At 37.2% G+C, this 72089-nt stretch overlaps 2 protein-coding genes and 2 long non-coding RNA genes across 5 annotated transcripts; 3 read left to right on the forward strand and 1 right to left on the reverse strand.

Moving 5' to 3' along the window:
* Nucleotides 1–23333: 23333 nt before the first annotated feature.
* Nucleotides 23334–24456, forward strand: LOC149680953 (52 kDa repressor of the inhibitor of the protein kinase-like). Of its 2 annotated transcripts, XR_016365564.1 has the most exons (4): nucleotides 23334–23506; nucleotides 23580–23711; nucleotides 23782–24117; nucleotides 24171–24455. XR_016365564.1 is itself a non-coding variant. In XM_089834520.1 (3 exons), exons 1-3 carry the CDS (start codon nucleotides 23379–23381, stop codon nucleotides 23954–23956), a joined length of 435 nt encoding a protein of 144 aa, XP_089690646.1. In that variant the 5' UTR covers nucleotides 23334–23378; the 3' UTR covers nucleotides 23957–24456. The 2 variants fall into 2 exon arrangements, 1 of the variants encoding a protein (XP_089690646.1); XM_089834520.1 differs by having other exon boundaries at nucleotides 23782–24456.
* A 589-nt stretch (nucleotides 24457–25045) lies between these two features.
* On the reverse strand, nucleotides 25046–25764 carry LOC149680954 (uncharacterized). Its single transcript, XR_016365565.1, has 3 exons — nucleotides 25634–25764; nucleotides 25323–25547; nucleotides 25046–25220 (listed from the first exon to the last, which is right to left on the reverse strand). It is a non-coding gene; the product is annotated as an uncharacterized LOC149680954 (long non-coding RNA).
* A 743-nt stretch (nucleotides 25765–26507) lies between these two features.
* LOC149680955 (uncharacterized) lies at nucleotides 26508–30524 on the forward strand. Its single transcript, XM_089834468.1, has 5 exons — nucleotides 26508–26991; nucleotides 27042–27389; nucleotides 27486–27973; nucleotides 28073–30121; nucleotides 30168–30524. The coding sequence occupies exons 1-5, from the start codon at nucleotides 26508–26510 to the stop codon at nucleotides 30522–30524; spliced, it is 3726 nt and encodes a 1241-aa protein (XP_089690594.1).
* A 6868-nt stretch (nucleotides 30525–37392) lies between these two features.
* Nucleotides 37393–38111, forward strand: LOC149680956 (uncharacterized). Its single transcript, XR_016365566.1, has 3 exons — nucleotides 37393–37523; nucleotides 37610–37834; nucleotides 37937–38111. It is a non-coding gene; the product is annotated as an uncharacterized LOC149680956 (long non-coding RNA).
* Nucleotides 38112–72089: the final 33978 nt, after the last annotated feature.

Here is a 72089-nt window from a genome sequence, read left to right on the forward strand (position 1 = left end):
AATTCTTTAGGAATTGTAGAGATAAATTTCCAAACAAGGTATAAGGTTTATTTTCCAAAGAAACTCTTTAGGAATTCTAGAGGTTAATTTCCAAAGAAGGTATAACGAATATTTTGCAAAGAAATTCTTTAGGAATTCTAGAGATAAATTTCGAAAAAAGGTATAAGGTTTATTTTCCAAAGTAACTCTAGGAATTCTAGAGATTAATTTCCAAAGAAGGTATAATGAATATTTTCCAAAGAAATTCTTTAGGAATTCAAGAGATAAATTTCCAAAGAAGGAATAACGAATATTTTCCAAAGAAATTCTTTACGATTTCTAGAGATAAATTTCCAAAGTACGTATAAGGTTTATTTTCCAAAGAAACTGTTTAGGAATTCTAGAGGTAAATTTCCAAAGAATGTATAAGGTTTATTTTCCAAAGAAACTCTTTAGGAATTCTAGAGATTAATTTCCAAAAAAAGTATAACGAATATTTTCCAAAGAAATTCTTTAGGAATTCTAGAGATAATTTCCAAAGAAAGTATAAGGTTTATTTTCCAAAAAAACTGTTTAGGAATTCTAGAGGTAAATTTCCAAAGAATGTATAAGATTAATTTTCCAAGGAAACTCTTTAAGAATTCTAGAGATTAATTTCCAAAGAAGGTATAACGAATAATTTCCAAATAAATTATTTACGAATTCTAGAGGTAAATTTCCAAAGAATGTATAAGGTTTATTTTCCAAAAAAACTCTTTAGGAATTCTAGAGATTAATTTCCAAAGAAGGTCTAGGGTTTGTTTTCCAAAGAAATTCTTTAGAAACTATTGAGATAAATTTCCAAAAAACATCTAGGGAATATTTTCCAACGAAATTCTTCAGGAATTCTTGAGATCAATTTCCAAAGAAAGTCTAGGGTTAATTTCCAAAAGAAATTCGATAGGAATTATTGAGATAAATTTCCAGAGAACGTCTATGGAATATTTTCTAACGAAATTCTTAAGGAAATCTTCAGATAAATTTCCAAAGAAGGTCTGGGGTTTATTTTCCAATGAAATTCGTTAAGAATTCTAGAGATGAGTTTCAAAGGGCTAGATATATTTGCAATTATGCTTTACATATAATTATCTCAAAATATTTTTACCCAAATTGTTTAGCTGGAGTTTTCCTACATAGATATTGACTTGATGGGTAAAAAATTAAAAACGTTTCACGAAGGCTTGTCCCGTAGCTAAGGCTCATTTTTAAAAAAATATTGTACATAATATTAGGTTAAACGCGTGTTTGGTACTCAAAAAACTCTCAGTGAAAATACATTATAAAACTTAACAACATATGTATCTACTGCTTGGCCATTGAAGCCTCCAAAACCCACTTAGTACCCCATACATTTGCACAAGGTTAAAACTTTCTGCCGTTTTCAGATGTATTTAAGTCGATTAAATGTCTGACTTTATAAGCAGAATCGCACTGCATGCGAGAACTTCCCGAGATATAAGGGGTGTTGTTCAGCATATAAGAACTGCACTCCTTGCATTGGGATATGGTTCTGCATGTGAGATCTATCCTCGTTTCTAGAAGGCTAAATTAATTTGCCCCACAATCTTCCCTATACTTCACGAGAAAATTCCAAAGATATTTCCCAAGAAAATTATTAACATATTTCCGAAAAAAAATTCCAAAGATATTTCCCAAGAAAATTCCAAGGTTATTTCCCAAGAAAATTCCAAAGTTATTTCCCAAGAATATTCCAAAGCTCTTTCCCAAGAATTGTCCAAAGAAAAAGAGGCCAATATTCCCCAATTTCCCAAAGAACCCCTCAAGGATTTCTAAAGAAATTTCCCAAGGAATTTTCTAAAGAGTTCTAAAGAAGATTTTTGTAAGGGATATCATCCTACAATTGAAACGTCACCACCCCTTACTACTTTGTAGGCGCGTGGTAGTTCACCGGTTAAGGATTACGCGTATTCATTTTAGTAAAGCCAAATGCACCGCAGTGTTCACCGATTTCTCTGAGTGACTGGCCCCTCATGGGTGTATGTGTGGGTGTCTGTCACCGCGTTCGCAGTTGGCAGATCGGAGCAAACGTGTTCCCATTTTCCGAAGCGCGTTCGCAGTTCACATAAATTCGGAAAATTGTACTTCATTACGCCATCTACATACACCCAGGGCCGGACTAAAGGGGGGCCGAGGGGGCACTGGCCCCCAGGCGCAAGGCTTTATGGGGGCGCATTGAGTAAAACTATGCCCTCTTAGCTACATTTGCTTTTCCGTTTATTCCGACTTAAGGGGGCGCACACTATCTCAGCCCCCGGGTGAAAAATTGCTTAATCCGGCCCTGCATACACCATACACTAGTCTTTCGTATATACCACATACACGCCAACTGTACTTATTAGCTTCTAACACCACCATCGTCCATACTACATTGATACCAATATGTACTTATTGGATTCTAACAACAACATCCTATACTACATAGACGCCAATCTGCAAAATTGGTTTCTACTCCATTATCATCGTAAGGGTTAAGAAATACGCGGCGATAGGCTTTAGGGTTACGAGAAACATCTAGCCTCCCTATGGCAGGCCTTCCACCACAGGTTCACGCAATTGCGCTTTTTCTTGCCCTTTCCTGTGAATCAATTGCCTTATATACCCTAAGTTTCCAAAAATAGAGAAGCAACTAGGCTTGAATTCAATCGTCAGCAATAGCTATGTTTAAAACAATTTTAGGAATGAAGTTTCTTAAAACGATTTAACTAGAATTAAGGTAAATTAATCACAATTAAAATAATTCATATTAAATATATTTATTTAAGGAATAACTTCTTAATTGCGTCTCGACTCCGAGAGGTTTATTTTGGTTTCACAAATTGTTTTTGAATAAAATAGAAATTTTTTTGTACGGACAAGGTTTGAGGGATAGTACCGATTAATTTCGACTCAAATTTTGCCTAATATGTAATTTTGTAATTGAAAAACGAAAATATATTGACATCTAGGGAGGAATGCGGATATTGGAGGTACATATAAAAGCTGACAGTTGACTTAGTTAAAAAACTAGTTTCAATAAGAAGCTCTGCTTATATATGGTTGAAACTTTTGTTAAATGAATGAAAAGTGTTGTTATTTGAGTAAATATTTCTTGAACATGTTGATAAATGAGAAAAAGCTGGTTGCAAGTGTTCATAAATTATTTAAATATGGTTGAAAGTTTTGATAAAAGAGAAAATGATTTATACACTTGCTGATAAATGACTTTAAAATGGTTTATAGCGTCATTAAATGTATATATTTTGATAATGATGGTAAATGACTGCAAAGTAGTTGGAAGTGTGGTTAAATGACTTAGTAATTCAAGAATTACTACGGTAGTAATATGCAATTAAAAACTGGGTTTGTGTATTAAACTAGAAAAATATTTAAGTCATCAATTATAATGAACAAATAGGTTAGTTTAAAATAGAAATACTCAATTATTAGTGAATTCTCCGCCATTCGTGTTTATCTTTGATAGCAAAATTTATCAATCTTGAAAACCCTGAACTTTGCAAAATTCAAAATTCTATTCTGAAGTGTATGTAAATAAAGGATTATACCCTAATGATCATTTATCAATCTTAAAATCCCAGAACTTGGGAACATTCAAAATTCTATTTCTTAGTAAATTAAGATAAAATACGATAGGCCTATCATAAAGATCATTAACATCTTGATAAAGCACACACACATATGGAAAAACAGACAAATAGAGAAAATTTTATAAATCAGAAAAAAGAAAGTATTTATATGTTAACAAAAGACAAGATGCTAAACATGTAAAGTGATAAGAACTGGGGGAGGAAACCAAATGGAGAATAGTTTTGTCTAAACAGCGAATAAAGATCTTCTAGATAAGATAAGAGAAATCAGCATATTCTTAAGGTTTCGGGTTTGGTGAATTGTACCCTTATTGGACTCGAGTCATAGAATAGAATGACCTCTATTTCTTTCAATGATCGAAAAGCAAAAAAACTTCGGATTTAAAATAGTTTAAAAAATTGTATGCACACACATAAAGGACGGTGTTAAATGTTAATTTTTAAAACATTAACATGTACAAAAACGGGCCAAGCCTCGCTTCTTGCCCTCTCCGCCGTAAAACGTTCTGAGATCCCATGTAGATCCATGTCTGTCATTTTCTTCTCATTCAATCACCAATTGAACAATTATGTTATAAATTAAGTCCTTTTCCTAATAAATAACCAATATTCTTTGACTCGATCATTATTATACATCTTTGTTCGTATCAAAAAGATCGTGACTTATAAATCAGATAATTCATAGAATTATCTGAGCATTGAGAATTTGCATCAGCATTACCATTGAATATCAGCCAAATCGTTTCTTGCTTACACTCACTTGACATTGTCGAATAACTAATTCAGAAAATAATAATGTAACTACTTCAAAATATAGTTTTGGTACGCTTTTACAACATGGATTGTGCGTCCCTTTAACTGCGTGGCAGTTACAAGAAAAAATCTCTATGGAGGATCAGTATAGTATAACTTTTGCTGTATAAGGCTTATTTCCCACTGCACAGTAAACACTGCATAAGAATCTCTGCTGTAAAAATATTTCTACTGAACGGGACCGATACAGGTTTTGGTTGGACAGAGTTTGTGTTCTATTTTGTTACGCAGAGGCTGAGGTAAAATTATTTTGATAACCAATAAAATTCGTTTAGTAATGACGCTCTTTTGGAAGTCACAATAGAGCAGTTGTTTTACCCGGCGTTTCAAGATTATTTTAGTTTTGGACTCCTGGTCTCAATTGACACATTTGCATTTTGTAAAGTTTGAGTCTCAACTCATTTACCGGGTTTGATTACGAGTTGCGAATGTTGATTTTGCGTGTTGTAAACCTTTGAGTATGCATCTCTCTAACAGCGCCTCACTATGCGTCGTTTTACGATAATTTATTACGTTTCGCCGACGTCACTTCAAGTCAAGGTCTCTGTAATCAGTGACTAAATTATGGAACATATCTTATAAACTTATGGTTATATTGCCTAAGATGGCCTTCGTAAAAGCCATTTTTGCACGCAGCGCTAAGGTTTTCGGTCGTTATTTAAGCTCAAGCCGGAAACAACCTTATGGTATTTGCTTTCCGATGATTTGAGAAACACCAAAAGAAAATAGAAAATAATCTGTTCTCTTTTGCCTATATGGGATGTTCTAGATATCTGGGTAAACGGTTTTCATTTTCACTTTTAGTGGAACTTAGAAGGTTCTCAATTTTATAAATTTAAACAAATTGAAATATCATGCGAAATATTAAAGATACAAGGAAATTGAAGACACTCTAAATATAAATCGACCCCCTGATAACAAAAATGGCATTTATTTTCTCCAAAAACCAATATTTAAAAAGTTGAACATTTTCAGATTTTCGAAAAATTCGCGTTTTTTAGCGCGTGCCTGGACATACGACTTCAAATTTTTCTCATTTGATGGGGAACTAAAATATGCATCTTAGTGTCAATTATCAATTCTCTGTGATCAACGGTTTTTGAATTATTCAAAATTTTCTGAAAAAAAATCGACGGTCAAAGACTTTCGAAAAAGAGCGCACGCGGCGATCGGCTAGGCTGTTCTTATCTATAGTTGCGAAGCAACAGGCGTATGCTTCATTTCAAACGTCAATATTAGTCAAGTCTCTCAAGAATGTTTAATTGTTCTTTTTTAAAACGATGTAACGCTCAATAAGAAAATATTAAATATTAATTATATTTATTTTAATATTTAGGATAATCTTGTTTTTCAAATCAAAATTAATACGGAAAGAGTTAAAAAGCAGTCTATGTTTTTGTCTGTGTGTGTCCGTCCGTGGTTACTCTAGTGCGCTGCGTTAGCAGTTCGCTTTGTTTTGATGTGTAAAGAAATCCTACAGAACCTTAATATTCACTTTTTCATAATATACAAGTTGGGAAAACCAAAATATTACCTCTCCGTGTCGAGAAGATTGTATAAACTAAAGTATCCAATGAAAACATCGACCTTTTTGCCCTCATCCTTTCCCGCGCTTTGCGCTTCCGCATTTCATCCTTCCTCTCAACATTATCTTCCTCCATTTTACATACAAAAATCAAATACTCACAAAAAGAAGCGGCAAAAACCTGCTGGCTCTTTACAACCATAATTTGACTTAATATCCAACTTCCAAACACAAATATTTTCTGGTAGATAAACTAACAACCTACAAGCAAAGAAAAATTCTCAAGAATGGCTCCCGCAAATTTAACAGGCCTATTTTCAACTAGGTGGGCGTATCTGATTAGATTTAAAAAATATATTTTTGAAATTTTTGGTCTGACTGTTATCTACACCTACATGGTTTTCAGTGAAACAAACAAGGAGCATAAACACAATAGTGGAAGCTTCAGTCTTATTTAAAACATGTAAAACAATTATCTCTGCAAATAGCTTACATATGTCTTTTTTACCAATGCCTAACCGTTTCGATTTTTCTAAAGCAATCTCAGCACCAAAAAATATTTTTGATACAAAATAAATGTTTTATATTCTTATTAAGAATAAAACACGAGGATAAAAAGGTCTGTCCTCTCGTAATTTTTAAGCTTTTATCATTATTACTCTATACAACAGTAACAAGGAGCATAAACCCATTAGTGTAAGCAGTATTTTTTTACCGAAACAATCTCGCTTATGTTTATCCTCTCTAGACTTCGCTAAAACGTATTACTCCTACGTAAAATATTAATAGACAGGCAAGGATTCATACCATTAAAGAAGGAGCGCAATATTATCCATATTTTCATTTCATATACAGAGAAAAGAAATTATTATGTTTCTGAGAGGAGCTTCCCATTTTGGTTGTTGTTTTGAAAAGTATATCGAAATGCACGGTCCTTGATAGATATAGGAGGCAATGAATGAAATATATCACAATGCACGGGCCTTGATAGATATAGGAGGCAATGAAGTAGATATATCGCATGCACGGGCCTTGGTAGATATAGGAGGCGATGATAATCTCTCTCTTTGCACGAGAGGTTTATCTTTAATATTTAAATAAATATAATTAATTATTTTAATCTTCAATAATTAACATTGATAATAGTTAAATCGTTTAAAATAAAGCTATACCTATTATCATCTCAAACTTTGCTAATATTGACGTTTAAAGTGAAGGGTACCCCTCTTGCCCGCTTTCTTAAAATTTTGGGGTATATATACGATTCGTTTCCATTATAATAGTAAGGAAAAAGCGAAATTGCGAAAACCATTGGTGGCGATCCCACCTTAGGGAGTCTAGACGTTTCTCGTAACCCTAGCTGATCGCCGCGTATATCCTAAAACCAAACGATGATAAAAGAGTAGAAGCCAATGATACAGATTGGTGTCTATGTGGAATAGAAGGAAGACCAGTGGATGGTGGTGTTAGAAGCCAGTAAGAACAGACTGGTGTCCGTGTGGGATGGACGAAGAGCAAAAGATGGTGGTTATTAGAAGCCAGTAAGAACAGACTGGTGTCCGTGTGGGATGGACGAATAGCAAAAGATGGTGGTTATTAGAAGCCAGTAAGAACAGACTGGTGTCCGTGTGGGATGGACAAAGACCAGAAGATGGTGGTGCGAGAACTCAAGTAAAGGAGCCATTTCCGTGACTGTGAAAGCAGTTCGGAAATGGCGAACACGTTTGCTCCGATACGCAAACTGCGAACGCGGTAACGTGGGTATAACAACAGACAGACACACAAGGGAACGCAACAAACAGCAGGCATTTACAATTTATTTCTTAAACCCTATCATAAGTTTAGATTTAATTTTTAAATTTAACACTCTTCGTATGTTTTGCTGGGGACCGACAATGCTTGACTGCACCCTAGCGGCTGCTCTGCACTGTGTCTGCACTGGATCTGTTCTGAGCGCGCGCGATTCAATTTTAAATATCGTCTATAGCCGGTTTTTAATTCTCACCAGGTGCCAATGATAACTGCTACGAAGATACATTGTTTGTCAAATTGCTGTTAAAATAAATGATTGATTAAATCACACAATCACAAAACCCTGTCACCAAACAATCCAGAGATGTGCTAATTAACTGGCAACTAATTGAATTGGAATTAGCAATAGGACAATTATGACTTAATTAGCAATAGGACAATTATGACTTAATTAGCAATTAGGCATAGATGCTAATTAAATCCATTTACACACTGATAAACAAATAAACCCTGTCAACTCCACTCTTGGACTACGGGAGCATGTAGTAGCGTTTGTTTTAACTAAAGAAAGGTAGATATTTTTTTTTAAATCAGGAAATTATAAGTTTCGCATCTTTTACAAAAAACATGATAATTTAGGAAATTTAATTTTACTGAGCCTAGCAACTGGCCAGTTAGCTACACCTTTTCGACCCTGGGAGCATCTAGTGGCGAAACCACACCATTTATTTCCTTTAAAATTCGACAAAATTTCATTGAGTTATGAAGATTGAAGAAATTGATTAACGCGAGTTGATAAAGAAATTGTTTAATTTATTACTATTTGCTTACAGCAATTAATGATACATTCATATTAATATAAATTGTTTATTTGTGTTAATAGGACTTAAAGGGATAAGAAAATGCCTTTATGAAATATATTTGTAGCTTTAAACGGGTCAACCATTTTTTAATGGTTACGAATCAAAAAGAATGGAATAAGGGGTATCGTTCCTTTCAACCGAATTCCCGATGGACCGAAATCCCAATCGTCCGAATATGCCCCTAAAAAATACATGAATATAACTTGAAACACTGTAGCCGTCAGTAGAGATTCGTCAGTAACTTGACTGACGTCACTGTTCTGCTTTTGGAAAGAGTGTAGACATTTTAAAGGGAATGATAAGCGCCCGGATTCCTAAAAAAATGAACCCGTAGTAAACCCTAAAATTAATGTTATGTATCAGATGGTTTCACGTCCTGCCAGAGATGTACCAATAGTTTCATATTACCGTAAGAGTAATTCAAGACTAGGTAAAATTATCGACCTTCGAGAAAGTTTAAGGTTCACGTTGGTTCAAGGTTCATTTCGGAGTTGTCTTGGCAATAGCTGTGAAAAGGGAGCAGAGGGAGGGTTGTTGGGCCAGTGTTATACAGAAGAAAAAGCTATATAGGATAAAAAATGTAACTTTTTTAAGAAAGATTATCGTCCGCCTCGAAATTAAAACGTAATTTTTTTTTAAGTTTTGTAGTACATCATCTAAATCTGAGTGTACTTTGGATTCACAGTTCTGGGTGTGAAGCGTGAACCCATTTATTTTGAATCTTTTGCAGGTACAAAGTGTTCTTTGTGAACCACTCTATTGGATATCTTTGTGATTCCAAAGTGTTCTGCGTGAATCACTCTATTGATATCTTTGTGATTCCAAAGTGTTCTGTGTGAATCACTCTATTGGATATCTTTGTGATTCCAAAGTGTTCTGTGTGAATCACTCTATGGAATATCTTTGTGATTCCAAAGTGTTCTGTGTGAATCACTCTATTGGATATCTTTGTGATTCCAAAGTGTTCTGCGTGAATCACTCTATTGATATCTTTGTGATTCCAAAGTGTTCTGTGTGAATCACTCTATTGGATATCTTTGTGATTCCAAAGTGTTCTGTGTGAATCACTCTATTGAATATCTTTGTGATTCTAAAGTGTTCTGTGTGAACTGTTATATTGGATAACTTTACGATACATCCTGCCAGAGATGTACGAATAGTTTCGTATTACCTTAGAGTAATTCATGACTAGGTAAACTTATCGGCCCTCGAGAAAGTTTAAGGTTTACGTTGGTTCAAGGTTCATTTCGGAGTTGTCTTGGCAATAGCTGTTAAAAGGGAGCGGAGGGAGGGTTGTAGGGCCTAGCTATTGCTACGAGAGAAAAAAAACCACGAATCTTGCTTTAATTATGGAATTTCCAAGAGGTAAAAAATAATAAAAGCGTAACCCCTGTTAGTAAAGCGTTGCAATGAAATTAAATTTCTTAATAAGCTCGTAAAAAGGCTACTTAAATCTGAATAGACTTGTTGAACTGAAATTTAGACACTAGTATCCAGATTTTAAACCAATATCTATTCCAATTAATTTCTTCAAAGGGTTCACTAAATATCAGTTTCACAACTTCATTACCAACGCTCTACATATTTTAACGAAATTTATACCTTTACTCATTTTAAAAAGTTAAAAAAATCTAAACTAATTTTAAGTAATTACAACTAGAACACCCAAATAGCTTAAATTTTATATTTAAATAATATCTTTTATTATATCCTTTTCTTTGCATAAAAAAATATAGACACAGCCCCCATAAATAAAAAATAACTAAACTATTTTTTTCAATCAAAATATTCCAGGAAGTTTTGCATATTCTCTTAGTGTTTCTAAACAGCTAGGGTAATCTATCTGCGTGATGGGTGACGTTTCCTATAAATCAACAGGGTAGAATTTACAAAAATATTCTCGAAAATTTAAAAAAAATAATTTTAAGTTTAATAACCATTTCATTGTCTTTTTGGTAACCCATGCACGCAGTGTTCTTCAAGTTTAAGCTAATACATATTTTAAAAACATAGCCTAAAATATTATATTTAAATGCACATATAATAGCCCGTAAATGGTAAAGTTTTACTTCAACCCGCCCCTCCCGCCATTTACACAACTAATATAACCAAGTACAACATTCCTTCGACAAATCAGTAATTTCCTATCGTATCAACATGCGCCAACAGAAAGATATTTCATCATAGCCAACACGAGTAATATAAAATACTTAAAATGTTAAAATACGATGACCAATAGAACTTCCCGAACTATCATTTTGAAAAAAAAACCCCAACAAGTCCTACGACAGACACGGCATATCAAGAAATATCCATATTCAATTTCTCTACTGATATTCAGACACTTTGGATTGGCACATTCAAAGAGTGAAAGTGACTTTGGATTAAGAACAACAAAGATGTACAAAGAAACAACCTTTGTGTTGGCTTCAACTATACCAATTCCAAAAAATATATCCCAATGCTTCAACTTCGCTACATAACTCCTTTACGACTTGGCAATTGGTCCACAAACAAAATAGAAGCTCGTAAAAGGATTCGCAAAATAACTTCTTCAAACAAGGGTTGCCTAATAACGGCTGTATATGTACTGTCGGAAGTTTAGCTCACTTCCGTAAGCCTAGCTTCTGGGCGACAAAGTTTTGAAGGAATAAGGGACTTGTCAGAATGCCTACCCTACAGGAACTGACTACCCCGTGTCCGAGGGTGGTGAAACACCCCAAATCCCCCTTCCTTCAACACCCGATTAAACCTCAATTACTTCACTCGTTAATCTTTCATCACGTGGACTATCAATTCAATTTACATTGAAACTTCATAATTAAAACCATCACAATTCAATTTGCATTGAAACTTCGTAATTCAAACCATCGCAATTCAATTTGCATTGAAACTTCATAATTAAAACCATCGCAATTCAATTTGCATTGAAACTTCGTAATTAAAATCTTCGCAATTCAATTTGCATTGAAACTTCATAATTAAAACCATCGCAATTCAATTTGCATTGAAACTTCGTAAATAAAACATCGCAAATAACGATTGACAAACAAAAGAAGCTCGATGAAATCGGTAATTAAAGATTTCAATTAATGACACTCACTCATTAACCACTAACGCTATCATGCAATAATAATGAATACGAAAAATGTTTGTGAAATGAATTAGAATTATCACTAACAATTAAAGGGCATCTAAATAACTCTCATATTTTACATAAACAAATCAGTACGCTTTTAAAAAGAATCTTTAAAAATGTTAAAGGTGATTTAACAAAGACACCCTCCCTTTTAAAGGAGAAAAAAAGTTACTATTTTTCTGACAACTAGGCAATTATAAATTCCCAATTTGAGAGTCCTTGGATTAAATGTGTATAAATATTTTTTCAAAATGGAATCATTCACTTGAGAGACTAGAAAAATGATTATAGGCATTCAACATTAATTTTGAACTTTTTAAGTCCATCCTTCACCGTTTCACCTATCAAATCAATAATCTCTCCAATGAATCCAAAGCGAAACATACATTTAACACTGAACTGGAAATTTTACGAGAACAAATCACTAATCATTTTAAAAAGCCATTCTGCAGAAAAAATTAAATTTTCCTTCGGAAGCTACGAATAAAACCTTATAAAATACGCAACTAAAAGCTTAAACATGGAAAACAAAAAATAGTACTTGGAAAAAAAATAATCAATAATAATTTATAATAACAAATCAACCATGGAAATTTAAGCCCAAATTTCATGCTATAATAAATGTAGCCATTACCAAACCAAAAGTGTGCATAAAATAAATCATTAGTGCATTAACAGGACATCGTCATACGTGTTTAAAGCTTTTAAATTACTCAAAAAACTAAATATTCATAACGTTATTTAATTCCTAAATGATTCACGAGGAATTATTAAACAAAAGTTAACTTCCAAATTCCAGTTAATGTTATAATTATTCATTAAAGAACTATTTTCTTGAATAAAATTATTGACCATAAGAGGGGGATAAAGGTTCCATAGAACTTTGGGTAGACTAGCGGAAAAATTCAAACATAGTCTTATCGAAATCTTTGATTAATTTTGCGAAAGACAAGTACTTAGCGCTACCAAATCCCAATTTTTACATCGGACCGATCAGCGTAATCGGTGATATTCGCCTTGGAAGATGGGCATTCAATGTTAAAAGATAGGGAAGATTCCTAGTTTTAGTGGTGCTCTTTAATGCCTTACCCCCCACTGACTTGTATAAATCTCGGCGCAAAAGTACCTCAACACATGCTTAAAATATCCTGAAAGTTTGGTTTTGTAGGAACTAATAGTATTTATGTAACAGAAGGATAAAGAAGGTTACGTTTCCTGGAATAAATAGACTATTTGTAGACAACAACGCCTGGTGGGGTGCTCCACTAAAAGTCTAGCTGGTGCGACGGAAAAATCGCTTCAAGGGGCTCTCTGGAAGCTTTTATACTACCAAAACCCCTGTATAGAATGAAAATATTTCCATTTGGTTGCTTTACTCCCAATGAAGATGATAAAAAAACAACACACTATCCTTAAGTAATAGGTTAATTTTTATTATGTACAGTGGTTAACAGACTCATATCATATTACATCTGGTAAGTCTTCATCCATTTGCAGGTTTTCTAGTTCTGTTGCGTCTTCGCAAATAAGACGCGCAGCAGATTGGGGCCACGAACCTTTTTGTTCGTGTCTGCGGTAGCCCAAGTACAAAATTACACTACTTACGTGGGCACTTGTGCCCACCGTTAGCGCCCCACCCTTGCAATTACAAAACCACCGCTGAATGGCGTTCATTCCAACACCATTAGGAGTATATTGTATAAATGCCTGATGTTCGGTAGATTTGGAACACTGGCCAGGTACTTTAACCCTAAGAAGGTTGTTTTCGACCTAACAGAGCTCGACTGTAAAAGTTCCTAACCGGTCAATTATTAGGCCGACGTATGATTCCGCTCTCCTTGTTTTAAAATCACTCATGACCACATCCCGCACGTCGTCTTCTGTAAGTACCGGGAACGAATTGCAGTCTTGATCGTTGGTGATTAACGTTTTGAACGTCGTCTTCCGCTGTTCTTTGACAATTTCCGTTAAGCCATGAAGTAGTTCTTCAATCTCAGTCGCGTTTAAGTTTGCTTGCGTACAATGTGGTGTAATCGCGTCTGTTATGTCGTCGGGAAGCAAATTATTATCTCCAAGATGGTTCTGACACATACGGCTTTCTTTGGGAACAAATATACCGCGCTTCACCCAAATGTCCAATCGCACGTCCAACTTCACTCGAGTACGAGTAGAACTGGCGCACACAATGCAAGTTGTTATTTGCAGTTTCAAAGTCTTAACCTTGAGTGTGACGCATGTTGAGTTCACGACGTTAGCCCCTTCTGATTCGCTGCTTGAAGTTGTACTCGTCGTTGGAACATTAGTACTCGAAGTATAAGACAACGTGCATGTCATGCAAGCACGTTTTCCCAAGGCATTCTCAAGTAAGGGCGGATAACCATTTCCTTGTCGTCTTCGACGAAGGTACGACGCTAAACGACGCCTTGATATGATACGGCTGGTACTGTTATTTATTTTACGGTTACAAGCGTAACACTTTTGCGAAGGCATAGTGCCACAACACGATGTCGAAAACTAATAAATACTAACACTTTTGTTTTATTTCACCGTCACTGAACGTATTTGTAATATAAACTATCTTATATTGTATAAAGAAAGACAGATTAAAATGGGTGACCGACCTTTGCTTCCTGCAAACCAGTAAAAAGTACTTTGTTTCCCAACGGCGTCGAAAAATTAGGTTTGTTTCAATCTTTCCATTTGTGTGGGTGGTTTGAGGGTTGTAGGCATAAGACGGTCGATTTTTTTTAAGATATCATTCTTTTTACAATATAAGACAACTCACATCACCCACACAAATGGAAAGATTGAAACAAACCTCTTTTTATCGGAATTAATTACACGTGTCCTTTCGTCATTCTTGTTCATTTTTCGACGCCGTTGGGAAACGAAGTACTTTTTAATGGTTTGCAGGAAACAAAGGTCGGTAACCCATTTTAATCTGTCTTTCTTTATACAATATAAGATAGTTTATATTACAAATACGTTCAGTGACGGTGAAATAAAACAAAGGTGTTAGTAATTATTAGTTTTCGACATCGTGTTGTGGCACTATGCCTTCGCAAAAGTGTTACGCTTGTAACCGTAAAATAAATAACAGTACCAGCCGTATCATATCAAGGCGTCGTTTAGCGTCGTACCTTCGTCGAAGACGACAAGAAAATGGTTATCCGCCCTTACTTGAGAATGCCTTGGGAAAACGTGCTTGCATGACATGCACGTTGTCTTATACTTCGAGTACTAATGTTCCAACGACGAGTACAACTTCAAGCAGCGAATCAGAAGGGGCTAACGTCGTGAACTCAACATGCGTCACACTCAAGGTTAAAACTTTGAAACTGCAAACAACAACTTGCATTGTGTGCGCCAGTTCTACTCGTACTCGAGTGAAGTTGGACGTGCGATTGGACATTTGGGTGAAGCGCGGTATATTTGTTCCCAAAGAAAGCCGTATGTGTCAGAACGGAGCCTCCGAAATGAACTAGGCCCATGCGTGTAGTGAAGCGAGAATATGTTTTTAACTAATTTAGTTCGCCGTGTTTTCCCGCTTGGGGGCGCTTTTAGTACCGTACAATAAACATAATTCAGCCTCATGACCCCGTCGACTGCTACAATATTAGGGCAAAGTATAGACGTAGAGCGGTGAAGCCGACGTCGCGGATAGTTAAAAATTGTTTTAGAAAATTTCCGAAGCAATTTATTAAACAATCATTCCAAAGAAGTAAAGGATAAAAAAGTTAAGGTTAAAAAATGAAAGGTTAGGAAAGGGGTAAAAAAATCCTCTAATGGTATATGAAAACTGTGAATTAGCAACTACAAGAAGTTTGGTTTTACTAAAAATATAACGATGCTAAAATCTCATAATAAATTTTTTTGTCCATACAATCTAACCAATAGATTCAATAAAAAGTGAATAGCCCCTAAAAAATTACGTTAATTTAAAGGTGAAAACTTATCTCTTTCATAAAAGTTTTATAGTTGGCCCCTAAAATATCAACGATAATTTATGGAAGACCCAGGTCGCTACGGTCATAAAAGCGCCACCTCGTACACACAAAGGGTAAAAATATTTCCTCTATGAAACTGGATATTTCCCCACGTAAAAAACGACACGCATGGGCCTAGTTCATTTCCGAGGCTCCGGTCAGAACCATCTTGGAGATAATAATTTGCTTCCCGACGACATAACAGACGCGATTAAACCACATTGCACGCAAGCAAACGTAAACGCGACTGAGATTGAAGAACTACTTCATGGCTTAACGGAAATTGTCAAAGAACAACGGAAGACGACGTTTGAAACGCTAATCACCAACGATCAAGACTGCAAAGTTCTAACATCACTGAATATGCACGATTTTGGCATTGTACATGACTGTATTGATTCTAAGTTACGGAACAGCGAAATTCAGTCAACACAAACAGCGTTGTGTATCTTGCTTATGAAACTCAAAATGGGACTCTCAAACCCGTTTTTGGCGTCACTGTTCCACATTACAGAGAAAAACTTGTCTGATGTAGTAAAGTCTGTTACATCGGCCATGATTACTTCGTTCGTCCCTCAACATCTTGGAGCAGATAATCTTAAACGAGAACATTTAATTGCTAATCACCAATCACCGGCAGCTCAAAGACTATTTGCAAACTCAAGGGACGATTGTCTTATCGTTACAGTGGATGGGACGTACATTCCCGTTGAAAGGTCAAGCGACTACACGGTATTACAAAAGTCATTTTGCATCTACAAAGGCCAACATATCCTCAAGCCTATGCTAATGGTAACCACAACAGGGTACATTATAGATGTTTTTGGCCCATACTATTCCAACGGGAAAAACAACGACGCCAGAATATTAAACCATGCCCTAAAAACGAAACATGACCTGAAGACATTGTTGAAAAGAAACGATGTTGTGCTGGCTGACCGCGGTTTTCGGGATTCTGACGGTCTACTTCAAGACTTAGGTTTGGAACTCCAAATGCCTTCGTTTCTACCAAAGGGTAGCAAACAAGTGGAACCCTCTGAGGTTAACCGTTCTAGAATGGTAACGTACCTACGGAGCCGGTTGAGGTGCGCAATGGTCACCTTCAGACTGTCTTTGCTCTATTGCAACAACGCATACCATCAGGTCTGTTGTTGCACCTCAAGGACTTTCTTAGAATAGCGGCGGCACTACTAAACGCCTTCCATCCTGATTTGCTGCACAAAGGAAATTGGGAAGCCACCGTCCAAAGAATGGAAGCGTCAAAAGGACAAATAAATGAACTAAAGGAGAGAGTGGAACGAGACGGACTTTCGAGAAAACCTACCAAATGGGAGAAACTGAACGATATCTAGCTCGACGATTCCCCGGTACTTACAGAAGACGACGTGCGGGATGTGGTCATGAGTGATTTTAAAACAAGGAGAGCGGAATCATACGTCGGCCTAATAATTGACCGGTTAGGAACTTTTACAGTCGAGCTCTGTTAGGTCGAAAACAACCTTCTTAGGGTTAAAGTACCTGGCCAGTTTTCCAAATCTACCGAACATCAGGCATTTATACAATATACTCCTAATGGTGTTGGTATGAACGCCATTCAGCGGTGGTTTTGTAATTGCAAGGGTGGGGCGCTAACGGTGGGCACATGTGCCCACGTAAGTAGTGTAATTTTGTACTTGGGCTACCGCAGACACGAACTAAAAGGTTCGTGGCCCCAATCTGCTGCGCGTCTTATTTGCGAAGACGCAACAGAACTAGAAAACCTGCAAATGGATGAAGACTTACCAGATGTAATATGATATGAGTCTGTTAACCTCTGTACATAATAAAAATGAACCTATTACTTAAGGATAGTGTGTTGTTTTTTTATCATTTTCATTGGGAGTAAAGCAACCAAATGGAAATATTTTCATTCTATACAGGGGTTTTGGTAGTATAAAAGCTTCCAGAGAGCCCCTTGAAGCGATTTTTCCGTCGCTACAGCTAGACTTTTAGTGGAGCACCCCACCAGGCGTTGTTGTCTACAAATAGTCTATTTATTCCAGGAAACGTAACCTTCTTTATCCTTCTGTTACATAAATACTATTAGTTCCTACAAAACCAAACTTTCAGGATATTTTAATCATGTGTTGAGGTAGTTTTGCGCCGAGATATATACAAGTCAGTGGGGGGTAAGGCATTAAAGAGCACCACTAAAACTAGGAATCTTCCCTATCTTTTAACATTGAATGCGCATCTTCCAAGGCGAATATCACCGATAACGCTGATCGGTCCGATGTGAAAATTGCGATTTGGTAGCGCTAAATACTTGTCTTTCGTAAAATTAATCAAAGATTTCGATAAGACTATGTTTGAATTTTTCCGCTAGTCTACCCAAAGTTCTATGGAACTCGTATCCCCCTCTTTTTATAGTTATTAAATTACTGTTCTCAAGATTTAAATTTCTGACAACACGGAATTTCACCATTCATTTCATAAGTATAAATAAATAGTTATTTCCAATGCTTAATGCTAAAGCTGAAAGGTTCCATTGGCTGCCCTAACACGATGCCTAATATATTACCCTACAATTTTTCAATACCAAAGTCAGAAACCAATTAGAAGTGTACACGAGTGCGGACCTTAAAGTAGCTTATGCCAGCTTTTTCAAAAATACACAAAAAAGAAAATCTCTAACAGTACCAAAGTAGCGATGTTGAACTAAATTTGCTCCTGTTATTGCTTTCAAATTATTACCAAATTGCCCCATTTGGAACGATACTACTAAATTGAATGTTTTTCCACCAAAATATTGCTACCTTTCCCAAAATATTGGTAGTTGGTTTATTTATAGTCACGTTTACCACAAATTGCCTGTTTACCAACTGCCAGAATAAGACCTACTTTAAAGTCATTTATGTTGAACGTGAAAGTTAAGAGCAATATCCGTATTTAAATGTTGTTGGAACAATGGCATTAAAACAGTCTCGAATTGAGTATCCTTTTTTTAAATTCTCTACTTAATTTTTATCGAGATGAAAATAATTTGAATATGAAGCATTCATTTAGGGCAGTGGATATGGGCAGTAGGATAAGGGGCTTGCCTTAAAAAAACTCCGCATGAGAAACGACGTGTGGCCACCTCAAAGTGGTGTTTCTTGGGCAACTTTCCAAAATATCATTTATCAAATTGAGCAATAATTTGACACCTTTTTCATAATATTGTCCTTCACATTTATTAAACTCAGGAATAATTTACACCTTTTCCAAAGTATCGTCCTTCACATTTATAAAATTTCCGAATAATTTGACACCTTTTCCAAAATATAGTACTTCACATTATCCAATTCAGGAATAATTTGACACCTTTTCCATAATATCGTCCTTCACATTTATCAAATTCCCAAACAAGACACCTTTTCCCAAGTATCGCCCAAAACATTTATCAAATCAAAAATAATTTGACGGCATTTACAAAAATTTGCCGTTACCAATTATCGAATTCCCAAAAAATTCAACGATTTTCCCGAAACATAGCAGTTTTTCTCGCATTATATTTCCGTCCTTTTATCAGAAATGAACAGTTTCCGTAAGCTTAAAAAATTACATAGCTATAACTCCGGCGCGAGTACGTCAATTTTTCACTTTCCGCCCCGGCTCATTTTGCAAGATTGAGTGCAGAATGCGTTAAGCTGATGGCGACTTCAATGACGGTAAGTACGTGGATTTTAAAATTTTCAAAAACATTTCTGTCCAACTTGCGACGGCCAAATATTTTTTTAATTATTTTTTTCGGACTCCTCACAGTATAATTAACCAGAAACCATTGTTAGTTGGGTGGGTCACGTAAAGTGCAATCCTACCTCCGATTCTCTTAATACCTTGCTCATCGGCGGGCTACCACCTAATCTCCAAGTGTTATATATGCCATAGATCAAGGTGGTTTAACCTCTCGGTCGAGAAGTTAAATCGACGTGGCAAGTCCAGCTATATGATGACGTACGCGGCTTCGCCGCCAAGGTAGCTCCAAACGAGGGGTCGGATAAGTACTCTTTTTCAGTACCGTATCCTTTCACTAGCAATATAATTCAAACAAGTGTCCATTCACCTATTCAATGATGTCTGATTTCTTATCGTTTTGGGGGTTCTCGGTTATCCCCAAAAGGGTTAGGGATTAGCTACTGTAGAGTTTTTAACACTACAATTCATACTTACTGTTTGAATTAGCGTTACCGTTTCGGGAAAATACGTGGTAATGGACAGAGGTTTTCATACTACACGTTGACCCAGGGACATGGACCATTTTGAATTTTCTACTCACAACAATTTTTTCTGTCCTTGTTGCAAGTTCAGTCCTAATTTTATACCTAAACTAAACTTTAAAAGGTTGCGGGTCGCGTTCCTATGGACGATATAAGATTGGTGATAGCACCGGAAGCTCCTCCGCTAATAATAGAAGAAATGGAGGATGATTTCATGTTAGATGAAGGAGCCGAACAAGTTCTGAACTTCGTCGTGGAAAACGATGGTGATGACGATGATAATGATGGAGGTGATTCTGTGAACACGTTCCCAATTATCCATCCCGGGGCTATGTAAGTGAATTTTTCCATTATTGAAGTTTAGTATCAATAATTAAGTGTGTTTCAATCAAGGGTTACTCAAAATGTCTAAGGATAAAACGCACACACAGATCTCTATAGTAAGGGAATGTTCTCTAGTTCTTCCGAAATTTTAACCTATCCCCCTCTTCTCCACCTACTGTTTTGGTGCGTCAAACGGAAAAGAAATATAAATATGGCGCCACCTACCTTATTATCGCGAAAGCATAGACGAAAGAGAGATAGTTTTCGAAAGCATGCTTTATAGTTCTTTTTCGAATTGTCAACAGTCGTTAAGAACTATTAGTTCAAGATTTGAGTAAGAGGTTAGATCCTCAAAACCATAATTTAATTTTAATAATAGATTAAAGCAATTATCCTTGATTAAAGCAAACATTCAGTTTAAGAATATATGAGGTGAGTTTACATTTGTTTAATAGGCAAGGTTTGAGTAGATCTGCTAGAGCAGACGAGAGTGACAAAATTTTCAAGAACCCGATCACGTGTTGACGCTTCAAAATATATGGCTTTCCGGTTTGCCGATTGTGCCCGCTAGGTACCGTTTGGAACATCTACTTTCGATATTTCCTTCTCTGCGTTTTATACTTAGACATTTTAAATAATCCTTGTTTCAATGTAGTTAGCGCCGACCTGGGTGATTTCGATGGGTTTAATGAGAAAGTAATATTAAACATAAACTGTGATGGATACCGGTAAATATATCCATATTTATACACGCCACCATAAATAGTGCTAATTGATTTCTTTTAGCTTCATGGATACCATACTTTTATTGTTAATACCAAGTATGACCACCCCTCGATCCAAACATTATGGTCACCCTGGAAGACGTAGTTGCGGGTTATATACGTCCAAGGTGTGTTATTAAAATATAGCTAGGTTTTAGATTATTTACTAATATATCCTGTCACCCCCCCCTAGCCCGACGAGGGATATCAATGGGGCTTACCCCGCCCCGGATGGTGTACACCCATCCCCAAACTGTGATGGATATGGGTATGATGCATTATCAAATATTTAATTCTATTTACATTAATTACAATACACATGTATTCACTAAAGCATTTTTTTCCTCTAATTTACTATTATCAGCGTTCAAAACGCCATAATCACGTTGATGATGAGGAGGCGGGATGCCCGCAACAACTTAAATGGTGGGGAGGAGCAAGAGCTCGCCACCCAGCTCGACAGAGCGTTGACTCATCACGTCGGCGTAGAAATAAACTGAAGTGTGTGCGCTAATTACGCATTATGTTATCAGATTTAAAAACAAAATATGTATTTAATTTGGATTTTTATTCATCTCCTAAATGATTATTTACAATTTCCTCGTGATTATAAATCCATTCAGAAAATAATATACATTTAGACAATGCGGACAAATATTTCTTATTATTACGGACAGGTTTAAGATTAAGCATACAAGTAATCATCGAGCCATCATCATCGATTTCATTAGCCTTTGGAAATCCCACTCCACTTAAGTCAATAACTTCCCGATTAATAATGTCCGACAAAAAGAAGCATTTTTCCTCCACTTTGTAGAATACCCGTTCATAGCTTTGTACAGCATCTCTCAGGCACTCCCCGAGTTTATCGTAGGGCGTTATTCCATCATCCTAGGCTAGACCGTGTAGATTGTTCAGCATCCACCTGTTTTGTCGTTTGGCATCATGCGTTAGTTCTTTTTCGGGGTAGGGCGCCATGAATGACCACGATCCAATTCTTGGTGTTTTCTCTACCTTGTTACAGCTACCTCTTTCGCAATTCATTCCTGTCCATCACTTTTAGCGCGTCCGTCAAGAAAATCGAAGTCTACGACGATTGATTTTTTAAACCTAGCACAGATAGTAAACGGTATACCATAAGCATGGAGATTTTTTTACTTACATTTTTGGATGTTCTTTCCTCGTCGAGCTTTACCGAGATTGTGATGGTCCTCTAACTCGGGGTCTTGGCATTTTATACATTTTAGTAATACCATCATCATCTAATATGTCATTCCTGCTTTGACTGAACATTAACCATGATTTTAAACGGCTCTAACCTGGGTTTTACGGAGTACTTAAGTTTTTCCAGAATACTCTAGAATTCCAGCTTTGACTCTACAATATTGGTGATAACGTAATGATTTTAACCTGGGTTTTATGGGGTATTTTTAAATTTCTTGAATGATCTGGAATAATCGGCATAGCCAGGTTTTTACAGGGAACCATAATTTTTCCCAGTTGGGTTTTTGGATGAGGTTATTTCATCCCCAACACAATTTGGGGTTTCATCCCCCTTTACCCATTTAATTAATACCCTTGAAATTAATTGTTCTAATTTTAATCTATATAACATATCAAAATACTGTTTGTTTCATTAATCGTAATTCATTCTATCTTCGTACGGTATTGCATGTACTACGGTACCCGAGAATTTCACACGCTTCATTGACCTGTGAATCAAAAACATCCCTTGCAGGCGCGAGAGCGGGGTGCGTCAATCAAAATGGATTAACCTCCACTTACAAATATCTTTAGCTCTCCATCTTAACCATTTTCTCATCCGACATCTTCTCCTAACTCCCACTGTACATCCTCCATCCTCCCCTCCTTCCGCTGTACCTGTGCTTGGACCGGCATTTATGTATTACTTCTACTCATTAAAAACATTGCCATGAAACAAAGATTTTAAATCGCAATTTATATTTTTCAAACAAATTGGAAGGGAGAAATTAGTCTGGCGTGGCTTAAAAAACCACACCTACCATGCTACGATATTGAAATATTTAAGAAACATTAAGCATTAATGGCGTACTTTTTTACGAAAATACTTTCCTTGTTTCACTGCCTCCTATTCGATTTTCAGTAGTTAGTATGTTTAAACATAATTTTGAATTATTTAAAGTTCCATCGACAACTGCGAGTAACATCTGCATGGAAGAAAGTATGGAAAGCCGACTCAGCCCTTTTTTTGAAAGGTGCCTGGTAGCCCTGCATACTACAGCGCCCCTAGCTGTCATACTGAAAACAAACATGGCGGCTTCCTTATTTAATTTATTTCTTTTGGTGAAAAGGGTGGGTTAAATAATGGGATGGCGGGAAATCCTAGTAAGTGGACCTATTACGGGGGTTCTTGTTGTTCATTTACGAAACGTTCAAATTCACAAGGAAAATCGAATAAAGACATTTCCTTTTTCAACTACCCAAAGGATAAATTAAGGTAATACCATACATACTAAGATTGCATATGTATTTTGGGGTTCTAAACTAAATAAGCCTTGGTATGTTAAAAGATGTAAACAGTGTTTGGAAAACGCTGGTCGAATTGATTTATTGGACAGAGGAGTTGATTTTGTTTATAAGAAGAAGTATAAAGTTTGTAGCGTACATTTTAAACAGGACCAGTTCCTATCATTAAAACCAAGGTATGAGAAATAACTTTAAATTAGTAGTTCTTTTATAACACAGCCTTCAAATTGAGTTTATTACATCTAGGCGTACGTTAGTTTGGAACGCAATCCCAAATAAATTTGACGAAAATCTTATTCCAGTACATAGTCCAGTATCTCCCCTCAAAAGTCCCAGCTCCAATCATGGCTCTTATATTGAGTTTGCAGGTCCAAGCGAAAGTGGTATCATCTTCCATTGTGGTATGTTGTATAATTACTAAAACCAAATGCTTTTGAGCCCGGTGGGGATTCTTAGACACATATTTAGTAATATATTATTCTTCAGATGATAATGTAAGTTTAACGCCAGTGACGTGCAAAAGAACTAAAAAGAGATTGAGAGATCAAATATCTAGTCGTAGAAAGAACTCTGTAGATAGTGGTAAATATATTCCAGGGCCGTCAATGAAGTATAACTCACAATATTTAATCTAGGTTCAGTTGTTAGTTTAACACCTGTGACGTCAAACAGTTATGCCAATGAAGATTTTAAAATTCATAGTCGCAAAAGGAGTTTTAGAGAGATGGATCAAATTTTAGAAAAAACACAATTAAATACCCCCATAAAAAGACAAAGACTAAAGAGAAGGTCTTTATTTCCACAGGCCCCTGAAAGTGTTTCTACCAACACTACGAAAACGCCAAGAGTCACTTCTAAATTAGTTCAAGCCAAGCCAATTTCTAAAAGCATTAAAACACAAACACTCAATATTGTTTCTCCTCGCAAAAGAAACCTTCAAAAGCTTTTGCAAAAACAATATTTGAGAAACTTCAATTTGTCGAAAAAAGTCTCCAAACAAAAGATTAGCAAAGAAACATTGATATTAGAAATACGAAAATATCTCCCAAAGGAAGGAGCAAATTTCTTTGCCATACAAGCAAGAGCAGGTGCCCGCAAATCTAAAGGAAGGCGATGGTCTCCAAAGGAAAAACAGCTATGCCTAACAATACACTATCATGGCCCTAAATCATATTTACTTTTGAAGAAGATGTTTAGCCTACCAAGTTCAAGCTTTCTTAAATCTTGGCTTAAAAACATTCCGTGCAAGCCTGGTATTAGTGAGGAGTTTTGGGAAGTTTTGGAAAAAAAATTAAATGTATGACTGAAAAAGAAAGGTTGGCAACGCTGACATTCGACGAAATGGCACTAAAAGAAGGCCTGCTTTACAATGAAGGAGAAGATCTTATCGAGGGGTACGCAAGACCCACATTTAGCCAATCACGCTACTGTTTTTATGTTATGTGGGATGAAATCAAAAGGGAGCAAAGTAGTACCTATTTGAGAGTTCAACATAATTGCCGCCGTTGCCGCCGATGCCGCCGTTGCCGCCAATGTCGCTGTTGCCGCCGTTATCGCTGAAGTCGCTTCAATCTCCCCTCCGACGCCAGATATTTCATGCGCGCCTTATCTTTATTGACTTTGATAAGGGAAAACATATGTTAGGCTTAAGACTGAGCGTCATATTTCCACAACTTCACCTGAAACTAGAATTCATTACATCATTATTTTGTGGCACCCGATATTTGTGGGCACCTTATCGACTTTGACAATGCGGTGGGGGAAATACGTATGGAAAAATACTCTACCAATGGGGTAAATAAGTGTGGGGAATTCTTCATTTTCAATGGCGTCTTCTTATTTTTAAATCAATACGTTACACTTATCTGTCTTAAAAATATCTGGGTATATTGGCTCGAATTTCTTGAATATGACGCTGGAACCGTTATCTTAAATAGTATCCCAACACCTGCTTCAAATAGCGTATCATTGACGTAAGCCAAAACAGAGACGTTGAATACACTGTGTTTGACCTAAAATATTTTAATGGAATACACTATGTTAGGCTTAACATTTTTAACGAAGTAGGCGGGAAATATGAACGGAAAAAAGAGTGTACGGTTTTCGGATACGACGGTGTACGTGATTCCTCAAGAGGACAGGGTGAACCATGAGTTTCGTAAACCTAAATGGTTTAGAATGCAATTAAAGTGTAAATACGAATACATATTATCTCCGATATTGGAGTTGAAAATTGAACTTTTCGCTAACCCTTGTCTTACATGTGACTCGGGGCTTTCTACGTCACGTTGACTTTCGACAACGTGGTGGAAGGGGGAAATTATATATGTTAGGCTTAAAGATTAAGCGTCATTGACTTTAGCCGCCCGGTTGCCGCCTACCGCCAGGGTGCCACATTCAAACTTGACGCCCAGTTGTCGCATACCGCCAGGGTGTCACTTTCAAACGGGAATTGTCCTGAAATCTCATGATGGCGGGAAATTGATGTGATAAGGAGGTAAAATTTGCGTGATAAGGAGGGAAAATTGGCGTGATAAGGAGGGAAAATTGGCGTGATAGGGAGGAAAAATTGGCGTGTAATTTTAAGATAACGCCACTGAATTCCCGTTGGCGTACCTTATCATATTTTCCGAGGGCAATGTTAAATCTATACTTTCACTGATAATAGGTCCTTTGATAGGGATGTTATCTTACTCTTACATGTTAGGCTTAACACTAGGTGCCATATTAACTTTCGATGATGTGTTTCCTTCGTATATTTCTAAAGTAAACATGAGTAGACTATAAAAAGACCCCCAAAGATCAGAAAACATTTTATTTTGTTCCTGACTCCAGTCTTGAATGTTCTCGAGCTATTATCCTGAACTTTTACCGATAAAAGTATCTGCAAAGGGTGAGATTTTTTCTTTCTTTCACAAGTCTCGTGAAGAGATATATTTAAGGTTCAGTTTTAGTAAACTTAAATTGTAAGAATGTTTGAGTGTAACGTTTGCAAGAGTCAGTATGCAAGGAATAAGGATCTCATGAGACATAATCGTGAAAAACATGAGGGAATTAAATTCTCTTGTGATGACTGCTCTGCAACTTTCACAAGGCGTCAAAACTTAGTAAGTCACCAGGCTAAGTTTCACGGTGTTAAGAGACGTAAAATAGAAGACCCCAAGGACGTTTCTGGCCCCTCGACCCATAACAACCACTCAGTTACCTACCCCGCTCCTATGATCGACGCCGAAAGAGTGTCGCCAGCCCTCACTCTAGACGACCTGACAAGGCAGGAAACTTGGGCTCGACGCATGCTGATGGACCAAGGGAAAGTTCATGATCCTGACGAACTGGACGATCTAACCAGTGAGGAAAACCAGGCCTTACAGGCCCTGATGGACAGGGAGGAGACCAAGCGAGCCAATGACGAACCTCAACCACACCCGTCGAGCCTCTTCTCGATCAATTGGAGGAGTTAAACGTATTGCGTAATGCGATTTTCTGCGCTAGATTTACGTCGGCAGTCGTGGAAACTAGCACGGAACTTTACATTGGTAGACATAGAGCCGCCATAGAAAATTACTTAAGAAACAAACTAGCTCAAGATAGAGGGATTAAATGGTATTTGACTGTTAGGGCTCGCTATACGCGCGAATTGGGAAATTCGGAACAGGATGTAGAAACTCTAATATACCATAGAACGCGCAATCTTATTATTTTAACCCCCGACGTTATTCCGGGACAAATAGATCAGGGGATAGTAACATTAAAACGGTTAATGGAAGAGTTTGAAGCGCAAGGTAGCGGTTGGTCATTAGATAGAATTATGTTTCTACAAATTAACATAATTGCATATATGCCTTTACACGGGGGTACGTATTTCGAAACCCCCAAAAAACTCGTGTCTAAGAAAGCTATTCTTAATGTTAAAAACCATGATAATAAGTGTTTTCTATGGTCAATTTTAGCTCATTTACATCCTGTAAATTTTAGAAATAACCCGAATTGCGTAGAAAATTATCTCCCTTTTCAAAACGAGTTAGAATTGACAGGAATCACATTCCCTGTACAAGTTAATGTAGCTGTTTTAGAAAGGTTTGAACAGGTTAATAACTTATCAGTTAGCATCTATGGTTATGAGGATGAGGTTTTCCCCCTTTATGTGAGCTCGAACAGGGTCGACGATGCGCGTCAAATAGATCTGCTGCTACTATCTCAGGGGGCTGAGAAGCATTTTTGTTTGATTCGTAGCTTGAGTCGGCTTCTATCGTCATTCACCGCACATAACGGTAGAGCCTTCTACTGTCGTTATTGTCTGCATCGTTTCTCCGGCTTCGGCTCAGAGCAAAGACATGAAGAGCACGTCAAAGAGTGTAGCTTACACGACCCCCAGAAAATCAAAATGCCTGTCAAGGAGCCCATCCTAGAGTTCAAAAACATCGCCTGGGAGCAAAAAGTAAGTTTTGTCATCCACTTTTGGTTTTACTAATACATAAGAAGCGCGCGATAAAGTGTGCCATGGAATAAAATGTTTCCAATTTTTCTGTTCCATTAGGTGAAGTTCGTCATCTACGCGGATTTCGAGTCAATCTTAAGTAAAATACAGGGATGCGATCAGGACGCTACCCTCTCTTCTTCCACGAAAACCTCCCAACACGTTGCCTGCGGGTTCAGCTACGTCATCGTTGGACAAGACGGTTCAGTGTCAAAACCAGTGACGTACAGAGGAATGGACGCGGCGGAAAGGTTTTTACAAAACCTTATTCGTGAAGATGAAATCATCCAGGGGAAAATAAAAGCCAACGTACCCATGAACCTGACAAACTCGGAAATGACGGAATTTGTATCAGCCCAAGTCTGCTACCTATGCGGGAAGGCGTTCACCCATGATAACTGCAAAGTTCGGGACCACGACCATACAGATGGGTCCTACAGAGGAGCGGCTCATAATACCTGTAACCTCAAGTTGAAGACATTGAAATTCGTTCCGGTGTTCATGCATAACCTATCCCGCTATGATGCTCACTTGATAATGGACAAAATCGGACTCTTTAAACATCAAGAAATTAAGTGTATCCCGACGAATTCCGAGACTTACATTTCGTTTTCTCTGGGAAATCTACGCTTTCTAGACTCTATCAGGTTTATGCCAGCCTCGCTCGACTCCCTCGTTTCTAACTTGGCCAAGAGAGGTGCGGACAAGTTCAAATGCCTAAACTCTGTTTTCAAACCGGACGAAGTGGAGCATTTACTGAGGAAACAAGTCTACCCGTATGACTATTTCGATCGCGAGGAGAAATTTGACGAGACGGAGTTACCACCGAAGGAGGCTTTTTTCAACTCGCTCACCGATGAAAAGGTTAGTGACGAGGATTATTCCCAAGCCCAAACAGTTTGGGAAAAATTCAGGATCGCTAACCTCGGCGAGTACCATGATTTATACGTCAAAACCGACGTTTTACTCTTGGCTGACGTATTTGAAAACTTCCGAGCCATGTGCATGGAATATTACAAATTAGACTGCGCTCACGCCTTTACCGGTCCCGGTTTTGCTTGGCAGAGCGCTTTACGTATGACTGGAGTTAAATTAGAACTTCTTTTAGACCCTGATATGCACCTATTTATCGAGAAGGGAATTAGGGGAGGAGTTTCTCTGATAACCCACAGGTTGGCTGAGGCGAATAACAAACATCTTCCTGAAACCTACGACGCTTCGAAACCTAGTTCCTACATCACTTACCTGGACTGTAACAATCTTTATGGAACAGTAATGTGTCACCATTTACCTATGAGGGGTTTCCGATGGTTGCAGCCATGTGAAGATTTCACCAGAGAAGTTATTCTTAACCAACCCGACGATGACCCTCAGGGTTTCATTCTAGAGGTGGATCTTGAATACCCGGACAGTTTACACGTAGAGCATAATTGTCTCCCCCTCGCCCCTGAAAGACGTGTTGTTACCGCCGGCGAACTATCTCCATATTCAATAGATCAATTGAACAAATTAAAACTGAAAATTAAAGATAGTCTTCCCAAATTAGTCCCCTCGCTTTATAACAGAGAAAAATACGTGCTCCATTACCGAAATCTAAAGTTCTACCTCGCTAAAGGTATGAAATTAGGGAAGGTTCACCGTATTCTCACGTTTGAACAAGGGGCTTGGTTAAAACCCTTTATCGAGTTTAACACGGAGAAGCGGAAGATGGCCGCTAACGCGTTCGAAAAGGATTTCTTCAAACTATGCAACAACTCTGTGTTCGGGAAGACGATGGAGAATCTACGTAACCGCATAAATTTCGACCTTGTGCAAACCCGGGAGATGGCAATCAAGAAGGCGAGTTCTCCGGCGTTCGAAAGGTTTACAGTTTTCAAGAACGACCTAGTTGGAATTCACCAACTGAAGAAATCCTTAACCTTGGACCGACCCATTTATACGGGCTTCACCATTTTAGACTTGTCTAAACTGGTTATGTACGATTTCCATTACAACACCGTGAGAGCTAAATATGGGGAAGCCGCCAAGCTTCTCTTCACAGACACAGATTCCCTGACCTACCAAATCTTCACCGACGATCTGCCCCGAGACTGCCGAAAACAAGGAGATGTACGACTTCTCCGATTACCCTCGAGACCATCCCTTGTTCAGCAAGAAGAACAAGAAGGTTCTCGGCAAGTTCAAAGACGAGCTTAATGGAGTACCGATTCAGGAGTTCTGCGGACTCCGTCCGAAGATGTACTCCATCTTGTCGTCGAAAGGGGAAAAGAAGACGGCGAAGGGAATTTGTCGTCGTGTGGTTAAGAAGAAGATTCGTCATGCCGACTACAAGGAATGCCTACTTCAACGTAAACTCACCGTGGAAGAGATGAAAAGAATTGTGAGTTTGAAACATGAACTGTTTTCCGTCACCCAAAAGAAACTCGCATTGAACCCGTGCGATGACAAGCGATACATCATCGACGGTGTGTCTACTTACTCGTTAGGACATTTTAAAATTAGGGATCTATAAAAGCGAGTTTTCCTCCGTGGCATAGCCCGGTTTCTCGCTTTATGTAAATTATTTTTTTCAAATATCTTAGAACTGTGTAACTTTAATATCTTAGAATTTTATAACTTTTTTTTTAAAATATCTTTCGTGTAAATTTGTATATGTAAATATTTGTAAACTTGCTATTTTTTTGCTTTTTTTATATAAATTTTTGAATGCTGTTGAAAATAAAATAAATATAATTATAATTATGTTAAAGTATTCTTCTCCAAATTTTTCCTACTCTTATTCATTTTTCATGTACGAGGAGGAGAGAGGGGCCCGGCCTACCCTTCCGTTCAAAGTTTCACAGTTTGCGTTCAAAGTTTCACTATTTCTTTTCAAAGTTTCACTATTTCTTTTCAAAGTTTCACTATTTCTTTTCAAAGTTTCACTATTTCTTTTCAAAGTTTCACTATTTCTGTTCAAAGTTTCACTATTTCTTTTCAAAGTTTCACTATTTCCGTTCAAAGTTTCACTATTTCCGTTCAAAGTTTCACTATTTCCGTTCAAAGTTTCACTATTTCCGTTCAAAGCTTCACTATTTCCGTTCAAAGCTTCACTATTTCCGTTCAAAGTTTAACTAAGGGATTGATTACATCACTTTACATACAGTCTACCAAAAATGCACTTATTCTCCTAAACAAAATTTATCGTACCATCAATGATTGATAAGTCACAACTCTTACAGAGAAGGGACTGATTTCCGAATTCCAAGTGCTTTATTTGTTTACTTCCTTATCAGCATGATAAGGAACTGTCGCTGGGAAATTCAAAAATCGTACCTTATATAATCAGTTCAGTTCCGAGTTTAATTTTATTCAGTAGTTGAGCAATTGACGATAAATTTGAAAATGCTAATCCTATACGAAACGTGTATTTGTTTTAAGACCCCCCCATTTAACTTGGGTTTATAGGGCCTTGGGTTATCAGAAACTTTTGAAGTGGGCGAATTGGCGACTGATAAGATACAACCTTTGCAGGGGAGGATCAGATCTTAGAATTCCAGGATCCAGGGGGGGGGGCAACCACCCGCCTAGTTTAAAAAAGAGCCCCCCCCCTGGATCCTGGAATTCTAAGATCTGATCCTCCCCTGCAAAGGTTGTATCTTATCAGTCGCCAATTCGCCCACTTCAAAAGTTTCTGATAACCCAAGGCCCTATAAACCCAAGTTAAATGGGGGTCTTAAAACAAATACACGTTTCGTATAGGATTAGCATTTTCAAATTTATCGTCAATTGCTCAACTACTGAATAAAAATTAAACTCGGAACTGAACTGATTATATAAGGTACGATTTTTGAATTTCCCAACGACAGTTCCTTATCATGCTGATAAGGAAGTAAACAAATAAAGCACTTGGAATTCGGAAATCAGTCCCTTCTCTGTAAGAGTTGTGACTTATCAATCATTGATGGTACGATAAATTTTGTTTAGGAGAATAAGTGCATTTTTGGTAGACTGTATGTAAAGTGATGTAATCAATCCCTTAGTGAAACTTTGAACGGAAATAGTGAAGCTTTGAACGGAAATAGTGAAACTTTGAACGGAAATAGTGAAACTTTGAACGGAAATAGTGAAACTTTGAAAAGAAATAGTGAAACTTTGAACAGAAATAGTGAAACTTTGAAAAGAAATAGTGAAACTTTGAAAAGAAATAGTGAAACTTTGAAAAGAAATAGTGAAACTTTGAAAAGAAATAGTAAAACTTTGAAAAGAAATAGTGAAACTTTGAAAAGAAATAGTGAAACTTTCAACGCAAACTGTGAAACTTTGAACGGAAGGGTAGGCCGGGCCCCTCTCTCCTCCTCGTACATGAAAAATGAATAAGAGTAGGAAAAATTTGGAGAAGAATACTTTAACATAATTATAATTATATTTATTTTATTTTCAACAGCATTCAAAAATTTATATAAAAAAAGCAAAAAAAATAGCAAGTTTACAAATATTTACATATACAAATTTACACGAAAGATATTTAAAAAAAAAAAGCTATAAAATTCTAAGATATTAAAGTTACACAGTTCTAAGATATTTGAAAAAAATAATTTACATAAAGCGAGAAACCGGGCTATGCCACGGAGGAAAACTCGCTTTTATAGATCCCTAATTTTAAAATGTCCTAACGAGTAAGTAGACACACCGTCGATGATGTATCGCTTGTCATCGCACGGGTTCAATGCGAGTTTCTTTTGGGTGACGGAAAACAGTTCATGTTTCAAACTCACAATTCTTTTCATCTCTTCCACGGTGAGTTTACGTTGAAGTAGGCATTCCTTGTAGTCGGCATGACGAATCTTCTTCTTAACCACACGACGACAAATTCCCTTCGCCGTCTTCTTTTCCCCTTTCGACGACAAGATGGAGTACATCTTCGGACGGAGTCCGCAGAACTCCTGAATCGGTACTCCATTAAGCTCGTCTTTGAACTTGCCGAGAACCTTCTTGTTCTTCTTGCTGAACAAGGGATGGTCTCGAGGGTAATCGGAGAAGTCGTACATCTCCTTGTTTTCGGCAGTCTCGGGGCAGATCGTCGGTGAAGATTTGGTAGGTCAGGGAATCTGTGTCTGTGAAGAGAAGCTTGGCGGCTTCCCCATATTTAGCTCTCACGGTGTTGTAATGGAAATCGTACATAACCAGTTTAGACAAGTCTAAAATGGTGAAGCCCGTATAAATGGGTCGGTCCAAGGTTAAGGATTTCTTCAGTTGGTGAATTCCAACTAGGTCGTTCTTGAAAACTGTAAACCTTTCGAACGCCGGAGAACTCGCCTTCTTGCATCTCCCGGGTTTGCACAAGGTCGAAATTTATGCGGTTACGTAGATTCTCCATCGTCTTCCCGAACACAGAGTTGTTGCATAGTTTGAAGAAATCCTTTTCGAACGCGTTAGCGGCCATCTTCCGCTTCTCCGTGTTAAACTCGATAAAGGGTTTTAACCAAGCCCCTTGTTCAAACGTGAGAATACGGTGAACCTTCCCTAATTTCATACCTTTAGCGAGGTAGAACTTTAGATTTCGGTAATGGAGCACGTATTTTTCTCTGTTATAAAGCGAGGGGACTAATTTGGGAAGACTATCTTTAATTTTCAGTTTTAATTTGTTCAATTGATCTATTGAATATGGAGATAGTTCGCCGGCGGTAACAACACGTCTTTCAGGGGCGAGGGGGAGACAATTATGCTCTACGTGTAAACTGTCCGGGTATTCAAGATCCACCTCTAGAATGAAACCCTGAGGGTCATCGTCGGGTTGGTTAAGAATAACTTCTCTGGTGAAATCTTCACATGGCTGCAACCATCGGAAACCCCTCATAGGTAAATGGTGACACATTACTGTTCCATAAAGATTGTTACAGTCCAGGTAAGTGATGTAGGAACTAGGTTTCGAAGCGTCGTAGGTTTCAGGAAGATGTTTGTTATTCGCCTCAGCCAACCTGTGGGTTATCAGAGAAACTCCTCCCCTAATTCCCTTCTCGATAAATAGGTGCATATCAGGGTCTAAAAGAAGTTCTAATTTAACTCCAGTCATACGTAAAGCGCTCTGCCAAGCAAAACCGGGACCGGTAAAGGCGTGAGCGCAGTCTAATTTGTAATATTCCAAGCACATGGCTCGGAAGTTTTCAAATACGTCAGCCAAGAGTAAAACGTCGGTTTTGACGTATAAATCATGGTACTCGCCGAGGTTAGCGATCCTGAATTTTTCCCAAACTGTTTGGGCTTGGGAATAATCCTCGTCACTAACCTTTTCATCGGTGAGCGAGTTGAAAAAAGCCTCCTTCGGTGGTAACTCCGTCTCGTCAAATTTCTCCTCGCGATCGAAATAGTCATACGGGTAGACTTGTTTCCTCAGTAAATGCTCCACTTCGTCCGGTTTGAAAACAGAGTTTAGGCATTTGAACTTGTCCGCACCTCCCTTGGCCAAGTTAGAAACGAGGGAGTCGAGCGAGGCTGGCATAAACCTGATAGAGTCTAGAAAGCGTAGATTTCCCAGAGAAAACGAAATGTAAGTCTCGGAATTCGTCGGGATACACTTAATTTCTTGATGTTTAAAGAGTCCGATTTTGTCCATTATCAAGTGAGCATCATAGCGGGATAGGTTATGCATGAACACCGGAACGAATTTCAATGTCTTCAACTTGAGGTTACAGGTATTATGAGCCGCTCCTCTGTAGGACCCATCTGTATGGTCGTGGTCCCGAACTTTGCAGTTATCATGGGTGAACGCCTTCCCGCATAGGTAGCAGACTTGGGCTGATACAAATTCCGTCATTTCCGAGTTTGTCAGGTTCATGGGTACGTTGGCTTTTATTTTCCCCTGGATGATTTCATCTTCACGAATAAGGTTTTGTAAAAACCTTTCCGCCGCGTCCATTCCTCTGTACGTCACTGGTTTTGACACTGAACCGTCTTGTCCAACGATGACGTAGCTGAACCCGCAGGCAACGTGTTGGGAGGTTTTCGTGGAAGAAGAGAGGGTAGCGTCCTGATCGCATCCCTGTATTTTACTTAAGATTGACTCGAAATCCGCGTAGATGACGAACTTCACCTAATGGAACAGAAAAATTGGAAACATTTTATTCCATGGCACACTTTATCGCGCGCTTCTTATGTATTAGTAAAACCAAAAGTGGATGACAAAACTTACTTTTTGCTCCCAGGCGATGTTTTTGAACTCTAGGATGGGCTCCTTGACAGGCATTTTGATTTTCTGGGGGTCGTGTAAGCTACACTCTTTGACGTGCTCTTCATGTCTTTGCTCTGAGCCGAAGCCGGAGAAACGATGCAGACAATAACGACAGTAGAAGGCTCTACCGTTATGTGCGGTGAATGACGATAGAAGCCGACTCAAGCTACGAATCAAACAAAAATGCTTCTCAGCCCCCTGAGATAGTAGCAGCAGATCTATTTGACGCGCATCGTCGACCCTGTTCGAGCTCACATAAAGGGGGAAAACCTCATCCTCATAACCATAGATGCTAACTGATAAGTTATTAACCTGTTCAAACCTTTCTAAAACAGCTACATTAACTTGTACAGGGAATGTGATTCCTGTCAATTCTAACTCGTTTTGAAAAGGGAGATAATTTTCTACGCAATTCGGGTTATTTCTAAAATTTACAGGATGTAAATGAGCTAAAATTGACCATAGAAAACACTTACTATCATGGTTTTTAACATTAAGAATAGCTTTCTTAGACACGAGTTTTTTGGGGGTTTCGAAATACGTACCCCCGTGTAAAGGCATATATGCAATTATGTTAATTTGTAGAAACATAATTCTATCTAATGACCAACCGCTACCTTGCGCTTCAAACTCTTCCATTAACCGTTTTAATGTTACTATCCCCTGATCTATTTGTCCCGGAATAACGTCGGGGGTTAAAATAATAAGATTACGCGTTCTATGGTATATTAGAGTTTCTACATCCTGTTCCGAATTTCCCAATTCGCGCGTATAGCGAGCCCTAACAGTCAAATACCATTTAATCCCTCTATCTTGAGCTAGTTTGTTTCTTAAGTAATTTTCTATGGCGGCTCTATGTCTACCAATGTAAAGTTCCGTGCTAGTTTCCACGACTGCCGACGTAAATCTAGCGCAGAAAATCGCATTACGCAATACGTTTAACTCCTCCAATTGATCGAGAAGAGGCTCGACGGGTGTGGTTGAGGTTCGTCATTGGCTCGCTTGGTCTCCTCCCTGTCCATCAGGGCCTGTAAGGCCTGGTTTTCCTCACTGGTTAGATCGTCCAGTTCGTCAGGATCATGAACTTTCCCTTGGTCCATCAGCATGCGTCGAGCCCAAGTTTCCTGCCTTGTCAGGTCGTCTAGAGTGAGGGCTGGCGACACTCTTTCGGCGTCGATCATAGGAGCGGGGTAGGTAACTGAGTGGTTGTTATGGGTCGAGGGGCCAGAAACGTCCTTGGGGTCTTCTATTTTACGTCTCTTAACACCGTGAAACTTAGCCTGGTGACTTACTAAGTTTTGACGCCTTGTGAAAGTTGCAGAGCAGTCATCACAAGAGAATTTAATTCCCTCATGTTTTTCACGATTATGTCTCATGAGATCCTTATTCCTTGCATACTGACTCTTGCAAACGTTACACTCAAACATTCTTACAATTTAAGTTTACTAAAACTGAACCTTAAATATATCTCTTCACGAGACTTGTGAAAGAAAGAAAAAATCTCACCCTTTGCAGATACTTTTATCGGTAAAAGTTCAGGATAATAGCTCGAGAACATTCAAGACTGGAGTCAGGAACAAAATAAAATGTTTTCTGATCTTTGGGGGTCTTTTTATAGTCTACTCATGTTTACTTTAGAAATATACGAAGGAAACACATCATCGAAAGTTAATATGGCACCTAGTGTTAAGCCTAACATGTAAGAGTAAGATAACATCCCTATCAAAGGACCTATTATCAGTGAAAGTATAGATTTAACATTGCCCTCGGAAAATATGATAAGGTACGCCAACGGGAATTCAGTGGCGTTATCTTAAAATTACACGCCAATTTTTCCTCCCTATCACGCCAATTTTCCCTCCTTATCACGCCAATTTTCCCTCCTTATCACGCAAATTTTACCTCCTTATCACATCAATTTCCCGCCATCATGAGATTTCAGGACAATTCCCGTTTGAAAGTGACACCCTGGCGGTATGCGACAACTGGGCGTCAAGTTTGAATGTGGCACCCTGGCGGTAGGCGGCAACCGGGCGGCTAAAGTCAATGACGCTTAATCTTTAAGCCTAACATATATAATTTCCCCCTTCCACCACGTTGTCGAAAGTCAACGTGACGTAGAAAGCCCCGAGTCACATGTAAGACAAGGGTTAGCGAAAAGTTCAATTTTCAACTCCAATATCGGAGATAATATGTATTCGTATTTACACTTTAATTGCATTCTAAACCATTTAGGTTTACGAAACTCATGGTTCACCCTGTCCTCTTGAGGAATCACGTACACCGTCGTATCCGAAAACCGTACACTCTTTTTTCCGTTCATATTTCCCGCCTACTTCGTTAAAAATGTTAAGCCTAACATAGTGTATTCCATTAAAATATTTTAGGTCAAACACAGTGTATTCAACGTCTCTGTTTTGGCTTACGTCAATGATACGCTATTTGAAGCAGGTGTTGGGATACTATTTAAGATAACGGTTCCAGCGTCATATTCAAGAAATTCGAGCCAATATACCCAGATATTTTTAAGACAGATAAGTGTAACGTATTGATTTAAAAATAAGAAGACGCCATTGAAAATGAAGAATTCCCCACACTTATTTACCCCATTGGTAGAGTATTTTTCCATACGTATTTCCCCCACCGCATTGTCAAAGTCGATAAGGTGCCCACAAATATCGGGTGCCACAAAATAATGATGTAATGAATTCTAGTTTCAGGTGAAGTTGTGGAAATATGACGCTCAGTCTTAAGCCTAACATATGTTTTCCCTTATCAAAGTCAATAAAGATAAGGCGCGCATGAAATATCTGGCGTCGGAGGGGAGATTGAAGCGACTTCAGCGATAACGGCGGCAACAGCGACATTGGCGGCAACGGCGGCATCGGCGGCAACGGCGGCAATTATGTTGAACTCTCAAATAGGTACTACTGAGCAACCACTTGTTACTATGTAACACGCGGTGCCATGAAAAAGGAAGACCTCCATGACATCCTTTTTGACATTCTTCATAGGCTAATTTCATTTAAATTAAACGTTAAGAATGTTGTTTGCGACCAAGGCATAAACAATCAAAGCGTTTATAAAAGGTTGCATATCAATGAAAAACCCCATATGTACATATAGATAACCGAAAAATATTTTTCATACATGACCCTTCACATTTAATTAAAGGTATTCGTAACAATTTAAAAAATCACAATGCTTTAATTGGATCGAAAAGAGCCTCTTGGGACCATATAGAAAGACTTCATTTTCTAGATTCAAAAGAACCTTTAAAAATTGTTCCCAAGCTCACTTTGCGCCACATAAACTTGACACCGTTTTCCAAAATGAAAGTGAAACTAGCGACACAGGATCTTAGCCATAGTGTTGCTATGGGATTGATATTTTATGTTGTAAAAAACTTGCTGCCCATGGAAGCGCAAGAGACAGCAAATTGTAACTCGGAATTCGACAAAGTCTTTTTCTGTCCAAACTCCAACTCAAAATATGACGCCAAAGAATACAGAAGTGCAGTAACGAAGAAATCTAAGCATTTGGAATTTTTGAAAGAAAAATTACAATGGCTCGATGAACTTCAATTTGACTGTGAAAGGCAACCACCGGTAATTCAAGGGTTTAAAACAACTATATCATGTGTTATCAGGCTTTCAGAAGAACTTCTGGAAAAAGAAGAATTGGAGTATGTTCTGACATCACACTTCAGCCAAGATGTTTTAGAAAACACCTTTGGTAAAATTTGTAGACTGAAGGGATGCTCTGATAATCCCACACCACATTTGTTTTGTTTGCATCTCAGAAAGATTATGGCTTCTTCACTATTTCAAGTGCCAGAATCTGCCAATTGCGCAACAAACATAAACACCGATACCTTTTTAGTGGAACTTTTAAGCCACCATAAAAGCGAGCGGAACAAGTCATTATTTCATGACCCCATACCTTTTTTTGGTCAAGAAGAATTTTTTGGTCAAGAAGAATCTATAACTTGCGCATTCATCCCTAAACCTGAAGATTCTAAAAATTCAAATGTAGTAACTTACATCGGTGGCTTTATTGCAAAAATAATTTTATCAAGTCACGAATGTGTAATTTGTAGACTCTACTTAAAACCCAAAGGAAACTTACACATTCCCGAGAAACCCTCACACTTTTGAAATCTTATCGTCCAGAAGAAGGAAGCGATGTGGGGAGGTTAAACCGAAACTCACCTTGCAGAAAAACTAGCTAAAGAGCTGCAACACGTGAAATCATTTTCTGATATGTGCGACGTTACTCAACAAAAACTAATTAAACTTTATTTGAGAATAAGAATTCACCACAACATTCGTCTCAGAAACCAACAAATTTTTGAAGAAAAGGAGAAAATTAGGAAGGAGAAAGAAAAGAAAAAGAAGCTAAGAGAGAAAGAAAAGTTCTTTCAGCTTCTCCAAAAACCAAAAAAACCCCAGAGGCATAAAATACTTAAATCAATGAACATTTAATTGCTATTTCATTTTCTTTCAAATAAAAACTATTGACAAGCGATTGATACCCTGTGTTGACTTTTAACGTTTTGAAATTTTCAAAATCCCGCCTTTTTTGACAGCCTGGAAACTTTCGCTTTCAGTATGACGGACAGAGGGCGAACCTGTCGCTATTTTTAAACCACCTTTCACAGCCCAAAGGGGGAGTCGGCCTTCCATACTTTCTTCCATGGTTTCTGAGTTCTAACTAAGAAAGCCGTATTTATGTTCCGAGAGCGCATGAAAGCTCCTCAGAGAAGTCCGCACTTTTCTCGGAACTTCATACTTTTACTACTATTGAACTTTTATTTCAATATAAGCTTATTTCAATCCATCGTGTACCACCCTGCCCCGCGACGCTCCAAGAAATCAAAAATGAAGAACTTTTTGCTGAGTAACGTAGAGACTAGAGAGAGAGAGGTGAGAATCCAGGAAAGGTGTATTTGTCAGCATGCTTGCCAAAGCAGGAGTATTGTAGAAGGGATAAGACACATTTCCTAGAAAACCATTAAACTTTTCGTGCCTTTGGGCTTATGGTTTTTATCGTTGCCTACGTTATGGCGTACGCAACGATTTAATAAATTTCTTATTGCTTCGGACATATTTTAGCGGTTTCCGATGCAGATGTCAAAAAATGATAGTTTATATATAACTTGGAGTCTCAGTTTTTTGTTTCTTTTACAATAAATTAATATGATACCGCCAGGGAAGAAAACATAACCACAAGATTATTATCCCTGAGCACCGGCCGAGAGTCAGTTATCGCACATCCTAATAAAAACGTTCACAAGGTTTAAAAATCCACCTACTCCCATTCCCCCCAAAAACATCACGTTTCAAAACGCAGATACTCCCAGTACCCCCAAAAAAGTAGGTTTCAAAACGCACATATTCCCAGTCCCTCCAATAAAGCAGAGACAAATCGCAGATATATATTCCCAGTACCCAACGGCCGGTATCAAATCCTAGATTATAGCAGCCCCCAACGGCAGATTTCAAATCCCAGATATTAGCAGCTCCCAACGGCAGGTTTCAAATCCCAGATATTAGCAGCTCCCAACGGCAGGTTTCAAATCCCAGATATTAGCAGCTCCCAACGGCAAGTTTCAAATCCCAGATATTAGCAGCTCCCAACGGCAGGTTTCAAATCCCAGATATTAAATTCCTATTTATTTGCAATATCAATAACTATTCAAATCGTTATATCTCAAACAAAGACTCTACTTATTAAAAAAATTGCCGTGAAATAAAGATTTCAAATCGCAATTTATATTTTTCAAACTAATTGGAAGGGAGGAGTTACGTCTGGCGTGGCTTAAAAAGCCAACTCTACCATACCACGATTTTGAAATATATTTATTGCTTCACAGCCTCCTATTCGTTCTACAGTACTTAGTATGTTTACACATAATTTTGAATTATTTAAACTTCCATCGACATCTGCGAGTAACAAAGGTTTCTGGGTTCTAACTAAGAAAGCCGTATTTACGTTCCGAGAGCGCATTAAGGCTCCTCAGAGAAGTCCGCACTTCTCTCGGAACTTCATACTTTTATTACGATTTCATTTACATTTCAATAAAACCAAATTTCAAGTCATCTCGGTCCTCCCAGTATTGCCAATGTTCAAACGTTCAATTTCGCAAGGGTGCAACCGAAATTTCCCGCCGATAGTTATTATTTCCCGACGGGAGTTTTACGTTTTATGTAAGCACCGTTAACATTGCCTGCAAAGCACTGTATACGAAACTGTAATGCAAGAAATGGAGCAAGAAAAAAAATTCTGAGGTCTAATGAAAAAAAATAAGAGATGTATAACTAATTTATTTAGATATGAATACATTTGAAGTTTATGTAACTCCAAATGGCGAGGTTCTGGTTTGAACTTAACACAATGTTTCTAGCTTCAAAGCTGGTTCTTACAATACAGCAAGAATTTAAACACTCATTGCCCATTTTGTTTCCTTTTTTTTAACGTCGGTCAACTTAGAAAATTTTCTTTCAGCTTCTGCGTTTGAAATGGGCAAGGAAATGACTAAAGCGGTCAGGCGGCTCAAATTTTAAATTTTAATTTATAATCGAAATCTTTGACATGAGATAATTTGTTTCCAAAATCGTCTAATTTTACAGCGGTTCATTCTTCTTTCTCTCTTTCATTGACCGAAAATGGTAGGCTTCTCCATTCTGTCGCTAAATTTATTAAAGTCTCCAAAACTATTGGCCAATTCAGTAAGGTCGCTCAGATCATTCCTTTCTTTTGCCCAAAGGGCGACTTAGGGGTTCTATAAACTTGAAACTCTCGTAGAGACTATTATTTAAAGGAAGCCTACTTTGTATTTCTTTTAGCACTTTAATGTAAAATTTTTTTCTAATTTTATCTTGTTCATGTTTCGTCTCTTTTGGCAGTGTGCGCATGAACGCTTCGGCTTCTGGGCCAAGATAGACTTTATCATGAGTAACATGATTTCTTGGGTTATCAGGTGCAATCGTTTTGAAATTATCATTTTGAACTTCAGGATTCAGAAAAGTTTGCCCTAGTTCCCTAATAAAGTTTCTCAGAGTTTTCAGCTAGCTTATTCACCAATATTTTCCGTGATTGGAAAAAAGCCTTAAATGAATTGAAGTAATTCAAAGCATGCATCATAAAATAGAAATAAGTTTTGTGTAAAGATTACTTAATTCGTTTAAAATTGTTTCTCCACTTTTACAAGCCATCTTCAACAACAGCTTGTTAAAAATAATGTTCTAGAGCGCTCCAATGGTATTAAACAAGAATGGAGACAAAACCATCTGGTGTTTGATAGTTTTAAAAACGTTTTTGATTCTAAACTAAGTATTCTTGAAATTCAGTCAACAAGGCGCATCTTTTTGCGCTTCTTGATATACCCATAATTAACTCCTCGCAAGATCTTGGAAGTTTAGCACAAGCCTAACTCGCGACTAAGGCGGCAGAATGGCAAATAAATTTTAGTAAACTTACTTTCAATACGTCTACTTTTATTCTACTCATGAAGGAATTGTTTACTCCCACCATAATAGCACAACCATCTGAAACCACAGCTATAATGTTTTCAATGGGAACAGTGCTTTTTTAAACATTGCTTAAATGCTTCATATAATTATTCAGCTGAACAATCTTTTGCATCCAGTTCTGTCAGCTTCTTGTATTTGTTATATTCTTCACGTTTAACACATGCTTAGCAGCCTTTGCATGCTTTTCCAGTTCACTTTCCCACAATTAATTTTGTGTTGCAAGCTGTACAAAGAGCTTTTAAAGGCTCGTTTTTCAACCCTCTCAACCAACCCTTGAATTGATCCATTTGCAGGTTTTTAACTTTTATCTGGAAGATTTAGGTCCAGAAGAAGCTTTAGCGCCTTTTTCAGATGTAGTAAATCCTTGTCTCTTTGATTTCGGTGGTGTTGAATAACCATACAAACTTTCGTCAGATTTTTCAGATATTTTTATACCAATGCACGTGCTTATTGCGTAATTATACTTCTTAAATCAAGTGAAAACTAGAGTTCACAATCTCTTCGGATGCGCTGACAGTAGAGAACGATTTTGCGCGCAAAGATAGCAAAAAACTGGATATTTCTAGCGTCAGTAGTACCTGTACTGGATACCCCCGTTGGTTTGTTTAGGTCATTCCCCCTTTTTTATTACTATTGACACCCAAGCTAATCCAATGTTGTCCTGGCTCGTTTGATTGTTAAAAACCATATAGTAATCTCCTTTCCTTTTTTAGCGATGAAATCGGAAGGGAAAACCCCGTAAAATTCTCTACCGCAAATTTTGGAAAGAATAGATTCCAACTGCAGGGTATCCATTTTCTTTCCTCGGTTATGAGGGGTTGTATAATTATACGTGATACCTCTGTCCCTGGATACTTTCAATGTTGATTCGAATTCGGAAAATAAAATGACTGTTATATTGTCAGTTAAAGCCGTTTTAATTTTTAAAAGTAACTGTAAAGATCCCGTCTTAATCGGCTCTAAATGTTCTAAACCCCGTAGTTCATCCACGGTAAGAGGGATGACGAATAATGAATTTCCACTCACGTATTCGTCGTATAGCTAGTAGCTATCCGTGTTTTCCCATCATACGATTTAGATATTGTTACTTCATTTCTAAATTCACGGGGAATTACCTGGATCATGGAGTTATAAATCTCTTCTATACTAACATAATAGCCGGGTGTGATATTGAGTTCAATATATTCGTCTATTTGGGAAATTTCCTGCGTTTCGCCAATTAATGACGTTTCGGAGTTTATAATTACCCCCGGTTCCATGTCCTCAACATGTGGTAATTCATCATACCTAACTATCCCCCGAAACACGACCCAACCCTCATTATCCTCTTTACTCTTAAACCGTAATAATTTAGCCAATTCAGGACTAAATTTAACCAAAACCCCAATTGAAACTTCAATTTCAGCGTACATTTTCATTATAGTTTTAATCTCTTTAGAATTCGAATCTGTCGTAAATCTTTTACTTTCAAAAAGTCTAAAATTGAATCGTCCATCGGAATTACTGTAGCCGAGATTGTGAAGCCATTCCTCTAAAAGTCTGTATAATTCATAACCCCCCGCGGACCGTTTACCTTTACCAAATTTTTCCCAGTCCATGACGTGTGTTGAGGAATTTTCAATAACTTTTTCAGATGAAACTAAGTGAAAATGGGTACAGTCATCCGGGACATTTTCATATTGCAAAGGCATTATCAACTCTTTCAACCCGCATTCAGAGTTCCCGTGTAAATGTATTTCTTTTGGTAATAAAATCTTAAACTTACTACTACAATTGTCATTGAAAACATCCAAAGACGCGGTTGATATGCAATGAATATAAAACGCGTCCATTATGATGAGAGTCGTACCATCTTATGATCAGGATAAATAAAAAGAGCTGTCATATATATATATTGTTAAATGTTTAATGATATAAAACAGACACACCAATATTTCTCTAAAAGAGAAATCACGGTTAAAAAGACATTTTTACTGGTATACACAGACAAAACAGATTATTTCTTTTCTGAAAATAGCAAACTTAAATTTAAAAAAGCTATTAAACAGATGGAAATTCCCAAAAATAAAGTACACTACGTAATTACCTCTCCGAGTGACGTATGTCACGGAGAGGTTCTAATTTCGACGTGTCTGTGTGTCTGTGTGTCTGTCTGTCTGTCCGTTGTTACACCCACGTGACCGCGTTCGCAGTTTGCAAATCGGAGCAAACGTGTATTCAATTTCCAGACCGAATTTACAGTCCCGGAAATTGTATTCCACTTACAGGCTATTACTCCATTGCCTGTCTAACAACTCTGTTCATTTGTCCACCCCACATTGACACCAGTTTGAACTTACTAGCTTCTAAACACCACCATCTCCTAGTCTTTCGCCCATTCCACATAGACACCAGCCAGTACTTACTGGCTTCTAAACACCACCACCTTCTCGTCTTTGTCCATTCCACATGGACACCAGTCTGTACACCTGGCTTCTAACACCACCATCTTCTGGTCTTTGTTTTTGTCCATCCCCCATGGACACCAGTCTGTACACCTGGCTTCTAACACCACCATCTTCTGGTCTTTGTTTTTGTCCATCCCACATGGACACCAGTCTGTACACCTGGCTTCTAACACCACCATCTTCTGGTCTTTGTTTTTGTCCATCCCACATGGACACCAGTCTGTACACCTGGCTTCTAACACCACCATCATCCTTAAGGTTAAGACATACGCGGCGATCGGCTAGGGTTACGAGAAACGTCTAGCCTTCCAATGGATGGGTCTTCCTCCAAGGTTCACGCAATTGCGATGTTCTTATCTACAGCTGCGATTCGAATCCTTTATATACTACCTATTTGAGTAAGGCAAAACAACAGTCATATCCTTCAATTCAAACGTCAATATTAGTCAAGTCTCTGAAGGTTGTTTAATTATTCTTTTTTAAAACGATGTAACGCTCAATAAGGCGAACAACTAACGAAGAAAATATTAAATATTAATTATATTTATTTTAATATTTAAGATAATCTCTTTTCTCAATTCAAAATTAATACGGAAAGAGTTAAAAAGCAGTCTATTTTTTTTTGTCTGTTTGTGTCTGTCCGTTATCACACTAGTGCGCCGACTTAGCAGTTCGCTTTGTTTTGATGTGTTAAGAAATCCTACAGAACCTTAATATTCACCTTTTCCATAATATAAAGTGAATATGTGGAAATCTTTTTCGTAATTTCGATGCATTTAGTACTTTTGTAGCTTTAAAGCTCTGTTTCATTTTGATATTCCAAAGATTTTTTTAAATATTGTTATTTGAAATGGCAGTTTATATATTACTTAAGCTATACTACATCTGTATATAGAATAATCCTTGGTTTAATTATTTCATGACGAAAGCTATGGCCTGGATTCTGTCGGGTAAATCAAGTTTGATCCGCAATAGGCTTAGTGAACCAAAGAGTGAATCAGAGGTGGAGTAAACTCTGGGTTTTGATAATCGTGTCTGTAATGAAGGGACATTAACGGTTCAGAGTGAGCCGAAAGTTAAATACACGTTTAAATAATTAGATTTAGATTTTATAATAATAGAAGAAAGCATCATGGTAGCAATTAGATCAGTGAAAGGGCTAATCGTTATCGGATCATAGCTTTGAAGTTTTCATTCTTATTCCATAATATAAAGTGAATATACGGTAAACAGCTGAAGTGTAGACTTCATTTCCTGTGCTTTTCCCCATCGACTGATTTCCATGTGTCCAAGATTTACCCTTTTTGGATGTAAAATGTCGTCTGCTTTACTGTATATTCGCTATGCTTGGAATACTGCTTCAGTGTTTCGTAAATTTTACTTCAAAAAAGAGAAATAATTCCATATCTAGGTAAATAAGTTTGTAGTAGTAGACCTCTTGACTCGGAGAGGTAATATTTTGGTTTTCCCAACTTGTTAAAAATATAAAATGAAATTAAATATTTAATTTCAGTTTCATAACTGGTGGAGAAACGGGAAGTAATTGTATCGTGTTTATTTTTTTGATTCGTAAGATCGGTTTTAAAGTCTTCTAAATTTAACAAACTATTAACTACGTTGGTAGTTTCTTGAGAGTTCTCGGGGACGCGGTTTAAAACGGTTTGATAAAAGATTATATAATGTAATAGCTCATTCATCAGTAAATTTTGAACGGCTTGATCGAAGAACGAGGAAACTCTATCACTCCAATCTAAGGTCATACAGAGGTGCCCCAGTTGGTTTTCGTAAGAGTTTTGGCAACCAACACACGAACTCTCTGCTATTTTATTTATTTCTCTCGTAAGAAGATAAGCTAATGTTTGTTGCGCTTCAAAATCCTCCCTCAATTTAGAAGGTGAAAATATAAAATTTATTGTTGGAATTAGATATTTTAGATAATTCCATTCTTCCCAGTAATAGAACACAAATTTGTTTCTGACGTGTTATGTTCTACTCCCGTGTTTAAAATAGGTATCCACACCCTATCGGTATTGTGTTCCGACAAAGGGTAAATTAACTGGGCGGGTGATAAAAGCAAATGATCATGACCTCTAAACGAATTTGAAAGTCGGATATTATTTTTCAAATCATTCAATTTCGCGATGTGTGTATCGGCTAGTACGACACCGTCTTGCGTTGGTAACCATCTTTTAATCTCGGTTGAATATCGGAATGAACGAATATTTAAAAACCTATTTCCATTGTTCTTTTGTCTTGAAAATGTAACATATTCGACTAGAGTTCCATCTTTCTTTCTATAAGTCGATCCTAATGGCGCTTTAAACAATAGATCAAACCCACGTTTGTTGTCGTGTAACGAAGGATCGGAAGAGTCCATGTTGCAAACATCCGGGCTGTAATAGGAAGCTAATCATTAACACTATTAAAGAAGAATGAAAGCTTCTAACCTCAACCTCTCCTCTTATGTGATTTTAGTTCCGATTTCCTAGACTCTTTTTTCTTAGCTCGAGTACGATGAAACCTTTTTTTTTAAATCGGACCCAACTTCGAATTTATGGTGGAAATAAGCTGCTGAAATCTTACGACATCGTATGAGAAATAGTTTATTCTATTTTCACGTTCAATATAATATATTACGGGTATATTGTTGAAAAGAACTTTTTCATTTTAATAAACGTCAAAACGTGATGCGAGGGCGTGTTTTCAGATTAATCGTTGCGGGTGAATTAATAATGGATAGTTATTTCTTCGGTTTTTAATGTATATCAGATTTTTTATGAAAATAAGTCCTACCTGATCTATCGTAGAAAGCACCGATTATGAGTTTATGGTATTTTTAAATGACTTATTTGACCACGTACGAAACTAGTTCGAGGTGGGATTAACTAGCGATAAAAATGTTACCGCTTTCCATCGTAACTAAAATACCTCAATAAGGATTATAGGTATTGTCGTAGGTGAGTTTCAATTCTTTCAGATTGTATATGTACTACACTATACTAATTTATTAGTTCCAGTGATAGAGTATAATAGTATCGGCCCATCCTTCAAGAACCATCATTCCCGAATAAGATTTTCGGGATAAAGCCGCATTTTAGTATAGAAAATGTCCTCGAGTCTTCTTGCCGTTGGCGAGGAAGTAATAGCAATATTAAGATACACGGCCATCCTGGGGCCAATACACGGGAGAATTGACCTCCCAACATTCACCTTCCGAGATTGATTTGATTCATTTTTATATTAAAAATTAAATATCACGACGACGTTTTTATTCATTTGTTTAAGGTTTTGGTGCGTTCCATCCATATCGGCTTCGTCATCCGATTAGACCAGAGATTTCATCCATCGATGTCTCTGTGTCACACCACCCCAATATGGACCGGCTCCTTAGAAAAATAAGATGGGAAAAAAGCACCGTACAGGTGTGTTTTTTCTCTCTCTCTCGCTTAATTACATCATTGTTCCATGTTTCCTTTATTTCTTCACTAGGTGAGGAAGTTGGAAACCTTCATACTAGAGCATGATAAGTCCTGGTCTTAAAGACTTTTTGAGAGTCAGGGCAGCGGAATGTAATCGTAGAAATAAAAAATAAGAAAATGTAATCGTAAAAAAAGCGAGAACCTGAAGTTCCAAAATAAATTAAAATTTTCGTATTTTCTAGCTTCTATGAAAATGAACTTTTACAGCTAATTATTTTCATGAAAATTTAATATTAAAATGACATAACGTGCAATACCACCCTTACAGCAAAACTTTTAAATTTCATTACAAAGAAGATAAAGCCATGTTAACATATTATTAGTATCGAGAAAGAATTCTAGGCTCAGAATTTATTTGGAATTATACATTTCTTTCGAGCATTCCTAGTAGCCTATTCTAGCCCCAAAAATTCATCCGCATTCGGGATAAGAGTAACGCTGAGAAATATTTCAATGATTGCGGATATTTCGAAAAACATAAAAAGAAGTCCAATGAAGTCACGCTTAGTTACTTGATAGTGCCGAGTGTTTGTAGAATTTAATCATGTAGCCAGTTTTCTCTCCTTGTTTATTCAAATCAAGTAGTGGCGAAAACTGGTAAAAATGTGACAGCATAATTCGGATTGTGATCTTTAACGATGGCCATCTTGACAGTGCTGACGACGTCGCAATAGAATTAGTCTTCTTTGGCGACGTGGCAGTAAGACTTAGTCTTCTTTGGCGACGTGGCAGTACGACTTAGTCTTCTTTGGCGCCGCCGCTTGTGAGCTAGGCGAGGGATCAGGGTCCTCAGTCCTAGATCTCCTTCCAGTAAAGGTGGTAGCTTCTCTTGCACCAGGCGTAGAGTTCGTACCCGGGACGTTACTCCCAGCACCCGCAGGTACCGGAGTCCTATCTCGGCCCATATCTCCTGCACCCAGTGCAGAGTTCTGGCCACCCTGGTGGATTGTTTTCTTCGACGGTTGATTTTCGCCTCCTATTAGCCTCACACCCCCCCCGTCGTTAATGTAAACTCCTTCGATAAATTTTCTTTTAAATAGATCGGATTCTTTATATAAAATTTTTGGTTCCTCAAAATTAATAATACAGTTTTTTGTATTAATATCCAAGATATGATTGGCCATGCCATTTTTTAAATCGCCTGTCTTTATACAATATTTATGTTGAGAAAATTTTGTTTCCCCTACGTATTTTTTGTTACAACTACAATTAAACTGATATACTACACAACGCTCAATTTTTATGTTGCTGTTACATGACTTCTTTGGCTATTTTTAAATATCTGGTTTTGGTTTTTCCCTATTTTTGACACTACTCTAAAATTAAATTTACTTTTCAAAATCCTATTAGCTAACTCACTTTTATTTTTCACATAAGGTAACACTAGAGTTGGTTCTGTTTTTTATTCTTATTTTAAGGTCTTAAGTCGTGAGAGTTAAAAATTCCAGAAATCAAAGGCTTTGGGTAACCGGGACTAATTAGTTGTTTACCAATAATTTGTTTGTCCCTTTCCGGTGTGTCAGAAATATATTCAATTCTATGTAATCTGTCTAATAAAACGTTAAGTCGCGTGGACGAAATCTTATTAAGTAAGGGTTTAGACTTTGTTCCTTTCAAAAAGGATGTTTTTTTTGGACGTGGCTGCAAGTACGGAAAGTTTTTTAAGTAAACAACTCAATCTCTCGGATAAGGAAAAACAAGAAAATAGATTTATCATCAAAACTAACTTTAATTCGACCAAGAATAACTCTGCTACAAATAATTTAACCACTGGTGAAAAATTTGTTCTTAAAAGGTTTATGCTAGATAGTTCTATAAAAATTCTAAGTGCGGACAAAGGTGGTAGAGTAGTGGTGTTAAATGCTAGTGACTATAATGAAAAAATGTTTCACTTGTTAAATAACTCTGGGGACTATGTTAAACTAAATTGAGACATTACAGTTAAGGTTGATAAAATCGTCAGGGATAAGATTAGAGATTGTATCTCTAAGAAAGAACTTGATAGTAAGCAATATTTTAGACTGATCTCAAATAACTTAAAAACCCCGTGCATTTATGGTTTACCGAAAATATACAAAGTCAACTGCCCCTTGCGCCCAATTGTATCTTCCCGAGATAGCCCAACGTATTGGCTTGCACGATATCTGGTCCATATCTTGTCCCCTATCGTAGGTAATACCTCCCAACACGTTGTCAATTCATATGATTTCGTAGATAAAATTAGAAAGGTAAAATTAGGACAGTCTGATCGCATGTTTAGTTTAGATGTAGTTAGCTTATTTACAAATGTTCCTTTTGATGGCGTAATAGAGGTTTTAAGTATGAGACTTTTCTGAATGGAAGAAACGAACAGACTTATGTCTTGATTCTATTTTAGACCTGGCAAAGGTTTGCTGTGATAGCACCTTTTTCACTTTTTAAGGGGATTTCTACTCCCAAACTAGGGGACTGGCTATGGGTAACCCACTATCTCCACTTTTAGCCAATTTATACATGGAATATTTAGAATCCAAGATCCTATCTTCCAATAGAAACAGTCGCCATATCAAACTATGGTTAAGATATGTAGACGATATTTTTTTAGTTTTTCAAAATACTAGAGGGGGAATAACTAAACTTCTCGATTTTGTTAATTCACTGGATAATTCTATTAAATTTACATTAGAGGAAGAAAAAGTTGGGGAACTTCCATTTTTAGATGTTTTAATAATAATAATAATAATATTTATTTCCCAATAAATAAATTGGAGGCCAACAAGAAAAGGAGTAACTCCCAGTACAAAGCTTGTTGACCCAGACAAATACAAAAAAGAAAAAAAATACATAAATTAAATTAAAACAAAGAAAATTATTAAAACCAATAGTCATAATTATTAAAAACTGTCATTGTAGACAAAGACGGGAAAGTGTAAAAGATAAGTGTAGAAAATGAATTGCCAGAAGTATAAGATATTAAAATTTTTACTTTTGAAGACATGATCATAAAACATCGATTGTTTTAAAAAATTCTTATCTTAGTTTTTTTCGCCAATTTTCATTAAACTCAATATATTTTTCTACATTATTTACACAGGTTTTTTGCTCTATATAGTAGTTCCAGAAAAAAATGCTATCTTCAAGTTTTTTGATACTAGGTTTTAGTTCAAATACTCCAATTTTTATATTTTATAATTGGAAATATTGCCAAGCAGAAAATTACAAAGGCCGTTTGACTGTGATGTAGTTATTAATGTTCAAAAGATATTTTGGGACCTATACATCACGTTAATTTTGATCCTTTTAAAACTTTCAAAATAACGACTACGATTTTCACACAGTTTTTTGTTCAACCATTTTCTGACCGAGTACTCAAAACTCATTGTAAATTTTTGGTATAAAAATGTACACGCGTACTGGTTCTGAAATGATGCACTTGTTTCATGACAAAATATTTTGACTAATTTTTGTGAAAAAAACTAAGATAAGAATTTTTTTAAATAATCGACGTTTTATGATCATGTCTTCAAAAGTAAAAATTTTAATATCTGTTACTTCTGGCAATTCATTTTCTACACTTTTCTTTTACACTTTCCCGTCTTTGTCTACAATGACAGTTTTTATTAATATCTGTTACTTCAGTCTTAATATTAATTCAAATTCAGAAACCTTAGGAGAGTAAAAGTATTAGGGCATTGTGCATACATTAGTTAACGCGTTTGAACCAACCAACCATCTATTATAAAACTGTCATTCCTGACTGCTTGACTTGACAATGAACGTCCGGTCAAACTCAAATTGCTTTCCCGTCATTTTCACATGCAAATACAGAGGAAGCTGTACATAGTTATACCACAAAAAGATTCCGTACACCTGAGCACCAAAACATGTCATATACTTATCAAGTTCAATTACCAGTCATCGGTAATCTAGCTTAATTACCAGTCGTCGGTAATCTAGCTTAATTACCAGTCGTCGGTAATCCAGCTTAATTACCAGTCGTCGGTAATCCAGCTTAATTACCAGTCGTCGGTAATCTAGCTTAATTACCAGTCGTCGGTAATCTAGCTTAATTACAAGTCGTCGGTAATCTAGCATAATTACCAGTCGTCGGTAATCTAGCTTAATTACCAGTCGTCGGTAATCTAGCTTAATTACCAGTCGTCGCTGATCTAGCTTAATTTCCAATCGTCAGTAATCTAGCTTAATTACCAGTCGTCGGTAATTTAGCTTAATTACCAGTCGTCGGTAATCAAGCTTAATTACCAGTCGTCGGTAATCTAGCTTAATTACCAGTCGTCGCTGATCTAGCTTAATTTCCAGTCGTTGGTAATCTAGCTTAATTACCAGTCGTCGCTGATCTAGCTTAATTACCAGTCGTCGGTATTCTAGCTTAATTACCAGTCGTCGGTATTCTAGCTTAATTACCAGTCGTCGCTGATCTAGCTTAATTACCAGTCGTCGGTATTCTAGCTTAACTACCAGTCGTCGGTAATCTAGCTTAATTACCAGTCGTCGGTAATCAAGCTTAATTACCAGTCGTCGGTAATCTAGCTTAATTACCAGTCGTCGGTAATCTAGCTTAATTACCAGTCGTCGGTAATCTAGCTTAATTACCAGTCGTCGGTAATCTAGCTTAATTACCAGTCGTCGCTGATCTAGCTTAATTACCAGTCGTCGGTAATCTAGCTTAATTACCAGTCGTCGCTGATCTAGCTTAATTTCCAGTCGTCGGTAATCTAGCTTAATTACCAGTCGTCGCTGATCTAGGTTAATTACCAGTCGTCGGTATTTTAGCTTAATTACCAGTCGTCGGTATTTTAGCTTAATTACCAGTCGTCGGTAATCTAGCTTAATTACCAGTCGTCGGTAATTTGGCTTAATTATCTGTCGTCGTTAATCTAGCTTAATTACCAGTCGTCGGTAATCAAGCTTAATTACCAGTCGTCGGTAATCTAGCTTAATTACCAGTCGTCGGTAATTTGGCTTAATTATCTGTCGTCGTTAATCTAGCTTAATTACCAGTCGTCGGTAATCAAGCTTAATTACCAGTCGTCGCTGATCTAGCTTAATTTCCAGTCGTCGGTAATCTAGCTTAATTACCAGTCGTCGCTGATCTAGGTTAATTACCAGTCGTCGGTATTTTAGCTTAATTACCAGTCTTCGGTAATCAAGCTTAATTACCAGTCGTCGGTAATCTAGCTTAATTACCAGTCGTCGGTAATCTAGCTTAATTACCAGTCGTCGGTAATCTAGCTTAATTACCAGTCGTCGGTAATCTAGCTTAATTACCAGTCGTCGCTGATCTAGCTTAATTACCAGTCGTCGGTAATCTAGCTTAATTACCAGTCGTCGCTGATCTAGCTTAATTTCCAGTCGTCGGTAATCTAGCTTAATTACCAGTCGTCGCTGATCTAGGTTAATTACCAGTCGTCGGTATTTTAGCTTAATTACCAGTCGTCGGTAATCTAGCTTAATTACCAGTCGTCGGTAATTTGGCTTAATTATCTGTCGTCGTTAATCTAGCTTAATTACCAGTCGTCGGTAATCAAGCTTAATTACCAGTCGTCGGTAATCTAGCTTAATTACCAGTCGTCGGTAATCTAGCTTAATTACCAGTCGTCGCTGATCTAGCTTAATTACCAGTCGTCGGTAATCTAGCTTAATTACCAGTCGTCGCTGATCTAGCTTAATTTCCAGTCGTCGGTAATCTAGCTTAATTACCAGTCGTCGCTGATCTAGGTTAATTACCAGTCGTCGGTATTTTAGCTTAATTACCAGTCTTCGGTAATCTAGCTTAATTACCAGTCGTCGGTAATTTGGCTTAATTATCTGTCGTCGTTAATCTAGCTTAATTACCAGTCGTCGGTAATCAAGCTTAATTACCAGTCGTCGGTAATTTAGCTTAATTACCAGTCGTCGGTAATCTAGCTTAATTACGAGACGTCGGTAATCTAGCTTAATTACCAGTCGTCGGTAATTTGGCTTAATTACCAGTCGTCGGTAATTTGGCTTAATTACCAGTCGTCGGTAATTTGGCTTAATTACCAGTCGTCGGTAATTTGGCTTAATTACCAGTCGTCGGTAATTTGGCTTAATTACCAGTCGTCGGAAATCTAGCTTAATTACCAGTCGTCGGTAATCTAGCGTCATTTAAAAATTATTGATACAATTTAAATTTAAAACAGGCTAGCGTATTACTACACCTTATGTCAATTGGGTGAGAATTCCAATCCCTAACGACACGAAAAAATGAATGAAAAAGTGCTTCACATCTAGCTTTACCAATGGCAAATGTCAAAATTTCGTGCCTTTCATTAATAATGACATAATCTAGTAAAGGAAAGGTATAATGACCGTAGATTACCCGGTATAAAAAGACGAGACTAGAAAACTGTCTGAGTGCGTACATGGGTAAAAAATTCAGTGTTTTTAAACGATCACCATATTGTATTCTATTGCAATTTTGCACATTATTGAACCATGACTGGTTCATTGATAAGAAGTAAAATATCTCAAGACACGTTCAACACTGTCAGTATCCTTTCGAAAATGAGGAGACCATACCACAGACCCATATTTCAAAACAGGAATTACCAGAGCCTTAAACGCTATAACAGCTGCTTTTGAACGACCAAAATTTCTACTAATTATACCAGTCAAGCGCCTGGCTTAAGAGGTAACGTATAAGACATGATCTGCTCATTTTAAATCACTTGAAATAAAAATCCCAAGTATCTTACATTTAAAGACCCGAGCCAAGATTTGTTTAGAGACACAATAATCAACATTAAATACATTGCGACGTCTAGTTAAAATGATATACGAACATTACGGTACATTTAGAGACAAAAGATTTCTAATTCCCCAGTCAACGATCATATTTATATCTCTCTGAAGTAACACAGTGTCCGACATAGAGCGCACAGCTCGAGAGAGAAAGGAATCATAAGCGTATTGCCAAAGTTTGGTATCAGGGGAATTACCAAGGTGAAGATCATGGGCGTACAGAATGAACAGTAAAGGACCCAATATTGATCCCTGAGGTACGCCAGAGGTAACAGGTTGATAACCGTAAAATTCACCTTGAAAGACAACTCTCTGTTCACGATTCCTTAAGAAATCAGCAACCCAAGCTAGAATAGGACCGCGAATACCAACACCATAAAGCTTAAAAATGAGGCGATCATGAGGAACAGAGTCAAAAGCTTTTTTCCAGTCAAAAATTATGACATGTACATTAGATGGTACACGTAAGTCCAACAAAGAAGCCGAGGAATGGAAAGCCTGGACTAACTGCGTTACGCAACTGAAGCCCTTTCTAAAACCAAACTGCTTTTCAGGGAGCACGCCAGGCTTAATACATTTAGAATTAATGAAATCAGATACAATTGATTCTATAATTTTACAGAAAACAGAGGATAAGGATATGGGACGGTAGGACGCCAAATCAGATCTGTCTAAGGAAGAACCCTTATATAGAGGGACAACATTAACCCTTTTCCAAGCAGCCGGAAGTCTGCCTACCTTCAACGAGTAATTTAAAAAGTCAGACAGAGGATACGACACACTATCACGACAAAGCTGTAACATTTTTGGGGTTATACCATCTGGACCAGGGGAAGAGTTACATTTCAGGTTATTGATAGCGGTGATAACCAAAGATGGAGTAAACAATAACTTTAGCTCATCATCGACTGGTAGCAGAAGATCATACAAAATGTCAGCTGGGTTAGGAATTGGGCCAGATTTATAGAAACAAGAACAAAAGTACTCATTGAATTTAGTAGCAATAATAGCACAATCAGTAATGCTATCCCCATTGTTCTTCATAAAATTTGGAATTGTGAGTTTCGATTTGAGGGCGACAAATTTCCAAAATTATTCGGCTCAGAACGTAAATTATTAGAGAGTTGCCTAACATGATTCGCATATGAAGTACGAGATAGTTCCTTAATCTTATTTGTCAGACGCCTGAATCTAGCCCTATTAAACTCGGTGAAATTGGACTTGAGTTTTTTAAATAGTGTTTTTTTGACATTGGCTAAATGAATTATCGAACCCGTTATCCAAGGATTTGATTTTCGCTTAGGGCGAGAAGTAATCTTAGGAATACTATCATCAAGACAGGCAGAAAACATTGATAACCAATTGTCCCAGGCCTCGTCAGTGTCATTTTCTAAGTTAAAAACCATGTCGGAAGGAGCATGACTTATAAGTCCATTCAGCGAGACAATATCAGCATTGCGAAAATCAAAACTTGAGCGCTGCACCACCTTATTCTGAGATACTGTACAAATTAATTCACCAGTCACAGCATTATGATCACAACCAGGTAAATTATCTACAGAGACTACATTCTTAATAAATCTTTTGTCATAGCTTTAACCTCCATTTTCTAATAATATTTCGTAATTTATGTCTGTGTGTGCTTGTGTTCCTGAAAAAATCAATAGTCCGAGCCTAGAAAATCGACTTAATAATGGTAAAGAAAAATTGGCAATTTATTATGTTCTTGAACATCAAAATATAATAAAAATAATTTGTTGAAATATAATATTTAAATAAACCTGGTTTTATACCATTGTATATAATATACCCTAAAAAACTTGCCAAGAATTTCTCCCTTAACAGAAAAAAGCTCCCGTGTGAACACTTATAACGCTCTCGTTAAAAAGGCAAAAACGCTCTCAATAGAATACCAAAAACAGTCATGTTTGAACGCCCACAATGCTCTTATTTTAGAGCCAAATATACTCTTGTTTGTTCTCGAAAAACATTAGAACGCCAAAATGTTCTTATTTGAACGCCTAAAACGCTCTAGTTTGAATACTAATGCAATGCTATTAGAACGCTAAAACGACCATGTCTGAACGTTTCATAAGTGCAAGGCAGTTATTCAAAATTGAATGGTATAAAGATTCTTTTTTGAGTGGTAAAATATAAGCTGTTCAAAAATGAATGCTAGTGGTTATTTTTGAACGCGTAAAACACTCTTTGTTCAAAATTTTGTGTTTCTGGTTAAATCTGAATTCGTCAATAGTGGCTTGTTCAAAGTTGAATTCATTTTTGAATGCCGAAAGCACGCTAATTTTTTTCAGTGTATGCCCAGCCCTGACCTAATGATCCCATTTTAAGAAACGAGTGGATTTCAAGAATTCAGAGTAGTTATGAAGATGATGATGATGATGATGATGTTGTAGCTAAACCTCAAAGAATAAATATTTGGCAACCAAAGACAAGTGTCGTATGTGGTGTGCACTTTAATTCAAGTGGAACCAAGCAAACAGATGACATTTTACCAGTCTACCTAGGGAACCGTAATTACCCTTCAAATTTGCAACTAGCAGCTACGAAACTTGATGATGACCCAGAAGGTTTAATCCAAAATATTGGTTCTGAAGTGGAGGTATTACAAGCCATTGTTGAAGAATGTGCAATGAAGCTCTCAAACAAAGACGAGCTATTAATGATTAGTATCTTTGGTATGCTAATATTTATTATTTTTTATCTTGAATGTTTGCTCATTAAAGCTTTTTCCCAGATCATGTATATTTTCTTCCTGTGGACGCCCGTCAAGTGAAAGAACAGCTCACATCAGTGCTGTCTCAGATAAAAGAGTTAGAGCAAAAAGTTTCACGTCTGCAAACTTTTTTGGAAAACTCCAAGAAAGAGAATATTTCTCTTCGTGTTGCGATTAGGCGATTGCAACAAGACCCACAGAAAAAATCCACAGGCAATTTTTCTTTCACTACAATTTCGAAAGATTGTAAGCAAGTACTACACTGGCTTTGCATCTACTGAAGAATATAACACACTTTAGGCCCAAATTGAACCTGAATTGGCAAACTTACGATTATACAACAACGGGGTTGGATAAGAGAAGAAAGTTAAACGACCATGCAGTAGTGAGTCAACCAAAGGCCGCCCAATGTCCCTTGATTTTAAAAACCAGCTATTTTTAACATTATGCAAGTTTCGAGTAGGGCTACCAATTAAAGATTTGGCCCATCGGTTTGGGATATCAAAAACGACTTTTAACAACTATTTTACGACATGGTTGGATATGTTATATAAAAAGCTGACGCGCATCCCTATTTGGCCATCAAGGAAAGTGGTAGACGATTACATGCCCATTGAATTTAAGGAAAAATTTCCAAGTACAAGAGTCATAATCGACTGCACGGAATTTTTTATTGAGACGCCGTGTAGTAATGCTGTACAGAGTGACACATATTCAAATTACAAGCGACGTAATACAGCTAAAGGTTTGATTAGAATAACTCCAAATGGGTTCATATCATTTGTCTCAACTTTGGCTCCAGGTAGGATGTCTGACTCTGAGTTGACAATTGAACGAGGTTTGCTAGCCTCATAAGAGCCCAATGACTCTGTCATGGCAGACCGTGGATTTCAAGTAGCAGACGTCTTGAAGACAAAAGGAGTAGGACTAAATATACCGCCTTACCTTGGAGGAAAGCCTCAGCTATCTCTTGCAGATGAACAAAGTACCAGAGAAATTGTAGCTGTTTGAATTCACGTTGAACGTGTTATTAAAGAATTGAAAGACTTTCGTATATTGAAATTTACTTTCCCAAATTCAATGAGTGCCAGTCTTGACAAAATTTGGAAAGTATCCTGTTATTTAGTTAATTTAGTTTCTTAGCCACTTCTCGACGTGACAAGGAAAAGAAAGAATAAATAAGAACGTTCTTTTTATTGGTTAACATCTTTTGGTATAACAAAATAAATATTCAAATTTGGTATTCATTGACTTTGAACCCAAGACTTACACTCACTCAAAACCAGTACTTAAAAATATCACAAGTCTAGGGACTTAATAAAATGACTGAAGAAAAAAGTGTAAAGTTTAGGTAACATTACTTCAAAAAATAGTTTAGAGTCAAATGAGATTCTTTCACAATAACCATCTTTCCCAGTATCTACATACAAATCACAGAAAGAAAGCCCTGAAACTTCTAATTGACCCTGTATTTGGTAATAATAGTCATGTGTTCGGTTTAACATAATTTTGCCCGTCTTATCTTTCTTAAGACATGTTTTTAAATTATGGGTAAAGGTATCTTCTATTGTTAAGCCCAATTCTTTAGATTTTGACATGGTTTTAATCTCTAAAAGTCCAAATTTATCTTCATTTTCATCAAAAATGAGACGGTCAGGAGATGCACCAACAATAGGAAATCCAGGATTTATAATAAAACCCACTCCATACACATGAACTTTAGCTTTTAAAGCGCAGTATTTTAATACTGCCTTTGGTTCGTTTCTTAAACCCTCCTTTACATATTTTAGGTGTGATAGAGAAGTTCCTCCTTTAACACTTTTTAAAAATTGCGATGTTACTTCCTTCCTCCGTTTCACAATTTTCCCAAAATTCGATGCTGTTAAACGTTTCAGTCGTTCAGATTCCCATAGCTGGCACTGAGATTGACCACGGATAGCTTTTTCCATACTCCTTGCTTCTTCTAAAGTCACTTGGCATGATTGAGGAGTGACACAAATACCCACGTTAAATGCTACTTCGTTACGTGGCAAATCCAGTCTGGGAAATGCTTGTTCTGTTGTTTGAATTACTGGTTGTCTTTCAACACCATAATTAATACCCGGCCCTTCTACAGCTTTATAATTTTCTTCTTTCATTATTCTGACCCTCATAAAGCGGATTCCCATGTCTTTTAATGTGTTTGAGAAGGTCTTTATGGTCACATCTTCTGTTGGCATGGACGAGGTGCTCTCATCAAAAGATGAATAGCAGAAACACAAACCTTTCTTTGCCTCTGAGATACTGGTTTTCGGTGGTATTCGATGTTATTTTTTTTAAAGTTTAATGAACTGAAATGGGATGTATTTAGGTTTTTATTTATTGATTTGAAATGTTCCCATGTTTGGGGTCTTTCTGTGGGTGACAAATCTTCAGGAACGAAGACCCTATTTTCCATTGTGCAGTCTAATATGAACCACAGAACGGCAGCCACAAGGCAACAAACCCCACTTTGCCCACAACGGCATTCACAAAATCCTTGCCTTACACCTCCACTATTGCTATTTAAAGCCACGTAACAGATGTACTTTTCATTTACTTTGTAGGATGCTCCTACCTCAGCTTTGATGTAAACAAGAGATTGACTAGCTTGATTGTTGACTCTATTTGACTTGAACATGGTATATCCCTTTTTGTTATGTTTATTGCTCTTGGCATGAGGGTCAGTTATGGTACTACTTGAAAAACATTTTGAAATATCTTTCAGTTGTTTCGTCCAATTTCCCTTGGGGAGTTTTTGTGTTATCAAATTTTCCGGTTTAAGAGGCTTTAAAGGTTTTCCACAATAGAAATATAGAATATGTCAAAAATGGTTAATTTGTACATACTTTGGTTTGCCCACGGCCGATTTACGCTCTAATTGTTAACCACCTTATTTTAGACGGCTCCATTAATTTGATGATTGGTTTATGTATAAACTTAACGCGTCGGCTAAATTCAAAGTTGTTAATTTGTTAACCCTTAGTCATACCTAACGTTTTCAAGCAGACGAACCGTGAATATAATGACAGGAATAGAGATAAGCGTACTAAATAAATACTAATAATTTCGACCAATCAATACAGTCCACACTTTCAGGACCCTGCGGAAGTAGTGTATTACAGAAAAACCAACTTGTAGGGGATTTTTTTCCTGGCCTATAGGACGCTCTCAAGCACCGCGAGAAGGGCCCCAGACAATGCAATTAATATCGCCGGCGAAGCCCCGTATGTCGGTTTGAGGGATGTAAGGCATTTAGAACAAAGTGTCACAGACGACATTTCATAGCATAGGACCAATACAGGAGCCCTGCGGGACGCCTCGTGCGATCGATTTAGTGATTGTGAAATACGATGTCGAGAAGATATCAGTTCTGTCCGAAAGAAAACTACTGACTAGCAAATAGAAATTACATGGACAAGATTATCAAACGCACCTTCGATATCTAGAGAGATGAGGGACGTATGAAGCTTAGCTTGTTCGTTATTTCGGATAAAAGAATCGGCTTGAGACAAAGAATGAACCGTTGATTTCCCCTGTCGGAATCCGAATTGACGGGGATAGAGGAGCAGGTGAGATTCCAGATAGAGGGTGAGACGCTCAGTGAGGAGTTTGTCGAGGATTTTGCCAAGTGTTTCGAGGAGACAGATTGGGCGATACGACCTAGGACATGTGGGATCACGGCCAGGCTTATTTGTAAGGATACGGTGGGGTGACATTCAGGCAGTCGGGAAGTATCCCAACAACAAGCAAGCATTGTAGATGCGATGTAGGATCTCCAGACGAGCAGTATTGATCGTGATCATAACTTCTATTGGGATGGCAATGAGTCCAGCAGGATTTTTGGGCGGCATGAGTGAGATAACTTCCGCTATTTCAGCGTTAGTAAAAGCGGGATCTTCAACACTGGTAGGTTGAGTAACTATATCGGCGCGCACCATGGATTAGTACGAAAGATCGTCAGCAGGATTATCGGGCGCAAACAGTGTGTCAAGGTTGACAGATAGAGTCTGGTCCATGGTGGCGGTCAGCTCAACTGTCGAAAGGGCCTTTAAGTCGGTGCAATGCAAAATTGGGGATGGTCAAAGGATTGGCAGCAGAAAACGATGCACAAAATGAACGCCATGTCGCTAGTTTGGCCTGTTTAATGTGGAGTTTAAAGGCAGCAGCCTCTCGCTTATAAGCCGCTCTGTACGTTGTCTCAAAAGACTTATATACATACCTAACCGTAGCCTCTTTGCACTGCAACACCCCTATACATAGGATGCGATCCATGACCAATTTGATTTAGCTAGTAGTTCTTATAATCACTCACGGTAACGTAACCTGAATTATGTGGAGACATGTTTTGTCTTTGATAAGCTACTCGTAAATGGAGTCATGGTTACGTTTTAGCTATGTTTAAACGTCTTAGCTGCAAGGTATTTGACATCTTTTCAATCTATCCTCTTAATACTCATTCTTATTAGAATATATGTATCTGGGTTTTTTTATAGTGAAGTCCAAGGCTTTGACAAAAGCAAAATGCTCTTTAACAGAGATACGCGGTAAGGACTCCTAATAACAGGTTTGCTTATAATAGTTATTCATTTTATTTTTGATACCTAAAAATATTTCGAATCTATTCATAGTTAATTCAATCATCAAAGCTTCACAGTATCTTCTGAAAAGTAAGGCCAAGTTTGTCCTAACGGAACACTTTAACCAGGATCATCTGGAAAAATACTTTGGAAAGCATAGAGCAGATACAGGATCTAGTGACAATCCAAACATTATGAATTACAGACAGAGCATTCCTAATATTAATCACAACGTCTTGGATTTAACCACGACTTAAAAGTATCGATAAGATGATTTTTAGTCACGTGACTGAAGGCCCAGGTATTGATATTTTTTATTAAAACTACTTAAGAAAGTACTGTTCCATCACCTTATTCCATTGATTAAACTTATTTTACTGGTAATAAATTTATTCCCTCTCAATAATTTGAATAATTTACTTTTCTTTCCATTCCCCGAAGACATTAATAATAACAGGAATTACTTTTGAGAGATTTCGTGTTGTTGAATAATGCTTTAAACTACACAAAACCACGACAAAACGATACTGTGGTGGATGCTTTAGTTTTGCTCCTATTTCAGTTCCAGACAAATTTTGTTTTGGTTCTTTCTCTTATCTGGTGGTGTGACTAAGATATTACGATTGGGAACTAATAATTTTAGTAGATTAAAACTACTCAATGTCTTCTTTTATGTCAGGCATGAATAATTGAGGGAAAAATCAAGATAACGTTTAAAAAAATGGGATAACTGTCCCTCGAAATAGTGTATAGTTCTCCTCGACGGGGTCAGGAGGGGAGAGCCATTTAGCGGAATCAGTGTACGGTTCACTGTACTGAAGTAATTCTGTGTGATTTTTAAAAGCCCCACGACAGGGCTAAAATGATTTGGCATAGTAGGAAAACTTTATATTATATCAACTTCATTTCACTGTAGATTTTCTTTTTGTTCTAATCAAGTTGGGGTTTTCTTTTTCACTAATCATGTCCGTCTTTTTTGACTCTTTGTTTTCATTTTTGGTTTTGGCGTATAGCTTCTTAAGTTGTCCGTATAAATTGTCCCTAAGATTGTGTCCTCCTTTGCTCATACTTCCACTTTTAATACTGATAAACTTTTGAATCCTCGCATGTGTTATTTTTCGCAACCAGATCTTATAAAAAAGATTAATACTATCTTCGCAAAACTGTTCCAACAATCCAGGAATTTTCTTTATTCCTTCCTGAAACCTTTCTTCAATTTTGTAGTTTTCCTTTACAGGCACATATTTTCTCTTACCTTAATCATATTTTTCCCATGTTGCTTCAAAGTATCAGAGTTTGCATGCAATCGGACTGTGTTGTTTACTTCCCCGGACAAACTCTTGTAGAACCTCTTTCGGAAAAAACATACCTTCCTTCTCTTCGTCATCTAATGAGGCTTTAAAACACAATCTGTATACATGCCCATAGAGGATTTTGGTTTTCATGGTGTAGCGTGTTGATTCTTTCAACCGCTTGGATACCCTCCACAACTCTCCTAATGTTCCTCCTCCAAGTCTTAAAATGCCACTTAGGTTTTCTTCCTTGAAATTTGAAGGGTTGACCTTTATTTCTTTCTCTTTTATTACATAAGTTGTAGTTTTATCCTCATCACAGATCAAATCATCTTCTATATCACAGTCTATGTTTTCGTTTTCTTCGTCTACTCTATCGCTATGAACAAATCTTAAAAAGAATCAGATTTAATTTATCCCCACTTCATATGCAATAAATGTTTAACATACCGGTAAACACTACACAAGTAAAAGTTGAAGAGTTCTTGCAAATCTGTGTTGTTGTACTCGTCGAATTGGAAATTAAATTCACCTCTCAATTTTGTACAAAATTTTAGGAACTCGAATACATCTATAACTTCGTGGACACAAGTGCCTAGACTTTCTATAAAAATACTCCAATAATCTGATTGAACAATAAATCTATGACTCTGGGTTCTTATTTCATTAAAAGCGACGTGTAACTCGTTTTTTATTTCTAATTCGATATAGTCAGTAATCTTTTTCAAATCCATCTTCCCATTTTACGAAGTTCCGATACAGACTGAGTAAGCCGACGACTAGATAGCAGACGAATTTTCAGCTTAGGAGATTGGCTTATACATTTTTTACGCATATTTCACCGCCTAGAAATAGTTCCCCTTATTCTCGCCAGACGGCAACCCTAATAAATCGATGCAGTTTTTGTCAGTATCTCCCAAAGTGCTGACTCAAAAATCTTTCCGTATAAGAGTCTAGAAAATCACTTCGTATGTCATTATTAGCATTCTTTTATCTATGATTATTCACAGCGGGTTCTTGTTTACTACATTTACGCCCCCAACACTATGACAACTCCATATTATCCTCGTTGGAATGGGCAGTTAGAACGTGCTGTCCGGACCTTAAAGAAAAGTTTAGTCAAGGAAGTGGAAGATGGTAAAGACCTTCACTTGGTAATCCTTGATTATCGTATTACGCCGAAACATGAACTTTCATCTCCTGCGGAGTTACTAATGGGCTGGCGCCTTCGATCCCTTCTGCCTTCCCATCCAGAAAGGTTATTGCCACACTCTGATGTAAGTAAAGGAACTGAAGAACTCCAACGCCGGCAATTGAACCAAAAGCGCTTTGAAGATCTAAGAACCAAGCCACTTGACGAATTTCAAGAGCACTATAGAGTATGGATTCGACAGCGTCCTAAGTAACCATGGCAGCAAGGTGAAATAATCCGATGCGGTCCACAAAGATAATATTATGGCATAAAGTCGGCCAATGTTACTATCTATACAAGAAACCATCATTACATATGTCGGGATCGCTCGGGATCGCTCTAGCATCGAAGATTATAGTGCAGTGTCCAATAACAGTTCCCAAAGGTGAAACTCTTGAAACATCAGAGATTCCAACAACTGTTCCTAAGTGCGCTCTCACTACCAAAACAGAGCCTGATCCTCTTACATCTGCCAACGCCAACTCTGAAATGCAAAAGTATAGCCGCCCAGTTCGAGTGCGGAAACTACCATTATGGATTCAAGACTATGTTCCTTAATTGTAAATAACTAGTTGAAAAAAGGGCATGTTATATATTTAATTTTTCAATAGCCATTAGCCAACACTGTTAAAAAATCAGCTAACCTATTGTTGATAACGATCTGTATATATATTGCTGTTAATTCAGAATTTCGTTTAGTCTTAATAAACTATCTCGTTTAGTTAACAATCTTGCGGCTCCCGTGCTTTTGATTAGTCCGCATATTCTGAAGATTCTTGGGATTGCTGTTTTCCCAAATAATTTTACATCTTTTGGTTGTTTACATTAAAGACTTAATAAAAATGTAGCTTTTTCTAATTTTATTAACGAGATTGGAAACGTTTTAACGGGTGTTAAAAATTTCATTGCTGTATTTCAGTCATAAGTCATTGTTGTGAAGTTCCTTCCACCCCCTCTAGTATTTTACATGAGTATCACCAGAAGTAATATAAGAAACCTCCCTACGGGAGGGAAGTATACAAGACGCCATAGGCATAACGTTAAAACACGCGAGATATCCTCGAACCGCCAAATACCATATTCAGACACTATTGCTCATGGACAAGGTACTTTAGATCTTAGTCCTTTGATATGGTCGTTGGAAAGAGGAAAAAGCGCTTCAAACTAGTGTAGTCTGCTTAGCCGTCTGTCGTAAAGAAATAGAAGATTCCTGATTTTGGTAATAAATATTCACATACGGTTATTTCGAAACGAAAATACCTATGAAAATCCTATAATCGAGTCACTGCCTGTTTATTAATGATTGCTTATCATCAAAATCTAAAAATGCTGCATGAATTATTTCATTGGAAAAGTTTAAAATGACAATGAGTCTGTGAAATTGACTTAACGTAAGCAGCCGACGCAATCGCGAGATCAGAGAATGTATTCCTACGCTCTACGCGGCGCGGCCCTATTTTTTAAACTTTGTTTACGGTCGTATAAGTGCGCGGGGACATTCGCGGTACGAGGATGTATCGTGAAAAATTCGCTTTTGTATACTTTCCTCCCGAAGGCAGGTTTCTTATATTACTTTTGGTATCACTGACTATGTACTGACTATATAACGGAGCAACCACTTGAGTTGAAGAAAACCCGTTCTACTGCGCTCTGAGGAAAATCGTAGTTTCTAACATGGCCTGAAATCCCCATTATAGTTGATATGGGTAAACAAATTCCTTACCTTTATTCGTTTAAAATCTGCAAAAATTAGAAAACCTAAAAATTGCTTATAAATCTCCCTGTTTAACTCCTCTTAAGATGGATACATCGAGAATTTCTTTTTCAAATACTTGGGGTAAGTTGAAGTATCTGCTTTCAAATATTCCTTATTATTAAAAACGTGATCATTGTCGCAAGTTTGAAAAACAGGAACCAATGCTCAACAAATGATGTGGTCGTATGCTTTGAGTAGTAATTTAGCAAGATGAATGAATGATGCAACCCAAATGGTTAATCGTGGTACCTTTGGTAACGTTATTCGTTGTAATAATTGTATAGATAATCGTTGTAACTACGGCATAGATAATCGTTCTAACTGCGGCGTAGATAATCGTTGTAACTACGGTGTAGATAATCGTTGCAACTACGGTGTAGATAATCGCTATAACTAAGGCGCAGATAATCGTTGTAACTACGGGAGTGATAATCGTAACTACAGTAAAGAAAATCGTTGTACCTACGGTAAAGTAAATCGTTGTATCAACGGTAAAGATAATTGTTGAAACAATGGTAACGTTAATGGGGTAACTTCGCTACTTTTCATTGTAGAAATTTAACAACTAAAGAATGTCAGCTTCACGAGTAAAGTGCATTATTTACTCATAATTTACTGTAATAAGAAAACATAACATCACTAACTCGAAAATTAATCAAAACACATATCGTCCTGTCGTAGAATATTAACCACCATCACTGTTTTATACCTAATCTGTGTATCCCGGGCCTCTGTTTAAAAAATGGACGACACTGGAGGCTCTTTAGTTAAGATATGGTAGGAATAAGAAAATCCTAAAATTAAAAATTATCCAGTGCCCAAGTTAGGCATCTTAAGCCTTGGTCGAAAATAACACCGAAATACAATTTAAAAAGGTATCTAAAGTAAAGAATTTCACCTGCGACACTTAATTAAACAAAAATTAGACCCGCCAGTGAAGTTTTTATTAGAAAAGTGTTAAATTAATTGAAAAATAGCAAGTAAAAGTTTTAAGGCGGTGAAATGGCAAATGAGCGTGGTCTATTGACGAACATTCTATATAATGGACCAGAATCCACATGGCGGATCCAGTGTTAAGTTTTTCTTGCTAAAGTGTCCCAAAATAATAAAGAAAAAAAAGCTAGCTGACGACAAGGTCTTGTAGAAAGACGGTACAATGTAAACAAGTAAAATGGCCGCTTGGTCTCGTCATAATCATCGTTTAGCCTCTAATTAAAAAGTTAAATGATTTTATCGTAATTAAAATGGGAAAAATAAAGATTTGCGCGTTCGGAAATTCTAAAAGCGACTCTAGGAAGTTAAGTTGTAAAAACATACAATTTGTGCCCTTTCCAAAACCAAAAAGAAACTTAGCGATATGCACTGATTGGGTTGCGAAATGTGGTAGACTTGACGATTTTGGTGTAAAGAATATCGGACCAAATACTTTTGTCTGTTCACTGCATTTCCATGGTGGCCAGGGCCCAACAAAAGAGTTTCCAGACATACTTGACCACAGGATCAGTGAATGTTCAAGGTAGGCCAGGTTAATCGGTTGGCATACTGTGTTGTACGCAATATTTTTGGTACCGGGATTAGCCAAGGGTCCTACTTAAACCATTCATAAATTTGCAATTAGATTTTCAATAAGCAATATGAATATTATGATCAACTTCATAATAAATCAACAATGCCTAATGCAAGTGAAATAATGTTGGATGCCACGGAACTGCGCTTGTCTTACTTGAAACCTAGTAATAGTCATGTCAGGTTTAGTAAACTTTATTTCCTTGTTTCATGCTTACTTTACTGCCTAATTAATCTTTCGAAATTAAAATGTAGCAATATGAAAACGAAATGGGGTGCCAAACGTTTTCAAGCTCGGCTTCGTTATTATTGGAAACTTCTACTATTAAAGAATCTGAAGCGGCTACTTCCTTTCTGGATGAACCTTCATTCTCTTTGAATGCAGAAGTGCTAATAGCTTGAACTCCAAAATCAAACATTATGGTAAAAAATATTAAATCTGAATTACGAGAATATTCTCTAGTTGAAGAAGCACTAAATTCGATCACATTGGAAACCTCTGCGTCTGAATCATTGGATATGCCTCTTACCGAACTATCCCAAACTTCAGTAGTTAAAGAATTTGAAAGCGAAGGATCTACTGCGCCCTTCCCAAACTTCAAGCCGATAACAGTATTTTCATTGCCTTTGCATCTGAATTTTCCAAGTATATCCCAAAGGATTGGGCCGTCTCTTATCAGGAGGAGAATAGAGAAGTTAAATTCTTAAAGTATTCCAACATCTACAACAGTATTTTAATAGATGTTGCAGTCATTCTAAATCGAGACAAAACTAGTAAAGAAGGTATTATTATAAAAGTACTGAACAAGAATCTTCCTCAAGATCACATGGCTGTTGTTACTTTTGGAGAACATTTTAAATACATTGAAAATGTCAATACTGACCCTGCAGTTGTAATAAGAAACGCTTTGACCTCTTTAGATGAATGCCAAATTTGCCAAGGTGTAACAGAACCGAATCTTAAGGAAGAGTTTGAATGTGGTAAACAAGAAAAAAGTTATTTTCCATGGCACGATAATGCGTTGCATTCAAACAAATGGAATTATTTAACATATCTGACAACATGTAAAAATTGTAAAAATTTGAAAGCTGCCTTGAAAAAAATATTGAATCGAAAGAAAGCTGTTAAAAACAAAGTTAAGCTGGGAAGAAGCAGCAATTTCCGCTCTCGCCCATTTTCTAAAACCTCCAAAGTCAACTTGGTTAAGCTAGTTAAGAAACAAAGTACACATGTTGCATATTTACGGAGCAACGTTTTAAAGATAAAGCTGCTACAGCGAGAAATAAAAGAACATGGACAAAAACTAAATAGCATAGATAGTAACCAATTACTTACAACTTTAGAAATACATAAAAACGATTTTCCAGATGACTCGGACAAGAGCTTGTTTATTGAAGAGCATATAAAAGCGTTAAAGAGCCGAAGTAAGAGAGGTCGCCGTTGGTATCCCAAAATGATACAGTGGTGCCTTTATATTCAAAATAAATCGCCGAGTGCTTAGAAAGCTATGGAAAGAAGTGTTTGCTTCGAATTACCATCTAGAAGAACACTTTATAACTATGCATTTCATTTCGGAGCCAAATCAGGTTTTACCAATGAAGCTTTTTTGGAAATAAAGAAAACCTTTGATACTTGCGAACATCGCCATATATATTAATATATATGGCGATATATATATTAATTTGTTGGTTGATGAAATAAAAATTAAAGAGGACGTGTACAAAAAGAGCACTGGTGAACTAGTCGGATTTCTGCAATTCAATGATTATTAGTGATGTCGCGAATATTGATTTTGCCGAATACCGAATATTCGGCCATGCTCTCGGCCGAAGCCCCGAATATTCGGGCGTGAGATATGTGCAACTCGCGCGAAACCGATTATGAGCCGTAACCCGTTCCGCGAAATAGGTACATCCCCCGCACGGACCGCAATGGGACGGGTCTCATCATGAAAGAAGAAGGTATGGAATGGTGAGGTGGATAGGCAGACGGCTACGCGAAATGTAGGGTCACGTGGGAAAACTCTCCTCTCCTCTCGACACTAGCTGTAACGCGATTACTGCTCCGCGCAATATTGGCGCGCAAGCAGAGAGAGGGATACACTGTTTAGACATGGAAGAACTCGCGTAGTTTTTCCATGGTTTAGATCCGCTCTCTACCGCCTCTGCTACAGCGCGCCTGCGCGGAAGCTTTCAACGTTGGTGATAAACTCGGGAAAGAGGGAATGAAAAGGGGGAAGTTACGATTTTTCAACGCGCTCTCTTTAACACTATAGGACCCTTCTATAGCGTCTTTAGGTTTTTGGTTCATTTGCGAGTAGATCGTGTCATTATATGCTTTTTTTTATTCATCACAACTTACCACTGGTAGATTATAAATATTAAGGTAAAAACTGTTATTGAAATAAATAATTTTTGAGTAATTTTTCCAGTTTTTTCCTTCATGATTGGAGATTCGGTATTCGGCCGAATATTACGAAATATTCGGCCGAATACCGAATACGAAAAAAATGGCCGAATAGGTCTAATACCGAATAGTAACCGAATATTCTTGGCATCACTAATGATTATGGAAACTCTGTTGTTGAAGAAAGTATAATTTTAACTTGTTCCAAAAAAGCACCGATTGCAACACATATCCTACAGATTATGGTGCAAGGCATAACGAGCAATATAAAATCACCCCTTGCGCACTTTCCTTGTGATAATTTAACGATTTAGTCCCATTTTCCCTAAAATAGTTCTCCCAAACGCTACTTTTCCCAATCCCAGTTTACCCAAAATTATTTCTCCCAATGATTTTTAACCCAAATATTTATTTCTTGATGGACCTCTTCTCTTTTCATAAACTGTATGAGTTCATAGATGTTGGGATGAGGGAACTTCAACTTTTTGTCGCACTAGTTATGTGTGCCTTCACAATCATTGTTCGTTCTTGCATGGGGTTGTCTGCGACTTCTTTTTGTTCAACGTCTGTAGGACCCGTTTTTTCACAACTTCCAAATGATTAACTCCATGGTTATGCTGGTTTTTCACATAAAGAATAGTCTGATCATCCTTACCTGTCGTAACCTTGCACTCCCTAAAAGGGCAAAGCCTGTATTTTCTACGATTAGCGGTGTTCTTCAACATCATCGTTTGCCCACCAATAACCGGAACTAGTCGATCTTTCGAGTTTCTAACCCAATCCATCTTGATAGTGACGAAATCAAACACCAATACAACAATCGCATATTTTTAACCCCATTGTAGACGAAAACTAAAAAGATTAATTAATCTAATCATTTTTTGTGCCCTTCTAAAAAATTTAAAAATGAATAACGATTTTACACTTAAGAATTAAACAAGTTGGGAAAACCAAAATATTACCTCTCCGAGTGGAGATGACTATCACTACCCCTTAAACAACCTAAATATATGCATCTATCGCTTTTTTAATTATTTGCAAGTGCAGGAATTGATTTTTAAAATAGTCAATTGTTCAAGCCTTTTCAATATCTCTC

The sequence above is a fragment of the Phalangium opilio genome, unplaced genomic scaffold, assembly GCF_054372755.1.
Source record: "Phalangium opilio isolate 3A_F unplaced genomic scaffold, DU_Popi_V2 ptg000039l_1, whole genome shotgun sequence".
Classification (NCBI taxonomy): Eukaryota; Metazoa; Arthropoda; class Arachnida; order Opiliones; family Phalangiidae; genus Phalangium; species Phalangium opilio.

Bases quoted from the DNA above. Each gene is read 5' to 3' on its own strand.
- LOC149680953 (XM_089834520.1), top strand. From the start codon at position 23,379: ATGGCGGGAAATCCTAGTAAGTGGACCTATTACGGGGGTTCTTGTTGT. The intron at 23,507-23,579 runs GTAATACCATAC...GTATGTTAAAAG, and splicing joins TACCCAAAGGATAAATTAAG to ATGTAAACAGTGTTTGGAAA. The intron at 23,712-23,781 runs GTATGAGAAATA...TATTACATCTAG, and splicing joins TTCCTATCATTAAAACCAAG to GCGTACGTTAGTTTGGAACG.
- LOC149680955 (XM_089834468.1), top strand. From the start codon at position 26,508: ATGTTTGAGTGTAACGTTTGCAAGAGTCAGTATGCAAGGAATAAGGAT. The intron at 27,974-28,072 runs GTAAGTTTTGTC...CTGTTCCATTAG, and splicing joins ACATCGCCTGGGAGCAAAAA to GTGAAGTTCGTCATCTACGC. The intron at 30,122-30,167 runs GTACGACTTCTC...TTGTTCAGCAAG, and splicing joins ACTGCCGAAAACAAGGAGAT to AAGAACAAGAAGGTTCTCGG.